At 38.9% G+C, this 72089-nt stretch overlaps 3 protein-coding genes across 4 annotated transcripts; 2 read left to right on the top strand and 1 right to left on the bottom strand.

Annotated features, from left to right (window-relative positions):
- Positions 1-2971: 2971 nt before the first annotated feature.
- LOC145782110 (uncharacterized) lies at positions 2972-9466 on the top strand. The gene is made up of 4 exons (XM_082593857.1): positions 2972-3066; positions 4044-4404; positions 5719-5901; positions 6992-9466. Exons 1-4 carry the CDS (start codon positions 3016-3018, stop codon positions 7108-7110), a joined length of 714 nt encoding a protein of 237 aa, XP_082449983.1. The 5' UTR covers positions 2972-3015; the 3' UTR covers positions 7111-9466.
- A 2809-nt stretch (positions 9467-12275) lies between these two features.
- LOC145782111 (protein SPEC3-like) lies at positions 12276-16122 on the top strand. Of its 2 annotated transcripts, none has more exons than XM_082593859.1 (4): positions 12276-12348; positions 13944-14130; positions 14954-15133; positions 15482-16122. In XM_082593859.1, exons 2-4 carry the CDS (start codon positions 13944-13946, stop codon positions 15604-15606), a joined length of 492 nt encoding a protein of 163 aa, XP_082449985.1. In that variant the 5' UTR covers positions 12276-12348; the 3' UTR covers positions 15607-16122. The 2 variants fall into 2 exon arrangements, with proteins under 2 accessions (XP_082449985.1, XP_082449984.1); XM_082593858.1 differs by having other exon boundaries at positions 13941-14130.
- A 7635-nt stretch (positions 16123-23757) lies between these two features.
- On the bottom strand, positions 23758-68092 carry LOC145782187 (unconventional myosin-IXb-like). The gene is made up of 38 exons (XM_082593956.1): positions 67283-68092; positions 66937-67031; positions 66075-66137; positions 64756-64855; positions 63474-63623; positions 62656-62820; positions 62085-62204; positions 57430-57564; positions 52597-52712; positions 51158-51299; positions 49996-50179; positions 47131-47212; positions 45767-45911; positions 45140-45220; positions 43905-44036; positions 43266-43592; positions 42791-42882; positions 42067-42252; positions 40376-41781; positions 39597-39790; positions 38623-38801; positions 37399-37473; positions 36317-36479; positions 35338-35415; positions 34655-34781; positions 34095-34237; positions 33390-33545; positions 32814-32978; positions 32374-32479; positions 31961-32099; positions 31323-31467; positions 30979-31096; positions 30426-30663; positions 29701-29844; positions 28903-29058; positions 28499-28590; positions 27522-27747; positions 23758-26027 (listed from the first exon to the last, which is right to left on the bottom strand). Exons 1-38 carry the CDS (start codon positions 68090-68092, stop codon positions 25907-25909), a joined length of 7296 nt encoding a protein of 2431 aa, XP_082450082.1. The 3' UTR covers positions 23758-25906.
- Between the last annotated feature and the right edge of the window lie 3997 nt (positions 68093-72089).

The raw sequence follows: 72089 nt of genomic DNA, 5'->3' as shown, positions 1-72089 counted from the left end.
ATCCACCTACCCCGCCCCAGGTATGCCAATGTAGCATAGTGTTCTGTAAGCCTATTATAGTGAGAAAGAAGTGGATAAAGTTTAAACTAAAACCATACTGAGATAACATGAAGACGTCTGGGATATCAATGGCCAGTGGCATAGCCAGGGGGGTTTGGGGGTTACAACCCCCCCTTTGGCACGCGTGTGACGTCATGATATTGAGAATGATGCTTTCAGTTTCTTTATGCTTGGGAATGATGCTTTCAATCTAAAAATACTTGCCTAATTTCAAACAAAACTGCATTAAAAGAGCAAGTTTTGCCAATACCAAACATTCAAACATCTCAGCCAAGAATTAGCAACAAGAAAACATGGAGACTTAGCTCTATTTCCGAAAAATGCCGAAGAAAACATGATCTTATCCTTTTGCTATGCCACCGGACAGCACCATTTTACAAGAATATTTATACCCGCATTTTTCTTGAAAATGCTCCCAGAATGCACCAAATTCAAAGTATTTTTCAAAAATTTTTGGGGGAGGCCCCCCAGACCCCCGCCGCTGGGTGTCGTCTTTGGCGAAAACGTCATCGGGCTTCGCCCGCCGGTCGTCAACCCCCCCTTTCAAAATTCCTGGTTACACTGCTGTCAATGCCCCCCCCCCCCCCCCTTGAGAAAATCCTGCGTACGCCACTGAATATATCTATAATCAAACTATAATCTTTCTCCTTAATTTGCTTTTGACTACAGTTTTTTGCATTTTTATCACTACCTTTTTGGTGAAAATATAATTGCATTTAAATTGCCATAAAATTATTTCGCTTATAACTTTTGTAAAACTTTACTAAAGTGAAATTCATTGAACGAAGTTTATTTGAACAAAAGTAGTATAATGTCTTTATTTGATCATATTTAATTATATCTTTATTTTTATTTACTTTTTTCTGAATCCGCATGGTCACACTGAGCCGGTTTCCGGCAATTTTTATGTTTCTGAGTCTTTTTATGACTTCACAATCAAGTTTTTGAACGCGAGACTCTCAAAGTAAAAACTTCGGGGAAACTTGTCACTTTTTTAATTTCTTTTGTGTTAAATCGCCCTTGTTACTCTTGCAAGTGTTGTAGGTCTATTTTACAACCGACGAAATAAAAGTTTTCTTTTTTCTTTTTTTTTTCTAGGTTTGGTGGCTGTGCATTTTTAAGATTATGTTTTTCAAACACTGTTTTATTGATGCACATTTTAAACCTTTTGGTTTTGTCATCTTTTCCTTTTGTTGGTGTAAAATTCGTGTGTTTACTTTATGGTTCTCTGCATGTTCGCGCCAGCAATGAAAAATAAATTGATTTGAATTTAATATATCTCAAAATAAAGCTTTATAACAGGGTTCAGCCACAAAACGATCAATCTCAAACTTAATTTTCAGTTTACTCGAAAAGTTGGTTTAGGTAGTTTAATCGTTTTGCACCTGGACTCTTCATATGAAGAAAGATGTCTCAAATGTTCCAACAATGTTATCTATGTGAGTTACTAGAGCTACGCAGTAGGGTGGGGTAAAAAAAACTTTTTATAAAATTTTTAGTAGCTTGGGGTTGGAAAACTTGCCAATTACTACTAAACCTAATTGTGCAAAATTAGAATGTAATCTGACGAGAGCTTGATCTGCCACCAGCCACTTGAAAATTTACCATTGGTCCATTCCGTGTCAATTCACACAGTCAAGAAATTCATCCTCTTCAATTTTTCTTAAATTTTAGACACCTTTTCACTATCTTATATGATGAACACCGCCAAATTTGTGTGAAATTTATTGAGAAACACGAGAGTTATAAAGCATTTAGTTTGGGGAAGTCTGCTGAGGGGGCACAATTTTTTTTACTTTTGGCCATGTTTGAAGTCCTATTACGGCTTAAGTAAATTAGATGAAAACCCAATTTTTTTACAGGTGATAGTACTTCTGCCAAATATTGAAAAAACAACACCGTTCACATTGTCACTCTAAAAGGTCAAAGGTCTTAGACATCCAAATGTGGCAGTTTCCAGCTCTCAATTAAAATTTTCCCAAATTTTAAAACTTTGCTAAGACCCTATTTTTGTTTGGTTTTGGCTGACATTTAGTAGAAATAATGTTTAGAAGATTTTCTATGAAATTTCAGTGTAAATAATTTTCACTGGGGTCATGGGTAACCGAGATATTAAAAGGAGCTCTTTTTTGCTTTTTGTCGATTCGACCCATGTTTCACATTAAATACCTCCCAACCCCTTTAATATTTTGTACTGAAATTTTCTCAGTTAATAGAAAATTCTATAAACAACATTTCTATTAAATGTCAGCCAAAACCAAACAAAAATAGGGCTTGGCAAGGTTTTAAAATTTGGAAAAGTTTTAGCCGAGAGCTGATAACGGCCACATTTGCATGTCTTTGACCTTTGACCTTTTAGAGTGACAATGTGAACGGTGTTGTGTTTTCAATACTTGTCAGCCTACTATCATCTGTAAAAAAATTGGGTTCTTACCTAATTTACTTAAGCAGTAATAGGACTTCAAACATGGCCAAAAATAAAAAAAAATTGTGTCCCCTCGGCAGACCCCCCCAAACTAAATGCTTTATAACTTTCGTGTTTCTCAATAAATTTTACTCAAATTTTGCAGGTGTTCATCATATAAGATAATGAAAAGGTGTCTAAAATTTAAGAAAAATTGAAGAGGTTGAATTTCTTGACTGTGTGAATTGACACGAAATGGCCCAATGGTAGGCTAAATTTTCAAGTGGCTGGTGGCAGATCAAGCTCTCGTCAGATTACATTCTAATTTTGCACAACTAGTTTTAGTAGTAATTGACAAGTTTTCCAACCCCAAGCTAATAAAAATTTTATAAAAAGTTTTTTTCACTCCACCCTACTGCGTAGCTTTACCAAATTCTAAACTCTATTATTCTTTTTATTGTTACGTGTGAATTAATTATTCATGACGTGCGGCAATGTCTGTTTTCTTAAGAATATGAATCAATGTGATTGTGGGACCAATAATCTTGGACATGCAATTAAGAAAAAGGAATACAAGGAAAATTTGCCAACCCTGTTCTAAGGTTTGTGATTTAAATTCATATCAATTAGATTGCTTTTCATCTTTAAATACTTTAAGCCACAACATATAGAAGTTATGTACGCACAGTAGAGGCCCGAATTATTAGCGATATGGTGTAACTGCGATGTTGTGAAACCAGTAACGAAGCTAGAAAAAACATTATAAAGGGAGAAAAGCAACTGTTGGGGGATGAAGCAAACGTCATTCTACATAAGCTACAACATTATTAAAGCGTTGTTCCCACCAAGTCCCCCCCCCCCCACCCCCCCGTCGCTACGTTCTTGCTTTGATACTCCAAACGTTCAGATTGGTCAGATCAGTTTGCCGATCCATTATTTTTGAAAAGAGTTACAGCTAACGAGTAGGAAAGAAAGATTATCGATGCCATTTGTTTGAGACACTGAAACTCTAAGTAGGGGTCATCAATCGGTGGTAATTTTTAGTTTATTAAGGTTAAATTTCACTATGAATATTAATCTAAATTACATTAAAAATGATCTAATGCTGGTATAAATAAAGGCCTGGTCAGCTGCACCAAGTGAATAGAATTCTTCACAGACAATAATCGAAAAGTGATTTCCGCCCCGATAGCTCAATTGGTTAGCGCATCACTTCTGGAACGAAGAAGCTTCAAGATAAAGCGGCGCTGGTTCGACTCTTGGGGTGTGCGCTTGAGCAACGCACGTTAAAGACTGCTCTCCATTCAGCAACATCTAATGGATGGAATGGTTCCCCAATTGGAATGGTTCCCCCTATCCCCTGCAATAAGACTTCAACAATCGGAAACTTCACTCTGTCAATCTCGGTGACCGGCCTGCGTAGGCTAAGTGGTTCAAAGCCTCTACGAATATGCGAAACTGCCAGGATTAAGTTTTGAAAACAGCTTTTCCAGTCCAAGGATGAACAATCAGTCAAGTAAATGAGTTAAAAAGGGTTGAAATTTAATGACGTAGGCTCTTATGCTTTACGTTTGTTTAGGGGTCGCAACAACCTCAGCAACAAAACCCACCTGGATATAGTGCGTCACCGCCTGGATATAATGCGCCACAATCTGGATATGGTACGCAACAGCCTGGGCATGATGCGCAACAGCCTGGGCATGATGCGCAACAGCCTGGGCATGATGCGCAACAGCCTGGATATGGTGCGTCACCGCATGGAGTCGTTGCGACAACCACCGTTCAGCAAGGTGGCGCAGCTCCCTATCCATACGTCACTCAACATACCACAGTGACGACACAACATAACAAACCAAACTCACTGAGGACAACTATTCCAGAACTCCCGATGGCGTTGGCGATTACACTCTGTGTTATCAATTGTATTCTTCCGGGCATTGGTAAGACATATCACTTTTGAACCATAGGCATACGAAACCGAGTGAAGTAATTTGATTTAACATATTCGCGTTTAGTTTTGCACTTACAGAAAACAAAAACTACATTGAAATAAATTTCACATCGAACGTTTTCATCATGGATATTGGTACCGTCTTCATTTATCATGGATATTGGTACCGTCTTCATTTATCATGGATATTGGTACCGTCTTCATTTATCATGGATATTGGTACCGTCTTCATTTATCTACATTGGAACTAAATACATCAAATGCAGTTACTACTTTTTAAAACCTTTACAGCCCGTTTTATCCTTACTGGGGATCATAAGAAGCTCTTTATTCAAATAGAACAAACTGTCCAAAACACAGCCGTTAAATATAAAATTTATTAAAAGTTAAAAAAAAAACAAAAAAACTGCAAAGTGCTTCTGACTAACTCAACACTCTACAGTCTACATATCTATGTACTTTTCAAAAAGTTCTTTTAATACTTTTCTGTCCGTTTTAAATGTTTTTTTTTTATTAAGCTTGGTAAGCCTCGTGGAGCTCTGCTCTCTCAAAGGAGCACCCTAGGTCGACTGAAATTAAGCCACTCATTCGTGCCAGCCGCTCAACGAAGCTGATAGACGAAGCACTTCTGCGGCTAATTTTCGGACCATAAATGGAATTCTGAATAGAAGTCAAGCACCACCAGACTTCATTCGTTCATCCCCGACGCCAACACCCTTCCTATATCGGCATGACGCTGCCTCGAAAGACTGTGGGTTCGCCTCAACTGTCTTCGTACTAGCGTAGAGCTTTTCCGCTCAACCACGCTTCAATGGCGTCTTACTCTTCTTGTGAATGTGGTACTGAGGAACAAGACCGTAGACCACATCATCAACGATTGCACCATCTTCAAGCCTCTAACGGGGGTGGAAAGTTTGCCTGTCTTGGATAATGAAACAAAAACTGGTTGCTCTCTAGCAGCCCTCTAGTGTAGTCCGAGCATATCGTGAACCTGTGGTGGTAAAAGGATAAACCATTGGTCTCAGAGGCTCATGCGACGAAGAAGCAATAGACTTCTTACGGCTACAAATGCTTAAAACAACTTTTATTTTCAGTGAAATCGGATTCTTTCCAAGAACTTAATTTAATACAATGTAAGTTTGTGCTCAACTCTGTTTGTCAGTGCTTTTGCTGCAGTAGATGTTGGTTCAATTCCAGATCGGGTCATAAATCATAATTGTTTCCTATGACAATAGAGGCTAAGTGATCACTTTTATAATCAACAGTTTGTTGACTTCTGTTAATCTGTTTCAAATTATTTCAGGAACAATGATTGCAGGATATAGCGTCCTCTGCTGTGGCAACGTGGGCCAGTCTGGAGGGGGAAGACTTGGAACATTTTGCACCAATTTTTGGATCGGACTTTTGCAGTCGTCGCTCACACCCTTCGTTTTGATCGGTTGGATCTGGAGCATCATGTGGGGAATCGCGCTCATCACTGTAGCGAGTACGTATTTTGTAACAAATTTTATCAGCACTATAAGCGAATTATTTTTGAAGACAAGGTGGTTATTTTCAAAAGTTTCGAATTGTTCACAAACGCAATATCCAGTTTACTGTTAGAGAGGTATATAACCCCATGCTTGGCTTCTAAGTCTTGGAAAATGAAAACATAAGGTGCTTAAACTTTGCACTGGTGAGAGGAGGATGGCCACTGGCCAGTTTCTTTCTTTCTGTCTCCGTTGCTTAACGATGTTTACCAGGTTTGCATTGTTGGAAAAAAAGGCACATTCCCTGCATCATCTCACTGTTAGATAAGGTCTGTCAGCATTAAATTTCAAATGTTAACTTGTTTCATTAAGTTACTACACCGGCGCCCAATCAAGTTTGTAGCTTATCGGTTATAACTTTCTTACGGCAATAGGCCACTCTTGAAACACACCGATCATGGGGTACTAAATTGTGGAGTGAATTGGATGAATGTATTAAAAGCAAACACCTAGCTTTGTTTAAAAAACTTTATAAAATTACCTTGTTAAGTTCTTATTAAATCGTTAAAATCGTTCAGTTAAATTATTTTATCTCATGTAACGTCGTATTTGTGTTCTTAAACGATATGATTCATTATATGCTCATGTTTTCCCAGCTGGTCTTGATTCAATATTCTACAAAACCTTATATATACAATTCGATTTCGAAGCTACTGTTCCATCCATCATTATATTTTATTGATACAGTTATAATGTCTGATGCTGCAATGTAAGATGACTGATGACAGGCAGCACCTTGACTGGTTAACCGCAAGGTTGTTCGGTGCTGCCAGACCTTTCTATTGCCATATTTTGATTTGTATGTAATTGTGTTTCTTTATATCGAGTCGTATTAGAAAGGCAAATAAACAATATCTCTCTCTCATGTTGATGTAATTAAAATAAATGCAGCCTCGCTTGAGTTTTAAACTAATCTCTTTATCAAAAGGTCTTGTCTTTCGTATATTTTTATATACAAAACTACACACTACTAATTTTAAGGTGAAAGAATTTCTTATGTGTTGAGTTATATAATTTAATGACATTTGTTGTGATTTCTCTTAATAGGTGGTGCCAACAAACACATGCAAACAACTACAACGACCACGGTCGCAACAACCGCGACACAACCAGTGGGAGGCGTGATGCCTAGTGCTCCCACAGTCATGTACTCGGCTCCGGTGTAATATTTTCTTAATAGCAACTGTTTTTAATTAGTTTCATTTCATAAACTCTCGACACTGTAAATTCATGCTCTGCCATCAACATGGGTTGTCTGTTTCCATGAGTCACGGTTTTGAACTAGTACTCGCCCAGTGTCACCAAATTGCATTCGGTCCATGCCTGGATGTTGTCATTCCATCGCTTTGGTGGTCTGCTTTGTTTTCTCTTTCCGTTGACTTTACCTTCCATGCAGACTTTGCTGACTTCGTATTTTGATGTTTTAGTGTGGCCAAACAGTTTTAGAACTTTTGATTTTATTTTTGCTGCGATTGGATGTAGTTTTATTGGCAGAAAGAAATTTTATTTAAAAATGAAGTGCTGAATCGCTTGGTTTAAAACTCTTTTTGGTGACATTTATAACAAACATTTACTTGAGATGAATTTTATGTTTTATATTTATGTAAATGTAATAAACTTGAAGATGTTAAACTTGATCACGTTGCTCGGCTTCGTATGCCTATGGTTCAATGAGATGAATTTACTTAACAATTTAATAATAATAATTGTTCATTTTTTTTATTTGCGCCCATTGCGATGCACTGCAGAACACTGCGATCACAGATGCGATACAGACAAGAGACGAACATTTAACAAGAGGAATATTCCTCAGTTTATAATCTCTGTATTGTTTGTTTATATTTGATTGCAAATCTGACTGATGAAACGAAGAGGCTGCAGCCCTCAATAAAGAAAACGTGTATTTGTTTAATCTTTCTTGATAGTTATGACGTCATCTTTACGAACCATCGCATAAACAGCTCAGTTTTGAACTTTATTATTTTATTTGCTTGGTTTTATCACATTCAACTCACCAGTTCTAAACGTTCAAGTGCGTTCTTTTGGCTTTCCTTAGAGCAAGGGTTCCCAACCTTTTTTACACCGTGGCCCCCTTTAAAAATTTTAAAAAATTAATGCCTCCCTTATTTTCTTCAACCTTTTGAAAAACTTAAGAAACGTCATCTTACATTACTATTTTTGAAACAACCGGGAATTAAAGACCATTTCATAAAGATTTGGGAAAAATGTACTAGTGTTTTTATTAAGTTTTAATTTCTTCTTTTGTTATATATTGTTGGAGTGGACTTGGAGATGATAAATTAAAAAAATTATTATTTTTCCAATTTTTCCATGACCCCCTTGAAAAAGGGTTATGGCCCACTAGGGGGCCATGGCCCACAGGTTGGGAACCCCTGCCTTAGAGCGACATTTTTGGACAGAATATTGCTTAAAAATCTTTGCTTTCGAAATCATTCATGGAAAATCAAATATGTTCAATAATTGTTCAGAGCTTATGTCCTTTTCCAGAAGCTCTTATGTCACTCCACTTGCACTTTTTGCCTCATCACGTCATACACATATTTGGCCAGAATACCAAATAATTGTGATGCAACATTCTTGTAGTTTGGTTCATAAAAATGAAGGCCGGCCTATTTTTCAGATTTCACTATGTTTCAGAACCAAATTTATTAATTAGTGATTAATAGTAAGTGTTGATGGTTTGAAATTTTCTCCATTTGTTGTTTATTGTATTGTAATTACATGAAACAGACATAGCTCTGCAACAATACGACATTTAACACTATAACATAAAAATAGTATAAAGCAAACGTTATCGACTATGAATATAGTCCTTTTCAAATCTTAAAAGAAAAAGAATTATGCATTGCATTTGCATACGAAAATACTAGAGAAGACACAGTGCGACATCAAAATATTGTTTAATCTTCAGAAAAAAGTAACCTCTCTACCAAAGATATGTTACTGTATTTGCTGTTCGTTTCATTCTCCACGTAAAGTGTTTGAATGTGTTCTATGCCCGCCCCGTTGACTCAGTGGTTACGCGCCCGACCCAAGATCACGCGGCGCTGGTTCGACTCTCAGAGAGTGCGCTTGAGCAACGCATGTCAGGACTGCTCTCCATTCAGCGGCACCTAATGGATGGAATAATTCCCCAGCAACAACATTTCCACGATCGGAAACTCCACTCTGTCAATCTCGGTAACCGGCCCTGCGTCAAAAACCTCTACAAGACGCGAAACTACCAGGAATAACCTATCAAGGCTTTGTCAATCCGAGGATAAAGATTCAACACTAAACCAATTCTAAGGCTGGGATCGACATCACCTAAGTTATTGTAATTCAAAGTCTGAGGTAATTATTAAATTGTTGTATTTGAATGCAATTAAATAAGACCTGCCTTAGTTAGAATAACACCTTTTATGATTGTGATCTTATGGGATCAACCGTTTGGCTGCTGTAATCAATTGATTCTTTTTTCAGTGATGTACATTTGGTGAAATACATACTTAGCCAATCAGATTGGTTTATATCATGAATCGTTGCAATGACATAGCTGGAAAGAAGATTTTAGGGTGCAAAAGCAATTGTTGAAGGGGGAAATGTCTTTCAACATGAATTACAATGGAATAAAAGGGTTGCAATAATATTATAACATTTAAGGGTGAGAGGCAAGATAAAATTGTGGAGATGGAGCAATTTTCTCCCAAGGTCCCTCGTGGCTACGGCTCGTAATTATCGTGACGCCTGCTACGTTTTTAATGACCCTCACTGCGGTGTTCATCGTGAATGCAAGACCTCCTTTCAAACATATTGCTGTTATCCTGTGCAAAGACGACCGAGCTGCACCCAATCCTTGCCGGGTAGCTCTGATCCTGGTGTGAGGTGTAATCGATCCCAGACAACAAACCGTCATTTTTACATTGTTGTAACGTCTGCAGACGTTGAATCAATGTACAAATGACAGATTTTGCTGTTTGGGCAGATGTCGTCAAATGCTCTGGACTTGCAGTCTCATCTCAATGCTTAGGCTACTCCGCAGGTTCTTTGAAAGTTAAACTTGGAGTTAGGATGATGTACTGTTGAGCTATGCCGAATTTAACTTGATTGACTCACAGGAACTAAATTAGGAGTTAAACCAACCAAACGGGAAAGTTCAAGCGCTTGTGGAGTGAACGATATCACATTGCCAGTAATCAAATTTTGGAAATTTTAAGTCAGCAAGTAACTTCAGCATAAAATTATCGTCAAATGTTAAAACATTCTAAGTTTTCAAGCTAACTCGCTTACTGGCAAAGGTGTGATCTGGCTGAGATTAAGATTGTTTTATCAGAAGTCAAAACAGACTTTTACATGAAGTTCGTATTTTAAAATGTAGATTTTTAATATTTTCAATTATAGCGTGTTTTTTTTTACATTTTTTCAAAATTTAGTTGTTAATTTTTATCTGCACTAGGCTACAACAGATTAACTTCAGCATTATTGCTGGGCGATTGTTTGGTGATTTGCCCCTCCCCCTCCTCCCAAGCCTGTGGCTACGTCTCTGAAGCACAGGGTGTGAACGTTGGCCATTATGTACAAGTACAGCATTGCGCTTGTAGACGTGCCCAGACAGGTTTTGATTTGTTTCAGTAAGCTTGAACAAACGCACCAGCAAAAATAAAACAAACACTCCACTAATATTGGTACCATAGCGATAGCATTTGAATAAACAGCTTGAGAAGTTTGGAGAAGTAATCTTGTCCAACATGTTCTTTTAGTAAATAAAATGACTTGCGCTCTTCTGGGGACTATAGTCTACTAGGTTACCTTCCAAGGTTAAGAATGATGATTAAAAGCTAGCCATCATCATTCATTTATGGCTAGCGTGGAGGTTACACAGATATGGTTAGCGAAACGCAATGCCCGCTATTCTATAGTGAGTGGGAAGATCGTTTCTTCTAAAGAAACAGACAACTTATCACATTATTTTTCAGCTTTATCTGCAAGTGCTTAGTGTGATATGCTCAGGAAGCCTGGTTGTTGGTGGATTGCCCTGGGGTTGGTTGGCGAAGTGCGTCAGCTGGGGAATTTAGAAATAAAGAAGTTTAAATTTTATTAAACTAGATTTTTATCAAAAGTGCACAAAAACTTTCACATTTTGTAGTAGGTGAAAGATTACATGTGTCTATTTTTCACCTTTCAGAAAAGTCGAAAAAACAATTGAAAACGTTTCTAAAATTCCAGCGAGAAAATTCGCCCCTGATTAGATCTAATAATTGAGGATGGAATTATTTTCTTTTGTGGAAGCCTGGTTGTTGTTTAGACAAGAAAACATAGTTATGGTTGCAATTGCAAGTATGGTTGATGAGCAAACTGTTGCAGTTTATCATAAACCAGGCCAACCAAAATGAAAGAAGCCAATCTTCGTGTCCACCTTGGTGCATGTCATTCAAGTGTCTTGCCATAAACCCATTTGCATGCTCTTGAGCGGTGTCGAGCGAACGCCCTTTTAAGCATCGCCTGCATAGGCGAATGGTGAGAGCCCGATATCTACAATTAAGTAATTGCACTGAATGAATAATATTAATAGAGCTGTGTAAAAATATCTGAAACGCAACATTTAAGTTTTGAATCATACTTGAAGAAGCTGCGCCACGAAAGACGAAACTATTATAACATGCATGGAAATGTATAGCTTTGATACAGAGATAATTGAATACCATAGACAGATAATTGATAGCAACTTAATAGGATTGAATTATCTTTTTGTGTAATGTATTGTTTTTAAATTAAGCAATTCACTCCTATCAAGTTGCTATCAATTATTTGCATGGAAAATCTTGTTAGAAAATGGATCGACATGTTGTCGTCGTGTGGAGGCTTGCAAGCACCGAGGAATCTGTCATGCAAATGAGGTCATGGAACCCCCATACTTGATTTGACCACAGATGACATGCTAGACCAAGATTGACCCAGCCCCGACATCGCGCTAAAGCTTATACATTTGAAATTGAAGCCGCCAGATGATGCCCTATATCGCATAACTTCTATTCCACCTGAAACGCCAATTGTAGTTTATACACTTTCCATGTCAGAACTCTTTTCATTGTTTGATAGGTCACGTGTTACCATAAGATGGAAAAAAAGTTCGGCTTAGTTGCCGATTGGTTGGTAGCCGGACCACTCCTGCTAACTGGTCGCTGAACATATGAGTGGCAGCGGCTAAAAAATCTGACTTCTTCTAATTTGTAGCACAACGCCAGTTGGTTGAATGAGGCTCTCCATTGTTTTGTAAACAATTTTGGGTTTTGATGTTATCAGGTTAATTTATTTTTGCAATTTTTAAAACAGGTGATAAGTTTGCCAATTTGTTGGTTGATAATTGCGTTTGGTAGAACTTGGAAAACTTCATAAACAGCCAGGTGAGTACACTATTTAGTTTAACGGGCATACCTAGGTCATTTGTGCAATGTGCAGATGTTGCAGTTCTATTTGTGGAGCAATTTGAAAAAGTAAAGTTTTGAAACGCAAACATGCCACCCACAACACCTTTTGGTGTGGCTTTGGAAAAAGTATTGAAGTAATAATAATGCAACTAAATGTATGGAGGCTTAATAAGTTACGACTCAAGTATAGTAAAGGTGGCCCATGGGTGACCCTAAGAGCCATGCCGGAAATCAATTTGGACCAGAATTACAAAACAAAAACTAAAGAGATTTGCTTTAATCTACTGCCAACTTGCGTTATTACTAAACAGATAAAATGGATTTAAAACTATGCATAAGACGTTAGTAGAATAGCCAACTGATCAAGGATAGTATGAAAGGGATTTTTTCTTGTTTTGTTGAAAATCGTTGTCAAGCAACATATATTTGATTGCTGTGGCAACTATACTAGCTTTTCCAATTGTTCTTTTCACCCGCGAATAAATCTTCTTAAATTACCACTTTCCGATTGTAATAAGACAAACGTGAAAAGCGAGAAACTGTCTTCTTTTGTAACAATCTACAGGGTGGGTGTTGTATTACAGAACAATACTGTTGTGGGTTCGTTGAAGAACAAACAGCGATCCTCCAAACCTTGAACGCTTATAAATTTATCCAAACTTTTGAATGTCTTGAGAGAAATCTTTGTGGCAATGTATCGTACTTTAAGTTAAACTAAGATCTCATAAATTTAGTTCGAAATTAGTTGTTAAGCGCATCTAATATAAATTTACATCAAAAATTCGTCAAAACCATTTTTACAGGGAACAAACTTTAAAACAAATACCAAAATCACTTGATTTAAATGTTATTTTACTTTTTTATAACTAAAATCTTGAGCTGCCTCAAAAATGTTTCGTGGGTTTCAAGCTTGGCAGTGCAGTATGCAAATTGCAGTTGGATAGACGCAAAGTAGAGAAAGTTTGTTATCTAATTTTTTTTCTACTGTGTCCATCCACTGAGCTACTAACCACTGAGCTAACGGACGTGCAGCTGCAAACTAATCAATACAGGCAACAGTAAATAAATGTTTCAGAGAACGTAACCGAGCCATGTCTTTCCATACGATGAGCACCAAAAAAAACTTTTAGATTTAAAACTTCATCGTTTTCTGTTTCTGAACGATGCATTCATCTGCGCCTTCATTTTCCAATTTTTATTGTAATTTAACTCATGTGTTCATCATATGTAGCATCGCCCTATCTTCCATGAATGTCCAGGCGGGAAGTGGGGTCTTTGGCCACAACTAAACGCCCCGTGCAAATGCGATACCGGAAAACATAAAACAACTAAATTATTTTCTTTTTTAATGCTATCTTCTGCTGTTGATCGTGCTGCGTTTTATACAAAGGCGACTCAATACGTCATAGGTGAGGCGGCTCTTCATTATGACTTAAAGAAGCAACTGCGCAGCGTTAAATGCATTGTTACGTAGCCTAAACGTCATTCTGAGCTATATATACTTAACCAACTGTATTTATGGTTTTGTTGGTAACTCAGTTAGAAATAAAATATTATTTTGTGTGCAGAAGATGTATCAACCAGGACAACCTACCGGGTATGTTACCACGACAGGCATGCCGCAAGTTGGCGCACCAGTTATCACTCAAACTACTGTGACAACAAACAATTCATCTGGAATGCGTGACGCCATCCCAGCGTTGCCAATGGCATTGGCCGTTATACTATGCATTGTCAACATATTCCTTCCGGGAATTGGTAAGAACGCCAAAATTAGAGGTTATAGTGTGTTTGAATGACACATTTGGTTGTTTTCCCTAAAAACAAATAGTCTACACTTAACAGACTTCACATTCTACAGCAGAGTTGCTCAAACTGCAATCCGTGGCCTAAATCTAGTTCCCCACACCAGTAAAACTACCTATTAGGCTAATATCATTTTTATCTGGCTGACTGGCTGCATTGCTGAGTGATGAGATTGAGAGCCCTGGAACGTCACTCGAAGGGGCGCCGGTTCGACTCCGCTCATGAGCATGTGGCTGTGTCTTTGGCAAGACACTTAAAGGCATGCCTGAAGGTGGACACTAAAGTTGGGTCCCTTGTCTTCTGTTCACTTTATCTAAATCTTCAACCACAGGGCGTAAGCTTGGATACGATAATTTTTTTTACCGTAATCATGAAATCACTTCACGATTGCACATAATTCTTGGTCTCAATTGAGTTTCATTTGTGAGGATTGAAATGCAAAGAATCTTCATGTCCTTCTAGATTCTAGAATGTCTAGAGGTTCAAGACACAGTCTCCTGTTTTTGAAAGGTGTCGAACCAACTACCTTTTAAACATCGTGTAGGCGCTCATATACTTAGTCTAATAAGCGACATTTACACCAATCCATTGTTCTCTTGAGTAAATGTTAAAACATAAACAATTTGGACATAGATTTAACCAAAAAAGACGCGTTAGTTGTTGGGAAAACAAGAGTGTGGTTTACGAAAATGAGAAAATCTAACCTTAACCTTTCCTCGAATGGTTTTCTCCTTTTTCAGTGTTACCTTCTTTAATTTAAATTATTTCTGCGAAGGAACAATCCTGGCCGGGTTCAGCGTGTTGTGTTGTGGAAACGTGGGCCAGTCTGGTGGAGGCAGAATCGGGACTTTTTGTATTAACTTTTGGGTAGGCCTCCTTCAACTTTTACTTGTGGTGTTTGTCGTTGGTTGGGTGTGGAGCATCATATGGGGTGTGGCCTTCATTGCAATATCAGGTGAGTGTGTACCTCAGCAAATTGTTAAAATAATGTTAAAACTACTCATAATTGATAGTTTTTGCTTTTTGATATAATTTTTCTCGAATAATAATTATGTTTTATTTTATCGAAAGTGATCCTTTCATTACCCCTCATTATAGAGTTTAAAGTATTAGTCTGTTAAAAGTTTCCATTATGGAGTGTTAGCCTACTAAGTTACTATCAAGTTGAATTAGCATTTGTTAGGCACAAGCTTCCTTGCTTTTTTACTTTAAATCTAAAAATGTATTTGTCTTCTAAGTAGGCTACTTTGCATTTTTGTGTTCCCGCTTAGTTGTTGAAATAAAGCATAATTTTGTTTTACAGCTGACGCCGACAGTTCGAATGTCACCACCACCACAACAATGATGCCTGCACCTGTCCCAGCATATGGGTATGCTCAACCCCAGCCCCCAGCCACTGTGGTCAACATATCTTCAGCTGGGATGTAGGAAGGCGAACGGAAAAGATATTGCAGAAACTATTGTTTTATAGCCTACATCATTTAACTCATTCCGTGTCGGAACATACTGTCACATATAAAAACCAGATCAATGTTAGACACATATTTTTATTGACGATATTTATCTTTTTAAGTTATTTTTTTGACAAAATAATAGCAAACATATCTCGGCACGGTTGTTAGACCAAAGTGTGAAACCGAATATTGCTTGAAAAGTGATATTTCTGCATTGACATCTGATCTAAAGCCCGTTAAACTCTTACCAATAAAGCAAAAAAATTCACATATGTTTATACATTTTTTAAGATTGTTTTAGAGAAAAAGTTCTGATGCTCTGGCAGCCTTATGAAAACGGAGCAATTTGTTTCAACAAATGACCAGTGATTGTATGAATATAGAATGTGGGCACTTAAAGGCTCTTGTACAACCACAAAGTGGTAACATTTTGATACCTCACTTTATGTATACATAATCGTATCAGTAGGCTACAATAAACATTTCAAAATGATCAAATGCGTTCATATCTTTCTGAAATAGATTGTAGGCCTAATAGGTTGGTTGGTTTTGAGTCTTTATCCTCGGACTGACAAAGCCTTGGTTAGTTATTTCTGGTAGTTTTGCATACTTGTAGAGGCTCTGACACAGGACCGGTTACCGAGATTGGCAGAGTGAAGTTTTCCGATTGTTGTTGCCGGGGAATTATTCCATTCAGTAGGTGCCGCTGAATGGAGAGAAGTCCTGAAATGCGTTGGTCGAGCGCACACCCCGAGAGTCAAACCAGCGCCACGTGATCTTGAGCCGGGCGCGCAACCACTGAGCTAACGGGGCGAACAACTGGTAATTGCAAATGAAGCTGTTGAATAGATCACAGTAAATCCAGTACAAAAGTCGACGAACCAACAGAGCTGAATGAACACAAAGAACCAAACGTCGCCTCTTGAGCTCTTTGCAGAAACAGGATATGAAACTTGGGTGTTACCTAAGATTCGGCGATTGAAGAATTACTCTACATTAAGTTGGTGGGCAAGGAACCCAACCTTGTTTCCATCTTCAAGTATGTTAAGCAGGGGCGCCGGAAGCGGGGGGGCAGGGGGGGCGAATGCCCCCCCTGCCCTCAAATTTTCTGCAGATGGAGGGGCAGGGGGGGCAATGGTGCCCTTTTAAAGTCTTTTTTTTAAATATATTTTTGTTTGTCGATCCAGGTTTACACCTGGTGGTTGAAGATTCCCTGAGATTTATATTAAGTGGACGGAAAGGCAAGGAAGCCAATCTTTGTGTCCACCTTCAGGCATGCCTTTAAGTGTCCTGCCAAAGACACAGCCGCATGCTCTTGAGCGGTGCTGAACCGGCGCCCTTTCGATTGCCGTTCCAGGGCTCTCACCACTCGGCTATGCAGCCGACGTTTAAAGTCATGTAAGCAACTGCACATTTTGCAATATAACAATTTCTGCTATTCGCTTTTAGCCTAATTATAATCTTTCATTTTTGCCTCAAAATAATATTTACAGCACAAAATGTTGCAACACAGTACAGGCCTTAAAACTCGTTTTTTTTTCGGCAGCCATCGTGGCCTACCGGGAGCTCCTTCTCGGCGGCCAAATCTGCGTGCTTGGAGGCCAAAATAAAAATAACGATAGCACAAGTGAATAGAATTAAACTTGCAACAATGCTAAAATGATCACTTAGCGTTGTTGAAGTCTGGGCCTGGGCGACGTCCTACAAGAGAATCGTTGCACCACGCAATACTGCTTTATCGGGATTGTAATCCAGTAGGCTACTATTCAAACGGTCTGCAATGTGGCTGATTTTATAGAAGTTCGCCACTCCCCTAGAATTCTTTTTAGCAACGAAAAACAACGTTCGACATGTGTTGACGATGACGGCAAGGTAATAAAATAAGTATTTCAATGATTAAAACATTACTTGTAGGCTTTAACTGCCCTTTATCAGAACTGACGATGCACTAGCAAGTGCGAAATATTTTTTCTGTTTCATCTACTGACATCTGATCCCTGTTGCCTTAGCAATTGAGGTTTTAGCTATTTCAATGATGTACATTACTAAAAGAAGCATATAATTTTTGCAAAATATGATCAAAAAATGTTTTCCCCATTGATGTCAAATAGCTTAGTTCTCCTTTTTAACAACGGTTCAATGTCCGACAACATCGAATCGACATAAAAACGACAATATTGCCAGCCGATGTAAATTAGCACTTCGGATTAAGACTTTGTTAAAATAAACGTCGGGAGTTACAAACAAGACTTACAGCGCTGGCGATCGCAGATGGATATATTCCATCAATAACAAATATTCCCCGCACAATGTAACAGTGGCGATTATGACGCGCTAACCTAATTTTGCGTCACTCTTTGATACTGCATATTTTCGACAGTTAATCCACGATCATTCTATTGCGAAATTAAATAATTGGCTAGAAGAGATCGGCGGCCAAACTTCGCCGATTGAGGAGGTAGCACCGGCGGTTCATTCAACCACTACTTAGCGCCATGGCCACAGGCTGCTTTAAGGCTTGACAGTAGGTTACATCATTATAACATAGGATGGTGCCCTTCTTTGTATACCGGATTATCATTATCGCTATATTTTATCTTGAAACTTGAAAAAAAAATTGGCCTTTTACTAAACAAAAGTGCCCTTTTTTCGTAATCTTGCCCCCCCAGTCAAAAATCGTTCCGGCGCCCCTGATGTTAAGTGACTTGCCAAGACTCAGCCGCGTGCTTTGTGTCCACCGACGTTTTCCGAGTCTTCACCGTGCTGTCAGCAGAATAGTCATACTTTAATCATGATCATGTAGGCTAGTCCTGTCATAAATCAAACAATATTCATAAGTACGCATCTTGTCATTGCTTTGTGTTAGGCCAGCGTTTCTTAACCGGGGGTGCTAGCACCCCTTGGGGGTGCTGAAATAGACTGTAGGGGGTGCTAAATGCATGCAGTATAATAGCCTACTAAAAAATGCCATTTTATTTTTCTGCGTTTTTTCATCTTTCTGCCAGTATCAGCAGTTGTCATATCAGTGATTGCTGTTTCGAAGTAGCCAACTTGATTTTCTGTTATTGTAGTCATCGCCCAGTCAAGTACGCAAATTGATCTTGAGTAGATTGTGCGAACTTACCTGGTGGGTGCTTTGTTGTAATATTGATGCTCACCCCTCACTTCTAGAAACCACCATGACAAAATACATTCCCACAAATCACTCGTATCCAGAGTGGAAACAGCAGCCCTTCTTGGCAGACATGAGTGATGATAATAGACTAAAGGAGGAGCTGATTGACATGCAGGTGAATCAGACCTGTTGGACAAAATTTCGTCCTTCCGCTTGCTGATTTCTGGTGTGATCAGTTGACAGCATATCCTGCATTGGCACGAGCAACACAGGAATTGATCGTTCCATTTCCGACTATACCTACTTGTGTGAAAAGGCGTTTTCCACTATGCTCCAAATAAAAACAAAGGAATCGCCTTCAACATGGATTGCTCCACGATATGAGAGTGGTTTTGACCAACACGAAGCCTCGAATAGAGAAATTGGTCACACATAAGCAACAATAGAAATCCCATTGATACATGTGTAACTAGTTACCCAGCTGGGTAACTTAAGTATGCTTAAGTTTGTCCATGTTCTTTCACTATTCTCGGGTTTTTGTATTTCTTTTATCACTAATGACGACAGTAGTTTTGAAGAATAAACACAATGATCAATTTGTACATCGCTTTCCTTTCAATAGTGCAGGCCAAATTTTAATAGCGGCCAGGGGCGCCGGAACGACTTTTGACTGGGGGAGCAAAATTACGAAAAAATGGCACTTTTGTTTACTAAAAGGCCAATTTTTTTCAAGTTTTAAGTTAAGATATAGCGACAATGCTAATCTATCAGCTCACTATGTATTGAGAAATGATAGCCTACAAGTGTCCGGTATACAAAGAAGGGCATCATGCTATGTTATAATAATGTAACCTACTGTCAAGCCTTAAAGCAGCCTGCGGCCATGGCCGCTAAGTAGTGCTTGAATCACCGCTGGTGCTACCTACTCAATCGGCCAAGTTTGGTCGCCGGTCTCTTCTAGCCAATTGTTTAATTTCGTAATAGAATGATCGTGGATTAACAGTCGAAAATATGTAGTATCAAAGAGTGATGCAAAATTAGGTCGGCGCGTCGTAATCACCACTGTTGTATTGTGCGAAATATTTGTTACGGTATTGATGGAATATATCCATCTGCGATCACCAGCGCTGTAAGTCTTGTTTGTAATTCCCGACGTTTATTTTCACAAAGTCTTAATCCGAAATGCTAATTTACATCGGCTGGCAATATTGTCGTTTTTATGTCGATTTGATGTTGTCGGACATTGAATCGTTGTTAAAAAGGAGAACTAGGTTAGTTGACATCCCAGGGGAAAACATTTTTTGATCATATTTTGCAAAAATTATGATTCTTTTAGTAATGTCCTTCACATCATTGAAATACTTGTTTTATTACCTTGCCGTCACCGTCAACACATGTCGAACGTTATTTTTCGTTGCTAAACAGAATTCTAGGTGAGTGGCGAACTTCTTTAAAATCAGCCACATTGGAGACACTCGTGCGAGTATCGTTAGATGGTCCCGCAGTAGCCTACTAGATTACAATCCCGATAAAGCAGTTATTGCGTGCTGCAACGATTCTATTGTAGGACTTCGCCCAGGCCCAGACTTCAACAACGCTATAAGTCATCATTTTAGCATTGTTGCAAGTTTAATTCTATTTTCTTGTGCTATCGTTAATTTTATTTTGTATTTTGGCCTCCAAGCACGCAGATTTGGCCGCCGAGAAGGAGCTCCCTGTAGGCCACGACGGCTGCCGGAAAAAAAACGAGTTTTAAGGCCTGTAGCCTACTGTGTTGCAAAGTTTTGTGCCGTAAATATTATTTTGAGGCAAAAATGAAAGATTATAACTAGGCTAAAAGCGAATAGCAGAAATTGTTATATTGCAAAACGTGCAGTAGCTTACATGACTTTAGAAGGGCACCATTGCCCCCCTGCCCCTCCATCTTCAGAAAAATTGAGGGCAGGGGGGGCATCCGCCCCCCTGCCCCCCCGCTTCCGGCGCCCCTGATAGCGGCGCCGAAATTTTGACATGGTTTTTGATCGCTGGCGGGGTATATTTTGTATTTTTTTGTCGCCTAACAAACTGTGCTATTGTTGAGAGTTGATTCACTTATATATAATTTTAATTGAATTTCTGTTGGTGAATGAAAGTCAAATACCAAATCCGGAATCAACTTCGTTAAAACAACTGCACAGTTTGACAACAAGAGACTTCATTACAAAATATATCACCAGCGATCTGAAGGCATGTCAAAATTTCGGCCTCTGCTAAACTTTTGGTCGGCACTGTAGTAATCACATGTCAACAATAGTTAGGGGGTGCTAGACTGGTCAGGCCTGTTTACAGGGGTGCTAGAGTCAGAAAAGGTTAAGAAACGCTGTGTTAGGCACTCAAACTTCGTACTTTCGGTTTGTAGGCATAACCCAGAGCACAAACTTTGGAATATTAACACTACTATTTCAAAGAAATTTCAAGCATAATTAGTAGGGTGTCCCACTTTTAGGCGACTTTTCAGGAAAATTAGGTTCGGGTCAAATTCTGACTGGATTTTCGTCGCTGATTTCAAAAATGACGTTATTTTTTCATTATGACGTCATTTTTTCATTATGACGTCATCTTGATGTGACTGCTAGCGGATTTTTACTATTTTGGCCTTATCACGAATATGGTAAGAGGTGGAGAGTTGAAACTTGTGCCAAAATGACCGGAAGGGACGATTTCCTATTTGTTGTCAATACAACATGAAACGCTGACTGCAACAGAAAAGGAGTTATTTTGAAAAAACATGTTTTTGCTCATTTTTGGACAAAAAATGAGAAACACGGCAATTTTGCTTGGGTTTTGCTACAGTGATGATTGTTTTTGATTGTTAAGCTGCGCCACATTGTTTAACAATTAAGTACAGTGGTAGCTAGTGTAGTAGTGGTACACACTCTTGAATGTCTCTTCCATGTAAATGAGATTTAGTTTACACACGCAAAAAAATTTTTGGAAGGCAAAGTGAAATGCCCTAATGCATATACGAAGATGACGTTTGATGAACAGAATTAAGAAAATACCAAAACCTAAGCCCCAACATCTGAAAATCTGACAAGATTGTAAAGTTTCCATCAGAGCTATCTATAGCCGCAAATCATTTAAAAGCCATGATCGTATGGTTTTCTGAGCACAAGAAAGAAGCTAAAGATTCATCTTTTCGGAGCGACCATATGTGTCTTCTTGCTCTGGCAGCTCATTTATTGATGGATGTTCCAGGAAATTTGAAACCTCTACTTTTTTATCGTCAAGAAGGCGTGTCCCATGCGCGTTGGATAACAAAAGCGAGTGGTTACTTAAGAATACTGATTTTTGGGTAGGCCTATTGTGTCTGTTTAGCCTCAGGATATTCCTAAACTTCAACGTATGGTTTCTTTCATTGTTTGTGTTTATTTGCCAGCATTTTTAGTCATCCATCTTAAACCTTCCGCTGCTGAAGGTCCCTCAATTGTACTGTTTACAAGAGATTTATTACTTGCATATAAATCTGTTGAACCAGTATTCAACGCTGTTCTGAAGCATTTCGTTAAGCATGCATCCAAATGGTTGAGCTCTAAAAACTTTGCTTTAAGTTCCCACGCTGAAGCTCCGCCTTTTGCTGCTGATGCGGTAAGACAGAAAAGTTTTCTAAGGAACGTTGATGCAGACGCTTTTGAAGCGTGGCAACTTACGTGATTTTTCTCCGAAGAAAGTAAGATGGCTCCATGCATTGCATGTTTTTCTTCTCCATCAGTCTTTTTGGCGTATGATCGACAACAACAATCGAGGAATAGAGCGCTTCATTGGCAGACTGAAACGCGTTGTGAACGGCTTGATTCGAGATGACCAAGATGGTTTGGCCAAAACAGATTTACGCGTTCGTGCTGCTTTGCACAGTATGGTGTGATAAATCATCCCATTGAGCTGAGTTGGTTGTTGAACGGTGTTTTTTTTTTATAGATCTAATACATCTAGAACTAAATGATCAAGGGTTTAAAGTCAGCTAGTATTAGTAATTGCAACATGCATGTAAAAATCAATGCTGAGGTAATCAATTGTAAATACAATATGCTAGACTAACTACCACTGTACTTAATTGTTAAACAATGTGGCGCAGCACAGCAACTTAACAACCGAAATACAAGCGTCACTGTAGCAAAATTGCCGTGTTTCTCATTTTTTTTGTCCAAAAATGAGCAAAAACATGTTTTTTCAAAATAACTTCTTTTCTGTTGCAGTTAGCGTTTCATATTGTATTGACAACAAACAGGAAATCGTCCCTTCCGGTCATTTTGGCGCAATTTCCAACTCTCTAGCTCTTGCCATATTCGTGATAAGGCCAAAATAGTAAAAATCCGCTAGCTGGCACATCAAGATGCCGTCATAATGAAAAAATAACGTCATTTTTGAAATCAGTGACGAAAATCCAGTCAGATATTGCCCCGAACCTAATTTTCCTGAAAAGTCGCCTAAAAGTGGGACACCCTAATAATTAGCCTCGAATTTAAAATAAAATTACATCGCCGTCCAGTCATCATTAGAAGTTCGCAAGGCCTGTGTAAATAAGTTGCTATGTTTTGAGCTTGTGCCATCATGAAGAGACTGATCGTAAAAACATTCCATGATCCGATCAGCTTCAAGTCACACAATATGCTAAAGTACCACCAGACTCAGACTTCTCAAAAAACGATTAAAATCTTCTCTGTACTGGTCACAGCTAAAACTGCAGCTCGCGCCAACACAGTCTTAATACGGCGCTGCACACAAAAAGATGTGTGTCTGGGATCACATACTATGCTCTTTTTACGAACACGAATATTCGTCAAATGTAAGTTGTTCGTCTTTAAATATTTTGTGCGGAAAGCTTTGTGCGATTATTTTGAAACATACAGATTTTAATTTTAGCAAAATGTTCTAGAAAGAACCAACAGCGCTAGAGCGACTTGTGAACTCAGTTCATCATCATCCTGACAACTTGCCTTCAATGAAACAAAACACATTTTCATTGTTTTCTTATAATGATTAATGGAAACGTCGCATCAGAACTGTTGATCGTGTGATGAGTAGCAAGAAGGTGAAATAGCGGCTGCAGCGCTGCATCGACGGAGCCGCAACCCCGACAACCAACGATTAAAATGGGGGTGAGCAGCTCGGGACTGGGATCGCCTGAACCCACCCAGATCGGTGGGGACTTTGCAAGAAATAAATGAGCCACCAAGCGAGCAAAGCTGGTTTTAAATCAGGTGGTTAGCAGGGGACAAAATGGAGTTGCGCAAAGTCGCGTGACGTCACCGTGACGCGTTGGTGATGTCACCGTGACGCGTTGATGACGTGCACAACGAAAGCCACCAAGACAATGAAAACACAGCGAATCGGCAAGCAAACAAAATTTTGAAAATCAAAAGTAACAATATAATTGGCGTAAAATCTCGAGGCCCGAACAAACCATTGATGCGGCATCGGATAAACAAGAAGCGGAACAACGGAGGCGCTGGGTAAACGGACGCCTGACGGAACAAAGTAACAAGCGGAAAATTAATATGATTAATGTGCAGAAAATATTCAAATGACAAAAACTAAGAAATGATTTAAAAAGTGAATTCACGCCAATACGTACGGGAATATAGCGCCATCATCTGGTGAATGTTTACTGTTTAAAACGACCACTAGTTCTAATTTACTCATTTCTTGGATCTTAGCTTTTCCATGACACGAAACTCACACAAGTAATGCTTCAGGTACAACAGACAAGCAGCTACTGGAACGCTTTGATTTTGTTGGTGCATCATTAAAAAACGTAGATTCAACGCTCACAAGCGTTATATTTGCTATCAAGTATACGAGCAAAAGAAACAGGTTGACAAATTTGAAACGAATATCATAAAATATTAACATACACTCGACTTATAAACTACGTCACTATCGGTCAATTAAGTGCGGTTCGAGAACATTCGATGCAGAATCTTAATAGTTTGACAATATTCAACATTGTATATAGAGTACCGTGCACTAAATAATGGCTCACACGGACGATCTAACGTATAAATAATGAACAATCGTGCGTTTAATCATGCATAAATAGCTTTCACTTCTCAGATAGCAATAGCCGTCATTTTTACATTGGTTCAACATCTGCAGACGTTGAGTCAATGTAAAAATGACGGATTTTGCTGTCTGGGTTGTGACGTATCGCCACGTAATACAGTAGTTAGGGGAAGCACCAATCGGGAAAGCACAGTGGTTCAATGACAAAGTACCAAAGCCAAAAAATTATTGGTACATTTATCTATAAGATGCGTTTAAGTTACGTTAACATAACGTAGTTGGACGCAAAGTCGGTGCAAGATGCCAAGAAACGACGCCGCAGCAACAACAGCTTCGTTGATAGTGACGTCACAAGCGGAAGAATAGCTGATAAGTCCGCAGGTACACTGGAATGCAGAAGAAATCACAAAAGCTTCAAAATGTTCACCTAGTCAAGAAGTTAAAATGCTTGCTGTGTGTTATGACCGTGTTAGCTACAGACATGTATCGTGCTATTTAAAATTCGTTTCAAAATTCAATTTCGTTACAACTTGCCCCATTCATAACTTCCTTATCTTTCTTAACGACGATGTTCTCATTGTTTGATTGATTTAAGATTTGCTGGTCCCAGGACCATGAAGAGACCGATTAATGGAGAAAACAAAATAGAACATCCGTGAATAAACACGTAAAACTAACATAATTTCACGTCATGCAAATATGAAACCACTTTGATCTTCAACTTGAATCCGCTGCGTCATCTACTAAAAAAGATCGACGCATCGTTCGAACAATGCTGACAGTCGAACGTCGGTTTGTTCAAAATGGACACTCAGCATCGGGTTGCCATTGTTACCGGGAAGCCCCCAGAACAGAGAGCGACAGTGACCAGCTACATTTATGAACCTACACTACCCAGACAAGTGGCCCGGGACGTGTTACGCACTTCGGATTTTGCAGTCTTTGCCGGTTGGTTGGCACACTGGTATATTGTCTCGTGTAAGTGGCACCTTCTTACTCCATCCAGGCGTGTAATTTTGTTGGAATGTTCAAGATTAGATTGACATTCATTCTGCGTTGCAAGACGTTGAAGCAACGCAACTATAACGCTTCGTATCTGCAGCAAGTAAGGTCCGCATCAGACCATTGTGCCTTGAATCTTTGTTAATTTGAAACCCTTTGTGATGAGAGGAGGGGAAGACATGTTGGTGGCTCTCTTCCGATGAGGACGATGGATCGGATTGCGGAGTTGTGAGGTCCTGAGGTCAACAAATAATGATCAGTGATGTAAGATTTGACATTTGACAAGATCATGCGGCTGTGGTTTTAATGCGACACTTAATGACATGCAAAGGGACACTGAAAGTGGACACAAAGATTGGGGCTTGCCTTCCCGCCCATTTAATATAAATCTTCAACTAGCAGGCGAAAACTTGGATACGATAAATAGTGCCGCCAGCTGGTTTGGTTTTAAAGGTTTACCAGTTTCAACCTCACAAACTTTAAAAAAGCAGTAACTGTATAGTGTATATAATCATTAATCAATCATTATTCGGCTCAGAGGAGGCAAAGGGTTGCACCACAATATGTCTTGGACATAAACACAAAGCTATAATAATTACTTGACAATTCAAGCCGCTAAAAGTTAAACGAAGCTGATGCTTAAGGTTTGGTGGTTTATAAAAATTTAATGTACTCATGAAAGTTGGTTTAAATTTAATCAAATATTTAGAATATTATTATAATCAAATTCATCAAAGAATCAAATATTAAAACAGCAAAAACTTTCAAAGAGCAAATGCCGTTGAAGAAAATCTAAACTACTTTTCACAATACAAACGTTATTAATCGTAACCTCAAAAAAAACAAAACACAAATCTATAAATTGAAGGTTGGAAGCATTGAAAGGTTGGTCCATCTATTTAAAGTTGACCTTCGCTTATTGAAACCGCTTCTCAACTATGAATATTCTTAAAATTCAAATTGTTGCGTTTGCAACAAAAGTGCTACAAGTTTCCCCTGAGTGCTCACGTTCCATTCGAACAACATGCTTCCTCCTATCAAAGTGGAAAGAAAGTAACTACCGTATTTATCCGAGTATAAGTCGCATTCGTGTATAAGTCGCACCCCAAAATTTGGCTCAAATATTGGTACAAAATTTTTTTTAGCAAATTTTATTGAAAAACAACAATCAAAATTTTAAAAGCCTTCAAACTCATTTTCATCTTCACTGATGCCAAATAGTTTGTCCCATTGTTCTTGGGGCTCGCAATGCGATGCTCGCAATCCTCGCACGCAAAATACAAACGCCTAATAGCAGCGCTAACGCGCATTCGTTGTAGCATTCGTTTGTCAGAAGTTCAGAACCTTGTGTATAAGTCGCACCCCAACCTTTTTGGGCAAGATTTGGTGCAAAATTTTGCGACTTGATGGCTATCCCTCGTCTTCGAGGATGATGGCCTTCGCAATAAAATTAAAGCTAACGGTGAGTTCTTAAATGGCTGATTAGTCCAATCTTGGCTTTAAAAGTTCGGTTACATTTGGTACATTTAAGATCCTTTGGGAGAGTTGGTTGTGGGTGTGATAGTCGTTCTTTTCTTTGCATTCTTTTTGCAAAGAAATATACACGGATAAATACGGTAGGTCTATAGGGCTGGCAAAAACTCAACTAGATGATAAAAAATAAGTGAAAAAATCATGATTAAACAGAAAGATGATAAAATAAAAAACTAAAACAAAGAAATTGTATGAACCTTCTGAACGAGTCGCTTTCAGTTATAGACGCGAGGGATGCCAGACGTTTAAACCTCCCCTTGTTGCTTGCTGGTTTGCGTGAGGGCTGTGGCTCTTCTGCCGCCGAGATTTCAGGGGCTTTTGGGGCGTATAGGGGGGACGAGTATTTGGTGGGCCGTCGTCGTCGAGGGAGAGAGCTCACACGGGTTTTGTTGAGGTGACGTAGGTATTCGTTAGTGACGCAATCTTGTCAATAAAATAAAACATAAATCCTCAAACGTTAGATGTCAACGTCAAAAACATGACACGTCACGTCAACGTAAAACGTAAACGTCACGTCAATGTTAAGAAACTAAATAAAATCAGAAAATCAAACCCCACAGATCACGCAGTAATCTATGTCTTGATGGGTGCGGTTTTACCCAGAAAGCAAAATTAGTCATTTTTACATTGATTCAACGTCTGTAGATGTTGAATCAATGTAAAAATAACTGATTTTGCTGTCTGGGTAAGGATGACGTAAAAAAAACATGTACTCAAAATAGTTATGATAAGCTCTTGATGAAGAGGTTAATGGAAGTAGCAAAATAAAAACAAAATAAATTAAAAAAAATAACAACAAAACACAAACGAAAAATGACAAAATAAATTTTCAAACAGCAAAATCCGTCGTTTTACATTGATTCAACGTATGCAGTCTGCAGACCTTGAATTAATGTAAAAATGGCGGATTTTGTTGTGTGGGTTAAGATGCTTAGTGCCCGTAGAGCCACAGTACTACCACTTTGCGGACAAGTAATAAAAAAAGAAAAATTAATTAATTATCAACACGGCATACCAACGAGAGATAGGTGAATTAATCACACTGCATTCCACGGTGAACCATGTTCAATGTTCCAATTGAGAACATTTTGGAAGTTATAATAGCTCCCAGACAATCTAGTGTATGTGTCGATCATGCTACCGCCACCACCTGACGGAGGCAATATAAACTTACAAGGGTTTTCCATTCCTTGAGATTGAATGCTGATTTGTTCGTCAGATGATAACTGGGGCTTCAGGGCTGGTAAACGAGATGTTAGAGATTCCCTGTGGAAAAGTTGTTTTCAATACAAACAACACTTCAACTCAGAAGCTAAACTCATGATCTAACAAGCGATTGCAAATCGCAATGCACTGTTGTAGTCTTGAAAGCGCAAAATTATCAACACTTAAAAATATTACAAGGAAATTTTATGCTCAGTTGCTCAACTTTAGATAACTACAAAGTCTTGTAGCGATTCTGCTGTCACAACATGGCTTAAAAACTAAGTTTTCTTCATTCATTTTTCTATCCATTGACCATCAATGAAAAATCTATGTCCTGAGAGTTCAAATAAACCGTCATGTGACGTCACTTACTTGCGACTTCGTAGTGTTGCCATCTGTTTTTCATACTCTTGTTCTTCTTTAGCAAGGGCGGAATCTTCTTCAACGGCGTCCAGGGAAGCGCGACGTTCCGCTAGAGAGCGCCTTTGAGAAGGGGAGCGAGGCCCTTCCCGAAATGAAGGTCTGATTCTATATTCGAATACATTGCACGTTTAGAATATGCAAAATACTGATGAGGAAGTCGAGTGGTTGAAGTGCCGAAAGTTTGGAATATTAACATAAAAATAAAAGTATCTTGTCACGTTTCACGTGATAGTTTTTGCTCAGTTCATATCAAGTCACCTAAAAATAATCAATATGAGGGTGGGAAAAAGGAGAAACAAGGTCTGAAACATTGATAGAAGTGCTAGAGATGAGTGAGTAGGTACTGAGTATGGTAGTAAGGAGAACATTTTCTCAGAAAAGCGTTGCATTTGAAGATATCTGGGAAAAAGAAGCCTCAAAGAATATGGAAAGAGCTGGTAAAGGATGAGGCACACAAGGTGGGATCGAAGGCAGAGGAAGATGCGATGGACAGAAGGAAATGGGGAAAAGGGATTGAAGGCAGTTTTTTTTCTTCCTGGACAGAAAAAATCGGCCACTCCCACTTTAAAAGGGAAAAAAAACTACGATTATCATGAAATACAGTAAATGTAGCTAGAGCAGCAAGCAGCATAGATTACACGCTAGGAATTGAAAAATATTGAATATACATAGAAATACGTTTATTTGACAAAAAACTAAATGCGTTTATGTTAAAGTACAAAAATAAACCAAATAGTTCACACAAACCGTTTCTTCTTCCCTTTCCCAAGCGATTGCCGGATTTGTTTGAGTCTCTCGTTGGTAGAACTTTCAACGGTCTGTATCTCTGATATCGTTTCAAGGGTGTTCCGTATCTTCTTCACTTGCTCCACAATCACCAGTTCGATTCCCCTGGTGAGCAAGATCATCAGTGACTTCGATTGCAATCAAACTCGAAACGGTGAAAAAGTTCGAGACTTTGTCATCCTCTAGTTTTAGTACAATCAAACAATGACTTGAGACAATAACTTGCCAGAGTTTTTGTTTTCATCCGTGTGCCATAAACAAAAACGATTCACAAGATCATGATCAGTAATGTACGGGATCAGGTGACACCTGGCAAAGTTGAGCTAGCTACAGAGAAGGAAGTCACCATCCAAACATTTATACTCATGCTTATTTTCAATCTTAAATGATTCACCAACTTTATGAGGCGACTAGCAACGCGGATATGCAATGCGGCAAAACTCCTTACAAAGATCATTAATAGAAAGGAAGATAAACGGTAAAAAAACAAAGGTAGACCAAGAATGATTTGGACATAAAACATCACTAAATGGACAAAATTAAATTATGAAAGTGCAGTACGAACAGCTCATGGTCGACAACAATGGCGCATTGTATTTAACCCTCAGTACGAGGAAGGGACATAATGATGATGAAAGCAATGCAAAAAAGACAACTTCCGTTAGATTGGCAATCGTCACAATTACCTGGTCATAGCTCCTACGTGCTCGGCCGCGTCAACGGGGGAGACGTGGGACGGGGGGACGAAGAAGCAAGGGGTGAAAACAATGGCCAGGTTGCTGGGAGACATCCTGTTAGTGGGTTCCTGCTGCGCCACCCTGGCAAGATGGAAGATGATGCGCTCCAGAGTGGCATGGTTGTGCTCCGGGATCCCATCCAGGACACTGAAGAGAGAAGTGATCTTTTCCCGCTCGTTGTTCAACTCTGCAATGAACATCGTTGCTACATCATGAACTGCAAAGTCTACGTCGGCTGCATAGCCGAGTGGTGAGAGCCTTGGTACGACGATCAAGGGGACGCTGGTTCGACACCGCTCAAGAGCATGCAACTGTGTTATTAGTGAGACACCTAAAGACATGCTTCAAAGTGGACACGAATATTACCTTCCTTGCTAGATTTAGAATGTATTTATTTAGAACTTAATCTAGAATTTCAACTCCAGGACGTAAGCCTGGGTGCGGCAATAAATAAGTCAATCGATCAGATAACTAATTTTATAGATGTTACTCATGGACGTACTCGATGCTTGAAGAAATTCAAAATATTTGTCATGAGGAACAAGAGGGTCCGGGAGCGATCGGAGGAATTTCTTGAAGCAAGATGCCACAGAGTGGATGCTGTAATCATCAAAGTTGATCTGGGAGGAAACAAAGAGAGCTTGATTGATGCAAAAGTTGCAATTTTTCTGTCGGTTTAATGCCATCAAGCAATAAAAACATGCAATGAAACTTTTGCAGCCTAGTTTGTTAAACTAAGTACCTTCCCAGACAGCAAATCAGTCGTTTTTTTTTCACACTGATTTAACATCTGCAGACGTTAAATCAACGTAAACATGCCGAATTTTGTTGTCTGGGTACATTTACCTTCTGGCATTCTATGTCTTTGTTCAAAGATTCGACGAGTTGCTTGACCTGGGTGGCGGCAGCTGATCGGCGGTAAACCCCCTCCTGGTAAATCCCGTTCGCCTCCATGTAGCTGATACACTTGTCCACGAAGACAGGTACCAGGCTAAACGGATGGTAACATACTTTATTACTTATAAATAAAATTATCAATAAATGAACAAATCGAAAAGTTGTAAATTCGGTTTTTTTTTTTTTTATCAGTATGATGAAAACGTTTGATTGGATTGTAAAGAAAGCGATGTTAGTTGTAACACTTCGCTTCCGAAAAGAGTAAAGTTTAAAATTTTGGTAAATTTTATTCGCCTGGTCTAGGAGTAAACCTGACAATGAAGTATCACAGTACATTGAAGTGTATAAAAAAGGACTATAAGAAACAATGCTCTGTTTGATGCATAAATACTACACGCAAAATATTAGCGACTTGGCGCGCTGGAGAATAACCAAATGCAGCCAGCGCACAAAAATCATCCTGTATCTCTGATAAACAATTCAGCAAAAAACTGTTGACCCGTGTTATCAAAAAATAGACTAAATAAATTAGATTGACGTGCACAGTTGAAAGATGAATGACTTTATATGTGATGAATAACAGTTACCTTTCGTTCGGCTCGAGACTAATTAAAGTTTCTCCAAATAATCTCTTTGGCTTTGTTTTTGCTTTCCCGCTAGACGGCGCGCCAGGACAAGTGACGACGAGTTTGCTGAAGCATTTCTTGTGACAAGCAAACTTGCAAACTGCAACAGGGAAAGCATATCGTAGAAACATACCAACTACGAACAGATAAGCAGTAAATTAAGCTGTTACCCAGACAGGCAAAGTCAGTGGCTTTTCCATTGATTGAACGTCTGCAGACGTTGAAACAATGTAAAAATCACGGACTTTGGCTGTATGGGTATGTGAGAAATAATGAAAATTATTGAAGTCAACATAAAAAAGATACTTCAGACTTGGTTTACCTCAAAATTTCTAGTATAGACATTAATTAAGTGAAAACTGAAACCCACTCACTTTTACACATGTATCCTGACTCCATTAGCCACATGGTGCCGCCACAAAACTCGCAGACCTGTGTGATCCCCCACTGTACTGTGTTGAACCGGTGCCCTTTGCGTTCCTGCGGGAAATATCATGCACGGTTACGTTTTAGGTCCAGGTTTAAGTAAAAACTCTTTCGTGTTACCTAAATCTTAAACAATTTCTACTGGAGAGCGGCGAACTCACAAGGTTCCTATCAAACACTCTGCTGTAATCTAAGCCGAAAAGACAGATTTCTGAACTTGTAACTTCTTCAACGCTTCATTATGTTAAATCTCATCCAGTTGCAAAGGTTTTCAGAAAATCTACTTTACCCCGAAGCAAAGGGGAAACTCCCCGAAAATATGGGGTAAGTCGCAACAAGCCTTTGACATGTTGCTGATTTTTGGAAAACAAAAAATGGAAGCACTGACCACACAATCGTCTTTCATTTTCTTCTTTTTCGCTCGATCTTCTTTGATGACGTGCTTGGGAAGTACGTCATTCATGAACTCATTCATATAACCACGGAAACCGTTGACCGCCATCATGGCCGCGTACTGGTCCAAGGAGTAGTCATTGGCACTCTTTTCCAACACCTACAGTTTTGCAAAAGTTAAAATTTTTCAACATAAACCAAGATAAAAAAGCACCAGTAGAGCTCATGTTACCAAACTTCTCGTGGTGAGTCCCGGTAATTCACGTTTGTGAAGCAAATGGCAACAACCAGAGACCGCAACTCAAATGCGCGATACGTGATTATAATAAAATAATACTAGTTGCACGGTATCTCTTATCTCGAAGCTCGGTATCAACCATTGAAATTTTACAAAATACATTCGACCACCCTTCAATCAAACCACTTGTCACCGGGCTCTAATCCATTTGCGTGTAAAATTTTCTACACTTCAAGGTACCACATGCTAGTCGGGGGGGAGGGGACGATTTGGTTTTGTCCGAATGTGGTCTGATTACACTAAACACAAAAAAACTGGCAAAAATGGATTTACCTGTCGGAAGTTGCTGACAATATCTTTGTAACGCAAGCCATTAGTGTTCCCGCTGCGGTGAACCAAGGAATACATGACAGTAAGGTTGCAGCAGAACTCGTTCAGTGCGGATTTGAATACTTGATCCACTAAGTTGGCACCGTCGAAGGAGGAAATCTGTGGAACAAAAGCAAGCCATCATTGATTGCCACAAGCTGAGAAGATCGAAAGTTCTGCGTTCGAATCTAGCCCAGTTTTTTTTCCAATTTTTTGCACCCTTGGTGAGTCGCTATGCTTACATTTGTGGCATTGTGATGCGTATAAAATAATAATAATTTGATTAATGTTAAAGTTATCTCTGCTACAACTATTTATTGCAACAAACTTTCAAAAAAACAAAAATTGCAGAATAATTTTTTAACCAAGTTTTAAATATTTGATATGTTAAACCGCTAAACTTACTTTATTTTGTTTGTCTATGGTTCAACAAAGCAAACTCTCTACCAAAGCTTTAAATATTTAGCGTAGAGCAGCATCAGAATAACATAATTTTTGTTACTTTCTGGTGGTATTTGGTCAACAAAATGTTGAAACAAAATCACAGATCCTCAAAACAACAAGTTTTATATCTCATGTCTCACTACACTAATACACTATTGATGTCCATGTAATCTCACGTTCATTAACTAACCTCTAACCCAAGACAATACGTCACAGTTATAATACCTTGCTTTTTATGAACGAGTCCAACACCAGCAGCTCTTCCGGATTGGAAACGAGAAGTTTGGGGGAAAATTGTTCCGCCTCGGTTGATTTCACGTTAACTTCAATCTCCTCGTTGGCTAACTTGTCCATGGATATTGTCGAGCCTAGGCAACAGTTTGTTTTATCAATTTCTATCCATAGAGACATAACTGAGCAACAAAACATTTCACATTACAAAAACAAAATAACAAACGTTTTCGGCTATGCATATAGCCCTTATCATGCCTTTAAAAGCGAAATAATTCTACATTGTATAAGAACTACTAGAGATGCATACAGTATAACAACAAAAATATGGTCTGATCCAAACATTGATTTAAACAAAATGTTTATACTTTTTTCTTCGTTCCTTCTACCGGTAACGTTTAGGTTGGCTTTACTTTAACGACAAGCTGCTGAAGAAAACCAGACGAAAAGTACACAAAAGTCACAAAAAGTCAGACGAAAAGCAACTTCGAGCTGTGACAAACCTTCTTTTGCCATATCACTCTCTGTACCACAAATCAACTTTACGTTCTTACTTGTTACGGAGAGGGTGCTCTCGCTCGACTTCTTCGGGGTCAGTGGAGTGTGCTGACGACCTTGGCTTCTGTGAGATCTCCACAATTTCTTCCGCACCGTCTCCATGATCCCTTTCTTTGTGTCCGGCTAGTAAAACAATAGTAAAGTTGGGAAGAACATCATGCATCCTTAACTGCATCGGGAGCCTCCGAAATGCATTTTTGCAACATCTCTTAGAAAGGAAACAAACTAACATTAGATAAAAGCGCGAGTACAAAACAACGGAGCTTAGCGACCGTTGAAAGAGACAAAGTAACTTTATTCTTGAATAATGTCAAAATAACTCAAAATAGTTTGTCTTGAAGAAAAAGCCACCGAAGGACTCTTGTCCTGAACTGCAGTGCAAAGACAATCGTCATCGAGAAAACCGAAAATTAATCTCAGAGGCATCAGTGGGTTAATTTAACCCTTTCTCTCTGCATCCCAGTTCGAAGAGACCTCGTTTTTCCTATGAAGATCAGTCAGTACAGCATGGATTTAACAGGTCTTAAAACACGGGTTTGACTTCCACCTTTTCTAAATACCTTTTTAATGAAGCAGAGACCTGGTCTCAAGGGACAAAAACTAATGAAAAACAACGTTGCCATCTGTTAGAAAAGGAATTGAAAACTATTTTAAACTTAAAATGCGAAGCATTACTGACCTGAGGAATGGACACATCAGCTTCCATCTCTAACTTGTCAATGGAGTCTCTGGAGGACTTCACTGATTCCAAGCGCTCCTAGAGAAGGCGACATTCGTCAATGATGATAACAATCATATTACAGTCGGTCTCGCTTAATAAATCCACCTCTGTCCAACGCGATTACGGATTTAATAAGCGGTGGATACCATATTTAACAATAAAAAAAAATATCAAAAAGTCCGTCCCAAAGCAAATTTGATTTAGTACGTTACGTGGATGGATTTACTGAGCGGATTCTATTGTAATATTAATAAATAACACTAATAATATGACAGTGACAGTACTTGGCAACGAAGATTTGTAGCCAAGAATCACGTCGTTTGCCGAATCTCGCAACGTGTAAGAACAATAACGTGTTTTTATATAGTGCTGTTCCCATTCATAGCAGCTATGTGCTGCCCTCACCGATTTGCAAACAAAGAGCTTCATGCCATGCACAGTCGCAGCCGGATGCACGAAACCCATTAATCAATTCCTTCTATGTTGAGTTTTAGGTAGGAATGAAGTCCTGTATCATTGTAATAAGGATTGGTATGACCCGATAGGGTGTCGAACGCACGTCCTACCAGCTCAAAAAATGACACTCTACTCTCTAAGCCACAAGAATTACACCAACTTGACATCCAATACCATTGCGCTTGAATCTTTGTTACGATTCACCAGAAGAATAAACACAAGAAAAGCCACAAAAGAGTACCATAGAATTCAATTAATAAACAAAGCGCACAACTTGCTTTGGAATGAAGTTGTCGTATGGTACGTTGTATGCCAACCACAATTTAACTCGTTATATCTTAGATGGATTCAAGTAAATTGAAGAGACTGACATACACCATTTCGTAGGAGGTTGTCAGCCCTCTATAACAACATAATCAGAAAGAAAATACAATGGTTTCACTTCATTTGCTGAATATACAAAGTTAAATGGTGGCCCTACCTCTTCCAGACATCTTTTAGCAAATGCTTCTGCGTTCAAAGAGTTTGCTTTCCTTGACAAGGGGTCACTAGCTGGTGCCCTCATGTCAATGTACAAGTCGACGGCGGAGTTGCTTCGCTGACGTTTCGGTTTTGAACCTTCAGACTTCTTCTTTAAAGTTATGCTACAAAAATAATCATCCATTGATGGTGGTAACAGTTAACTGCTGTTTACCACCATAAATAAGTCAAGTGAAAATCAAGCTGGCAGCCAATGATTGTAGTTGGGGAATGTTTGGTTGAGTACAACACACGTTAAACATCGGTAGACGTATTGGGCGCCAGTGAAAGAGATACACTTCAATGATCAACTAGCCATTGTTGCACCATCTCAACGCTGCTGCATGTTGAAACAATACAAAAAGAGACTAATGTGCTGGATGGAACCTTGCGGCGATACTTTCTGACTTTGAGATGATTCTTAAAAGGTCAAACAAATGCTAGAAAATAATCAATTAACATTCTAATTTATATTTTATCACCATCGTCATGTATTGTACAGCGCCCAGTAGCATAGTTTGCACTGTGGATGTGACGCTATACGTTATTATTATTATTAGAATAGCTTGATGATATGAGAATACAGAAGCATGCTGAAAAAAAGATGATCACTCATGCAATGCCATTTTGTTATATAGTTGTAGATACACACGGCACCCTGCTGCTACGCAGACTGAAATGAGGCCACACGTACAATATTTCGAAAGTGTTTTACTGTTTAATCATCTATGGTTAATTAGTTATAGAAGGGTGGCAGCAGACCTAGTTGATTCGGTGGGCTTTTACTGCCATCCTAGTACCAGCACTAGTTTCAGGATCTTAATATACAGGGTGTCCCAAAAAAACGTATACACAATAAACATACACAATGTCTTTATTGTGTTTACTGTTTACATTTTTTTGGGACACTCCGTATAATAATTAATAACGAATTGTAGGTGGGTTCGGTTCTCCGCTTCTAACCTTAAGTTCGACACGGCCTGGTAACGTCGATTCAACATAACCTGACAATGAAACAATGGTTAGTGAGGTTTGTGTGCTTACCTTTCCATGGACGAACTTCGGAGGAAGGAATTCATTTTTACCGAGGATGCAACTTCTTTCTTTGCGGGACTGGAGCTGAAGAGGTGAAAATGTTTCATGCCAAGAATGAAAATATCAGACTATTGTACGTCAATTCAACGTATGTAAACGTTAAATGAACGTACAAGGGCCGAAAAGACAGAAATGCATGAATTTCGAAGTGAAGACATGAAAGAATCCACACACACAAAGATGTTCAATCATGCATGTCCAGATCTCAAACGCGTTACTTTTACGTTGCAAAATGTCATTCTAGTATTTTGAAATACAATTGGCTTTGAGACGCAAAAACCACGTTAAATCAACATAAAAAAGACGGATTTTGCAACTGGGGAGCAAGCAAACCTGGTGACAAAATCTGCCGTGATCAGTTGTCGTGGAAATATCTGGACCAGAGACATGAGTTTGATTCTTACCCCAAGACATTTTTAACGTGGAAGGCAATGCTTTGCTGAGAAAAGTTGCCATTAACAAAATCAACGTCATTACAACCTCTTTAAACGTTAATTCGACGTAAAATTACATCGCTATCAAATTTCTAAACACACGTCTATTTGTACGATATTAAGATATTGCCAGGAAAAAGCAACAAATTTGCGACCTGGTTTGTTTAGTGAAGAAACTATGAAAGCATTCAAACCCAGCCGCTTGTGGATATGATGCTTTCTTACGTTGAACGATGTAAAAAAGCTGATTTTGCATGGAGGACAACAAGGCGTTGAATTTTATATTAACGTAATTTGACGGAAATTTAAAATCCACAAGTTGCTTTCTCACAAAACGTTCCAGCCAGTAAAAGTTTTCATTTCCACATCTTTCTTTAACACGCTTTGATATTCGCCGTCACACTCAATTCGTCATCTGACAAGGTTCCGACTTGACCTCACCAACTTCTTAGTTAGTGAATGCGCAACAAACTTTGAAATATGAGCTAACCAGTATTTACATCACGTTTTTGTCATACTCTTTCACGTTGAAAAAACGAAAATCGTAATTAAGATCGTTTAGAGTCTAAGACCTATCAAACCCGATCTTATTGTCAGTTTTGGAAACTCAAAGTATGTTTGAAATCTAAAAACACTTCGGTTTTCGTGTAGAGCGTTCCATGAAAACACGAGGTTAATGGCAAAGGCACTCGAAGATGATTCGAACAAACCAACCATGAGCTAAGAATTGGGTACTTACGGGGGGAGGTCAGTTGGGGTTTTGGGGCTGACGGGGGGCGAAGGGACGCCGGGGTCGGTTTTTTCAGATGTCTGACGCGATAAGGATCGAATCTGGGGCATGGATTCCACACCGATACCAAAGGATTCCATCTTTTCCTTCAACAAGGACATTTGCTTCAAACGAAGAGTGCTGATCTCCTTTAAACAAAAAACAGTTTATGAACGATTTGTCATGATTCCACATGATATTCAATTTTTTCATGTGATTTATACTTTTTTTACGTGATTTTACATGATATTCACTTTTTTCATGTGATTTATACTTTTTTCACGTGATTTTACATGATATTCACTTTTTTCATGTGACTTATGCTTTTTACACGTGATTTTACATGATATTCACTGTTTTCATGTGATTTATAATTTTTAACGTGATTTTACGTGATATTCACTTTTTCACACAACTTCACAACAAAGCCACAAAACACAATGAACAACATTTTTAAATGTACTATTATCGCACAAAAACAACAGTTAGTTAAAATTCAAACACCACCTATGAACCACCCAAAGCCATGTATATTGCACCACCTCTACTATAAAACCGTATAAGAAAAATTATGTTCATGGCCAAATGACAACAAAACAAAGCAGGAAACACAGTTTGCATTATACATAGAGTTGGTTAAATATTTTACAACGCAGCTTTGACAACGTAACAAACAAATGGGTCAAAGGCGTGAAGTCAGTCTCAAGTGTTACTCTCTGATAGCCGAGCATCGAGCGAAAATGAAAACCTTGTGTTTTCAATGTTTGATACGACACGACAAAGAATCGAACCCACATGTACCGATGCAAAGACAGGCATTAAATACAATAGGACATAATGTTGCTTGCTGAGTTAACCTATCACGAGTCAGACCGTTCAATCGCAGAGTAGCAGCCCAACATTGAAACAATGGATCATAATTCATTTTCCAATCAACACACTACCTCTCTGATCTTTTTTTCTTGTTTGTTTTCTTTCTTCGGGCCATCTTTCACCCGTCGGTTCAACTCTCTCAATTGTCTCTCGTGCTCTACCCGCTGGAAGGCAAGCCATTCTTTTTGCAGCCGAGCGATGTCGCTATCCGGACTCAGTTGAACTTTGGTTATGCTCATATTATCGGCAGCAAAAGTGGTTTCAACTACAAATAGATATAAACAACAAAATAAATAATGCGGGTCCTTAGTTCGGTACAGCAGGTACCTCAGAAAGGCCGAAGACATTTTTCTCTTAAGCCTCTTACTGTTCATGGATGATTACATGTGGGTTGCGGGATCAGTTGCGTACGGTTGTTGTACCGTTTTTGTGTGTTCACTTTTGGAAAAGTCTAAACACATGCTCGATTTGCAACGTGACTCTTTATATCATATCACATCAGTTTATTGTGTGTTTAAAGCCTGCTAGAAAAAGTGGGCAAAAAAACATTATTTGGCAGGTCACTTAAACTCATGCAGGCGGATACGAAGATTGGCTTTCTCGTTTTTCAGTCCACAAAATCTAAACTTCACTCACCAGGCGTTTGCTTTGGCACGACAACCACACAGTCTAAGACTCGGAATAATTAATTAACTAATGGTAAATTTACGTCCTGTTAAATGCGGCCTACTTTCATGAAGGTAAATCTACCTTAGATGAAAACCACTGCGCCAGTAACTCTACATAATTGCAAAAAGTATTGGTGAGTTTGTGTAGCGGCTGAAGCGTTAGAGAAGCAATTAACACCCACCTGTGTATTTGTTGGGAGACTTTGGCGACAAGTCCAGCACCGGCAGAGGGCGCACAACCTTCTCTCTTTTCCCTTTATGACGATTGTCTTTGCCACGGAGGCGAGCCAGAGCCTTTTCGTTAAAAGAAAATTCTCCGTTTTCGCTCATAACTTGATGGTCTTTCGAACAAGGTGAACTATCGCCTGGCTTTCCAAAGCCGAGCACTTCGTCAGCTTTCTTCTTATACTCGGGAATGTACATTGGGTCCCCATGAGGGGCCTTGCTTTCCTTGGAATGTTTCAAATCAAAGAAAACGTTTTCCTTTTTCTCGATGTTGGTTGCTACTTTACCAACCAAAGAATGACGATCGAAGGGAGTCCTATCACTTTCTCCGTCAGTTTGATGTGAAAAAGCTGCTTTTAGAAAAATATCTCCCACTTTTGAAAGTTCGTTAGAAGCGCCATTGGGGCGATATTTAGACAAGTCGGCGTTTGATCGAGCGGTGGGAAAGGTTGAACTTTTGGGCGTGGTGTTGCGAGTTTCAGATAACATGCTAAGATTAGGAACACTGAGGTTAGGCTTGGGCGGGGGTTGGTCGATTCTCTTCGCTACCAACATGTTGGCAGAAGGTCGGAGTGGAACTTCACTGAAGGCTGACGTCCTTTGGCGCGAAGTGCCATGCGCCGGTAACGTTTCTTGATTGTCATTTGCAACCAACTTTGAGCGTAACTGGTCTAAATTCTGACTGTCTGCTTCATCAAATGCGTCACCTGATGCGGATGGTACGTCATCTGATTCCAGTGTTACGTCATCTGATTCTATTGTTACGTCATCTGATTCTATTGTTACATCATCTGCTTTTACAGTTACGTCATTTGCTTTTAGCGTCACATCATTCAATTTTGCTGCTACGTCATTTGATTTCAGCATTACATCATTTGCTTTTAGTGTTACGTCACTCAATTTTACTGCTACGTCATTTGATTCCAGTGTTACGTCATCACATGGATCCTCAACATGATTCTCAAGAGATTCTCTTTGTTTATCAGGGGTAGAAGACAATTGAGGGCCGGGCTTTATTCCAACTTCGTTTCCTATAACTACGTCACCAATCGCTCCATTGTTTTCAATCGGAGGTTGAAACTTTTCATCTTGCTTGACCGGAGATGTCAAAGGTGGAGGTCGGACCTCAATAGATGATGATTCAGGAGTTCGATTTTTCTCATCTTCAGTCATGTCACTAGCAATTACAAATGATGGTTTTGTTTCGGAATCATCTTTCTTCCCTATGGAATCAGAAAGATCTTCATCTTTAGGAAGATTATTCGAGACAAGTTCAGGTTCTGCAACTTCATCTTCATCACCGCTTGAATCAATGAAAGGGATTTCTTGCTTTTGCTTTTCCATCTCCGCTAGTCTTTGAAGTCTAAAGTGATAGAGTGAAAATGAACATTCAGTAGCGCAGAAAAAAACATGGCAATTTAAACTTAGACGCCATGTAAATTTTTAGTGAGGAGAACGCGACAAAAGATTGGAAAATAGGAACAAGTACAACCAACTAATGGAAAAGACACAACAAAGATTTCCTCAAAACACTGATAACTTTACAGCACTATCTGTCAGTCATCCAGGAATCCTAGAGTTGCCTTTTATTTGGGAGAGAAAATTATCCACTTAGGTAAGATGGCAACGGTCACAATGACAAACTCACTTGATCGACAACGCTCGTTCTTCCTTCATCTTTTGGAGCACAACACGGGCATTGTAGCCGCGGTAGTGCGTCTGTATAACAATGGCGGCTGCTTCTTTCCTCTTCTTGTAATTTTTCAAAAATCTTTGAATGACGCGAGCACAGCCGTCTTCAACTCGTGACTTTAACAACTTTTTGATGTAGAGCCTGGCAATTCATCGATAATTTGTTTATTAAACACATAAAGGACCCATGTTAGAAATATATAAAAATAGAGAAAATGTTGAAGTTATGCTCGTGAATGAAAAATGGGAGAACGACCAGTATGCAGCGTATTTCATCTGTTGTCAATAATCTTAAGGTGAGTAAATAACTTCAGAATCGAATGTTGAGTCATAGAGTTACTGGAACAGTTAGTCTATTGAAGCAGCAAAGACCTTTCGCTTTTGGAAAGTTGCATAAGGTTGCCATGGCAGACGGTGAGAACATGGAGTTTTGTAGAAAATTTAAATTGATTATAAAGTTGTAATATGTGACAAATTGGGCGCTATCTCTAAGTATATATAGAATTGGGCCTTATTTCTACTGTACGTATACGTAATTCTATGTTTAGAACAAATAAATTTAGAGTGAACATTTTCCAGGCCAAAAGAGAATGTTTTGTGGCCTAAATGTAGAGCACGCCTAATTAGGGCACTTCAACCAGGCAGTCCATGGCCAGTATAAACATTGGAAGGTGACTTACCTCTTTCTGGCTAGGTACCCCCGACAGTGAGCTTGCAATTGAATGAAAAATTTATTTCTGGCAACACGGCCACGATACGAATGCCAGGCTTCCTGAGAAAGATAAATGTCATGAAAAATACAAAGAATATTTCACTCCAAGCTAACTTGAGGCCACGCAATATTTACTTGATGTGTTTTTAGTAACATTTCAAAACACTGCATTCGAACTACAGACACTGCTGTTTTGGTGGAGTAGATTGCACATTGCAAGATACACCAAATTTAGTTGCTACTCACTAAAAACTTAACCGCCGGTTTCACCTTATTAGGATCATCAAACGGTACTTGCAAGTAAATTAAAATTAATAAAAATAATTAATAAAAGTAAATTGCAAGATATACTGTTTTTCCATACATCAATTATGATTCTATTTGACTTGATTCTTTACCCAAAGTCACTTTGACTACAACATAGAGAAAGCATGGTAGCATACTTGGATAATTTCAGCAGCCAAGTGCCATTCTTCGATCACCCTTTGTGCCGCCATCATCCGCCAAAAAGACTGAATTTTCACCACGGCGTCCCTTTGCTGGTTGTAAGACTTGCGACAAAGGCAACCGCGAAAGTGGGCTTGCAGGACGACAACTCGTTGCAGCACTGCTTTGTGGATTTGGTCTTGCAGGACATGGAAGGCGAAATTGCGAAGAAAAATCTGAGTTCTACCCATTTGAAAATGAGTTTTAGGCACAAGGTTCAAACTCAGCAGAAAAGTCTTGATTTGTTCGAGAGAAAGGAGTTGAGTGGATTTCGGGAAAAGCAACTGCAATATAAGAAGCACATTAGCTCGAGAAACCTACACAAAAATGTAAAACCTTCACCCAAATACGCCAAATGAAAAGGTGATTCTGAAATGGAGAAATAATGAAAAAAACATTATATGATGCAAAACCAGAAAAAACAATTGTCTGAGGAGTAAATTGCAAGTTTTCAGCTGACAGAGCGAATGTGCCAACAGGCCAGTTTTGTCGACTGCTTACCACAGGTCACAAATCGCCAAACATTAGCGTAAAATCCTGTCACCGTTATACAATCAGAAAAGGACGAATGACATCACACGCGATTAGAATCATACCCGGTATTTGTGTAGGAAGAGATCAGCTGTGAGTCTCTCTGGGTAGCGGGACTGCTCCAACTTGATCGTCTGCAGAGTCCCAGAGCAACGCAGCTGATGCAAGACCAACTTCTCGTCCAGTTTTAAAGGAATCTGAAATAAACAAAATAAATTCTTGCCTTTTTTTGGTGACAGCAGACTAGGCTACCGCAAGATGTTAATAATTATAATCAACTTTATGTCCAACGTTTCATCAACGACTGACTTTATTAAGGGGATGAAACAAGACTAGTTGTTTAAAAGAAAACGGTCGACAACCAATAAAGTTGCACTTGAAAAGAGAAACAATAAGTTACAAGTATTGACATCAGTTGTGAGTACAGCAAGTTCAGAAGCAAAATTTACAGGCGTGAAATAAAGTGCTAATGATACAGTAGCAATGGTAGCGCGTGTACATAAAATAGAAAATCAGATAGTTTAACAATTGGTAAATTAATCTTTTCCTGGCTTGAGAAGGCAAGATTAACTGGTGTATTCAATCAAATTTCTTGACCCTTTTAACTGAGGGCTTAATACCTGGCTTCGATTAATTTTACATGGACTGTTATTTAGAACACATTGATCAACGCATTGCAGAGATCTCATTTTGGCATCTCTGCAGTTTATTCGTAATTGGATCATTTTACAGATTAAAAAAATGGACACGAAGAACAAAAAGTTACTGTGACATAACAAAAAGTTACTGTTACATCTAAATTTGTGTAAGAAACGTCTTGTATTGGCGTAACTTGGCACATGCAGCTAGAGCACTGACATCCTGTAAACGTGCAGGGGGTCACTTGGTGAAGGAGAGGAAGTGATTCATAAGGAGTGACGACCAAACACACACCAACCGTTAACGGGGCGATCACGGCTGGCAAAATCAATTCTTTTACAATGACGTAAAATGTCTGCAGACGTAGAATCAATGTAAAAATGACATATTTTGCTCTCAGCCAAGTGTTGCTCAATCCGATAACAAGTTTGCACTTTTGGTGCCATGACAAGAAGACCAGTACTGGTTGCCACAATTCCCGGGCTTCCGCGAGTTGGAACTGTTGTGCTCAATGGAAACATCTTTCTCACTTTTTAGTGTTTTGGCATAGTTTTGTCTACTGCACGTCCAAGAATCTTCGACTTATGAAAAACACCACCAAGAAAAACAATTCTCTATCAATAAGATTGCTACAAAATTGTCCGAACATGATCAAGATTACCTTTCGATTATTTGGTTGGATACAACGGACGAAATAAGGTTCCGCTTTTTCCAGCGCGCTAAGAAGCGCAGCCATAGACGCCTGGAACGTAAAAACGTAAGACACGTAAGAAACGATAATTATCCTGATGAACACCCAAACTTTTCAGTATCACATTTTATCAGCACTTTAAACGAAGAATTTATTTTGATGAACACTACGTGCTGTGGGATGGCGCAGCGGATAAGGAGCTCGCTTTCCAATCATGCAATCCTGGTTCGACTCCCGGCTTAAGCTGGTTGTTGAAAAACACCGTTCACCTCTACTCAGGGTGTAACAAATTGGGTGGGCGTAGTTGCTGAAGGAAAGGCGGCTGAGAGAAAGGAACTGGCCACCCTACTCTCGTTAATGCCGAAGGCTTAGTCTAATGAGAACCTTATCTTCTCGTTCCCCGAGGCTTGAATCAAGTATGGGACTCACCTTACCTTTACCTACGTGCTGTAGATACCCCGAGTATTAATTAAATTACCATTTCGGTTTGTAAGTGCTAAAAAACCTTCTAAAAGCGATAAACCTTGAAGATTTTAGAGACAAACTTTGCTACAAAGATATCAAATATTAATTGATTAAGCCTTCTTAGTAACTAACCTGATATTGCTGACTAATACTGTTGCTTTTCTTCTTAGACCTCAAAGGCGTCGTCTTCTTCTTGCCATACATGCTCCCACCGTCATACCTGTATGGGTTGGTCGGAGGGGGTTTGCTGTCGCGGTGGTGAGACAGACGAGCCAACCTACAAGCAAACAAATGGCAAGCGACGGGTCAAAACTTTCATTGTTTGTCGTATCCAGGCTTACACCCAGTGATTGAAGATTTAGATTAAGCGGACGGGAAGGCAAGGAAGCCAATCTTCGTGTCCACCTTCAGGCACGCCTTTAAGTGTCTTGCCAAAGACACAGCCACATGCTCTTGAGCGGTGTCGAACCGGCGCCCTTTCAAACGTCGTTCCAGGGCTCTCACCACTCGGCAATGCAACCGACAAAAACCTTGATTGTACCGAAGTGTCGGGTGATGTGAAATGTTCGGTATGAAAGCCTCTGCATGACGCTTGGGAGGGCCTAGGTTCGACACCGCTGCTGTGCATGCAACCGTGCCAACTACAACAAGTTCACACAAGTTCTTGATGGGTGTTTAAACACATTCAACAGGCCGTAATTTAGCATGCACCTAGCAAGGAAACATAACACTATCTTACGTACATTATACAACTTCACGTACGTATCAACCAGTAAGTACATAAGCGCGTGAGATTGCACGATTTATACGACCCATTTCAGTACATAATCGGATAAAGTAATTTCTTAGGCTTGAGTGAAAGGAGTTTAGTTTGTGCATACTGCTACAGATAAAAACTGCATGCGTTTCAGCTTCCCTCTGTGCAAGTGACTGGTAAGCTTACAAATTTCCAAGTTAAGAAATGATGATCCGCGTGAGAGCATACGAGTCATACAGCTCAAAGAAGTTGATGTCTGTGGAAATTTCAAGTCAGCAATCCAAAACTTAAGTAACTAACTCTTTATAAAGTGGATTTACAACTGTTTTTATCACAAGCGAAAATCCTCACAATCGACTATACAATTGACACTTAAGAAAATAAAATGACAACTAAGCAAATGAAAAATTGTCAGCTTCTGGAAGAGACCTAACACAACTCCGAAGTAGAGAAGCAAAAACATAGAAAACGAGTGATGCATTTTAAACAAAACTTCTTCCTGGCAATTCAATAAATTTATTAGACTTTGCGTTGGCCTTAGCACCAAGTTAACGGTTTGACGTTACTTGTCAAAGCAAAGTATGTCGTCATCATCTTCAAGGAGGATACTTCACAGCCCACCAATGCCACAACGTCCTCATGGATTGGCTAAATGAAAGCTGCTTGGACTAATAACGTCATACGAAACAACAACCATCTTAACGAGTTAAATATCTCAGTAATTAACAATGTAACTTACATCTTTTTGTGCACAAAGGTAGCTTGGACATGCTTCCCGTCTATGTCGTCACACCTCCACAACTGATGACGTATGCGAGAGTCTATAGAATGGGAGCAGACAGTGTTTAAGTTGATTGGCTGATTGATAGAGCATGGGTGAACTTAAATTAATAAATATAAAAAATTGACAGCCATCCATATTCCAGAAGGATTCAGTTAGTTGTCGAATTAGTTGGTCGCCTGTCAGGCGATTAAAAGGACGTCTGTTCGATGTCTATAGTAGACATCAGGCTGCCCTTGGAAACATGGATGAATCCAAGGGGGGGGGGGGGGGTGCGGGAAGTGCACACCCCCCAAAAAAATTTCAAACTGCTATTATATTAGTAAACTAATGGTACTAAGATCTACTAGTATTACTTTATATTTTGAGATAGATCACAGCATTTTATATCAGCTTTCAGCATGTAACGAATTGATGTTGAGTAGATTATGGAATGTGTACCAATGGAAATAATCATGTGTTTTGTACTGCTCATGTTTTTAAACTTTAGAATCTGTATATATTTCCCAAAATTTCATCACGTTCTTGAATTTTGTTATACCGGTACCATAAGTTTTTTTTATTCATGCTTGTTTTTAAGACTTGATTTTTCATGCACACTCTCTCCGTTTTCAGGTCTTTATTAATATTAAACAAAAACATCTGTATTAACAACATGAATGCTTATCAGGGGTGCAACCTAATTCGTACCATGAACAATTCGTACTGTCAGTTCGTACCTTGAAAAGATCAAGAGAAAAAATTAAAAAAGCCGAAGTCGCTGATCGCAGTTTCCACAAACATTTTAAAAGGGTTAGGGTATCGGGTATCGGTTCTAAAGGTAAGATCGAGAGAAAAAAAATAGAACATTGCAGTTTCCGTTTTTCCGCACACATTTAAAAAAATTTGGTAATCAGGGTTGATCGGTTTAAACCGGGGCGGTTTAAACCGCCCGGTAAAAACCTGGTTTAAACCGGGCAGTTTTGACCACCTATTACTGGTCAAAACTGGTCAAAACCCCTTTAGTGTATGAATCAAGTTGATTTTCAGTTGAATTAAAAATATTACCCTCCATGTTTAATAATGATGTTCAACTATATTTTGTTTTGATCAACAATAACCTAAATGCTGGATTTGGAACAAAAAATATTCAATTTCTCTGTTTATTTTTGATATTTCAATCAGTTGGTTACCGTATTTTACGGACCATAAAGCGCATCCGATTATAAGGCGCACTGTCAATAAATTGCTTTGAAGTTTTTTGTTCAGACATAAAAAGACGCACAGGGCTATAGAACGCAACGTATTTTAAGGAATATAGGTTACCGTATAAAGCTCATTAAACAAAAATGCGTAAGAAATGTAAGCAAGTCACAATAGTACAATGAGCAAAAGAAAAAATGGGCCTAGTGAATATCACAGTTGCTAATTGCTTTTACCGTAGTTTATTGTGTAAGACGGTGGTTATTTATATAATAATAGTATCGGTACTGGTTTTGAGTGTAGGCAATAAAGCACTACTTGATCCATACATTAGGCGCACCAGCTTATAAGGCGCACAATCAATTTATAAGGAAAAAAAAAGGATTTAAATTGCGCATTATGGTCCGTAAAATACGGGTATTTTAATTATTGAGAAAATTCAAATTCTAAGTTTCTGATGAACCAAAAAATGCTTGGTAGAACAATGAGCAATTTGCACAGCCAACTGAAGTACCGGTACAAGAATTAATTCCACCAATTTTTTTTTTATGAATGTTTTTTTTATATATTTTTTATGAAAAACATTTACCATCAAATTTTGCTTGACAGGTCGGTATTGGCGGCCATTAATGAAAGTTCAGGCGGCCATTCGACGCCTGCATATCAAAATGGTCATAACTCACAACTGCTTTTATATTTCCTCAATAGTCCATAGCCCAGGTAGCCGACCTTTCACTACATACAAATATTTTTCTGGGTTTTGACCAGTTTTGACCGGTTTAAACCTAGTTTTCACCGGTTTTGACCACTTAGAGATCGACAAAACCAGTTTTGACCACTTAGAGATCAACCCTGCTGGTAATGATCCTAAGAGTTTGCCAAAGTCGCTGATCACAGTTTCCGCAAACATTTTAAAAGGGTTGGGGGTTAGGGTTGATCTGAGTTTCCACAAACATTTTAAAATTTCTGGTAATGATCCTAAGAATTTGTGTTTGTTTGCGGAAAATTTTACATTGTTTGCGGAAACTGCGATCAGCGACTTCGGCTTTTTTTAATTTTTTTTCTCGATCTTTTCAAGGTACGAACTGACGGTACGAATTGTTCATGGTATGAATTAGGTTGCATCCGCTTATCAGTATGCCAAATACAGCAGAGACACATTTTGACAGTGCTACACTGATGGACCTCCGTGAATGAAAATAGATTTTAGCGGCACCCCCCCAAAAATTAGAGGCTGGATCCATCCCTGCTTGGAAAGATTCTCGTGCAAGTGTCTTGAGAGAGGAACCTAGGCCTGGCTTCCTTGCCTTGTCTAAGAAAATCTTGAATTACAAGTAAGGTATCATCCAAGACACGATTGGTGAATTTATTGTCCGCTTTTTGACCACACCAAGCTTCTGGGCAACTAAAACATCATCAGCTAGTTGGAAGCTTATATTTTAGAGTTTACAATTCCCCAGTCTGTTTCAATTAAGGTCGATTTACATGCTCTGCACCCTGCGTTGCCGTTTGTCCATAAACATAAGTCGGTATGACTTGAGTGCTTCCAAGCCACAGAACGTGAATCGCGAGCATTACCATTGTACCACCGTGCAGGAAAAATAGTGACCTGGTCACGTCGGTTTTAACGTCAATACGTACCTTTCGTAGTGTGAGGGGCATTCTTGAAGGCATACACTGCCCGAACAACCGCTCTTAGTTTGCTCCACTGAAACAGTGCAGCTGGAGACTTAGAGATCACCTCTTGAACAAAGCTGGATTTTGTCGTTCGCAGCAGAGCTGTGATGTCATCACGCACTTGGTCGTGATTTTTTTCACGAAAATCCTGAAAAGTTTTGATTTCAATTAGCAGCCATGATGACGTAAATAGGAAGTTCTATATTATTATTTAGTCTGGAACACCGCAATTGTCTGAGGGGGGTAAAAGACAGAGCCCTCGATCCTTGAACTAGCAAAAAAGGTTCAAACAAACAAGTGATTATTAGACTTATATTACTGAACAACTACCTTGGGTCAAGTTTACTTTGAAACGCTCTTCTTTGTATAAAGCCTAGATATCTTTCCTAGTCTGAGAATTGGAGGCCTCTGACATCATCCTTTGGGGAGGGTAGTCCGGGGCAATGTCTGGATCAGTGTCAATCTGCCGTTGTTGTCCAATTCATGAACGCCTCATAACCGGTTTGGTGGCGAGGTCGATTGTTCAAATATTCTATGTTCCTCTGTGTCACGTTGACAAACCACGAAAGGCGCCCCCCATTTTTACATATTTGGGGAACAATCTGACGCCAGTGCGTAGGTAGTTGGCTCCAACCCTACCCTCCCACGAACAAATCTAACTTAGTGATGATCAAGATAAGGTGTTCACAAGTATTCCGTCATGTTAAAAAAAAGCAATCTCTTCACTCAGCAACTACATAATTAACATCTAGTTGGCCTCACGGTCATATCCCAGACAGCAAATTAGTCGTTTAATTTACTTTGCATTGGTCGGAACAAGGAAGACTCAAAAAACGTGGAAAAGGCGAGTTGAGGAGGAGAGCAGCAAGGTGGGCTTGACAAGAGAGGACGTGTTAGACAAAGTGATGTGGAGGCATGGTGTGAAGGCGATTGCGGCACTTCCACTTGGAGGTGAATCCGGCCACCCTCAGTAATGGGGACATCACCGGATTAAAACTGGACTACTACTACTACTGGTCGCCTACAAACGTTAAATCAATGTAATGAAACAACTAATTTGCTATCTGGGATCGAGATGCCTTATACCGTTAAAAAACCTGGTGAAGCAGCTTTTCAAACTTGTTACCTTTATCCTATACTTGACTTTCCCTGCATAGTGCTTAATGATGAAGACATCTTCTTTGACGACTGGAGATTCATAATTGGGGTTGGTGCTATGTACTCGGTTGAAGTTTGACAGTAACGTCTGGTTATTGGCCCCAGGAAAGCTAGACAAATGCAATTCAACACTCACTTAGCAAATATTGTCGTTTTTATGTCGCCTGACATTGAAAAATGACAAATTTTACTAGCTGGATAAGAGGTATGCTCAGTCAGAAAATCAGTTTTTTGTATTGATTCTACGTCTGCTGACGTTGAATCATTGTAAAAAATGATTCACTGGCTGGTAAACACACCTCGACGAAGGGAATTCACCATTATTTGATAATTTTCTAACAAAAATGTCTTTCAATGCATTTGACCTCGTTATTTCTAGTCCCAATAAACAACGAGCAACCTTACTAAAGCTACCGAGATTAAACAAAGAAACGAATCAGTGCGTATTAACGAGAACCATTTCATAAGCCGTTTCCAAGTGACTTCCTGGATGGCGATACAAAGGAAAGCATAGAGCAAACAGTAAATCAAAGTCGGATTCGACAATATCAAGCCATCAGAGATTTCGCCCACATGAACGAACCGTCACAGAACCATCAATGACGTCACAAATGTTCAGGGGTGATTTCTAATCAAACGCCTACAAGAGAGCAGTGAAACATTTCATCAACCGGTCCAGCGAAACTTGATACAAAGGTTATATAAGTTGACTTTCATTTTGTTAACATTTCCTTAGTCAGCTCATGTCGCATCAACGCAAAATAACACATTGTGCTTGATGGAAACAAGGCACGGCTTCATAGGAAGCAAATCAGCCTTTTTGTATCGGTTCAACGTCTATAAACGTCTTAGACTTGTTCAGAAAATCTGTCCTTTTTCACATCGTTTATGTTTAACGTCCACATCTCTACACGTTGAATTAATGTAAAAAGGACAGACTTTCTGACTGGGCTTTGACCATCACATATCTGAGTGTCACAATTCATACCACCCTTGGTGTATGGTCACTTGAAGGTGTAACTCAAGGTGTAGCAGGCTATCTACATCAGCAACGGCAAAATGGAACGGTTTATACCCAGCGAGCGGGTTTGCATAAATAATTTATAAACCATTTGAGATTGAAAAATAAATTTAAAATTCTCGGATTCTTTTCAACATTTAAACCAATATAGATGTAACACGGCGCTTGACTTTCACAAACTACATTTTCTTGACAAAGAAAACTTATTTGCACCACACATGAGTACAGTTCCGCCTACAAAACCATAAATGAAGTTGAACTACGGACAAAACATATCATCAGTCACTCTAACAAACTACTTCTGGTTATGAGCAATTATTCGGATTTAGATGCGATGTTAATTTCAAAGCAAGATATTCAATTTAAATTGTAGCTGCGAAACTTACTTCTCGTCAATGAGATAAAACAATCCCATTGGTTTCTTCTCGTACAGTTTCAGACAACCTGAATTGTCTGCGTAGTCCACCTCCTTCCATGTGAGACCCTCCTCTCTGTATGCTTCCTGCAACAAGATAAACTCAATATATCAACAATCACAGGTCATAAGTTCAAATCCACACCAAGGCATAGTTGCTTTTTTTCACGCAACGTACACTTAGTCATCGCGAAAGCAAGAACGCTTGAACCACGATCCAACTTGTCAAGAGAATTTTTGACACCCTGACCGACAGTGTAGTGGTTAGCACGCACAACACCAACGAGTTGGTGGAACGAAGATTCAACCCTAGCCCTCTCAACAACTTTTTTCTTTTTTGCCTACCAGCCGCTATTTCCGAAGCCACGTGGTATAAATAAAAACAATATATGGTTATGCTGTCACAGGCCTGGTCGACTACAAACCGCTTTAAAACCGAAACGGTGAAGGAACGAAAAATTACTAGTTACTTCTTCAAGAAAAGTTTAGAACTTTAGACAAACGCATAATGCATACAATATATTATACCCATGGCGACCTATACTACTGGGTTGTGTATTAAAATTTTGTCCCCAATTAGAGAAAATTTCAAGGTTTTCAGGGAAACAATTTGTGCTTGGGGAAATTTTGAGCTTTTGCCGAAAATCCGGCAACACTTGTGTTTGAGAGGAGAAAGATTTTTTCTGGGTGAAAATATTGGCAAAAGTACAAGCTTTAAAGAAAGATGAAGACTTTTTAGTGACGAACTGCGATGTAAAACGCGCTAGTGAAATAGCACTGCGACTGGGTAACATTTCAAAGTGGCTATAGGGAAATTCATTTGGCGAAGTCTGGCAACACTTCAAGATTTAACTTAACAGTGTTGCTGTAGCTTGCGCTGTTTCTGTGCTGTGAAGCCCGAAGCCTTACAGTACAAATTGAATGGGGCGCTAATCGCTATATAAACTATGAGTTTCATTACTAGGCCAGGCACTGACAAATCAAAGCATGAAAACGCACAAATATGAACTCGGCTTACGGCGATTGAGCAGTTTACTGGAGGCACCTTGCTATGCATTGCGCAAAGCTCACTGCTTGCAGTTTGAGCACTTTGGCAAGGTTGGCGGTAGTACCATTTTTGGAACTTATTATTATTGTAACTGTCTCCGCCGCCAGTGTAGCCAAATCGTTTGGCATCCGCTGGCTTCGATCAGTCTTTCAACAAGGTTGATAGGATCTCCATTCTGTTTTGTCCTTTGCGATGTTTTGCAATCGATGGAGATGTGGTGTGCTGAGCAAGGATCCCAGGCCAGCTTTTCTGATGTCAGATCTCAGCAGTTGTAATAAATTGGTACGGTGACGTCCGGTTCGGCCTTGGTACTTTTTGCTGCCAATTATTGCAAATTCAAGGGCTTTCTGAGGAGGTGAGTCCTGGTGAAGTCTCAGAATGTGTCCAAACATGTTCCATCTCATGGTGGAGATCTTGCAAGACAATGGTTCACTGTTGCATATTTTGTAGAGATTTTTGTTCGAGATAAGACTGTTTGGCCAAGTATGACCAGTTATGACACGTAAATGTCTTCGATGACAGGCATCCAATCTTTCAAGACTTGCTTTGGTAACAGACCAGCTATTACAGTTGTAGATCATAATTGGGATGCAGTACGCGTTGTACAATCTTAGTCGCAACTGTAATGGGATTCTCGATCTCTTGCTCCATAGTTTCCAGTGTGATCTGAAAGCGACATTGCCTAAATTGCAGCGGGATTTGACATCGGCAGTGCTGCACAATAATGATCCCAAAAGTTTGTGTGTACGCCATTTTTCGTTTCCTCGAATCGGTAGGCTATCAGTATCAGTTTCATGTGTGTCTGCAAGAAATATGTGGGTGAATTCAGTTTTAGTCTCATTCATGAAAAGATTGTAGTTTTTCAGGTTCTTTGTAGCAATAGATTGTAGCATATCAAGTGGCTGTCTTTCCTCATCCAGAAACTCAACATCGTCTGCATACTCCATTTCCAAAGGCATGCATGTGTCAGATATAGGGGGGTTTGGTCTGGAGGACTGCTCTCGCACTGAGCTCAATGCTGCAGATAGGTAGCAGGTGAAGAGTATTGGGGAGAGGCTGTCTCCTTGAGGGGAACCGATGGTAGTCTCAAAGTTTGCGGACATTTCGTTGTTAATGCGCACATACAGTTTCGTGCCAGCTAGCAGGGCGCGGGTTAGTCGCAGTTCATCTTCATCACAGCCAGCTTGGTCTAAAATTTGAAGGATTTTTTTGCGTTTGATGGTGTCAAAGGCTTTGGACATATCTATTCCCATTTTGTGGAAGTCCCATTTTCTAGCCATTACCACTGAAACGAGCATACGTTGTGCCCAGACAATGTCAGCACAGCTTCTGCCACGTTTGAAACCGAATTTTTGGAACTTAGGTACCACAAATGAGAAAATGCTACACGGAGGTATATATCTCCGTGGCCATACCAGTGTATCTACTGCACTGAGGAGGCCGGAACGGTGTGCACTGTCTGCAGTTATGAACTCAATATTATATGCAAAGTGAATAGGAAGAATAATTAATTAATCAAATAAGTGACCGATGATTTCACAACAAATCACAAGTTCACATCAGCGACTGTTCCACAAAAGCTGCAAGAGTTTAAAGACTGCACAACTGGTAGAACGTTTCAATTTTTTTTCGCCGCTTTCATGACAGGCATTTAATTAAAACTAAAGGCAACAGAGTCAGATTTAAAATGAGGAGATTCTGATATTGTAAACCAGCAAATCTTTCGTTTTTAAAGCTGATTCAACGTCTGCAGATACTGCAGAAAAAGGTCGATTTGCAGGCTATTGGAAGTTTACTTGAAATTGTTTAAGTATACGTTGAAAAAACGTTTATCTCAAGCAAAATGCCACTCCAAAAGCAACAGAAAATTTGACGGCGCCAGCTAGCAGGCTCACCAACTACGTCAAGTTAACAAGTACAGAGTAAACAAAACATATTCTACACAGCATTCTGAGCACCACGACTGATGTAACTTTACACGAATTCAACGTAGCTTTGCAACGTAAATAACATAAACAACTAATCCGCTCGCGCTTGGAGCGATATTGAGATTTACGCCCAAATCCAACATCGCAGCAACGTCGAAAAACAAAAAACACTTTCCGAATAAAACGTTAATCTCAGAAGGAAGTCACCAGTGTACGAATCACTACTTTCATGCTTCCAAACAGCAAAATCCGTCATTCTTTACATTGATTCAACGATTGCAAACTGTTAAATCAATGTAAAGATGACGGATTTTGCTGTCTGAGAGCTTTTGCAAGTTGTGGCAGTGTGATTCACAAAAATGCGTATCAAGTACTGATCCTATGGGACTGACAAAAGCAGCAATGTTCATACTTACTTGCACAGCATTCTCATCCACAAACTATTTGCATATTACCTCAGCTGTAACGTACAAAAAGCTCTATACGAGGGCGTTGACTTTCCAATAAGGCGAACCTGGTTCGACACCCGGCTTACGCTGGTTGTTGAAAAACACAGCTCACCTCTACCCAGGGTGGAATAATTAAGGTGGGTATAATTGGTGAAGGAAAGGAGGCCGAGAGAAAGGAACTGGCCACCTTACTCTCCTTAGTGCCAAAGGCTTAGTGTGATGAGAACCTTATCATCTCATTTCCCGAAGCTCAGCATCTGAGTAGTATTATATAAGACCACCTTTACCTTTGAATTCATTACACCCAAAAGGTTATCACGCTTACTCACCCAAGAATGGTTGTTCAAACACGGACCACAACGCGCAGTGCTTAAGTTTCCAGTATGTGTGTAATCTGTGTATGTTCTTAAGCATTCTTCACAACCTATTACACTTCGCATAAAGGGTGCCTACTGCCTAGCTCACAATGGCAGCCCTTTTCAGCCGACAGTGACGTTAACTGATGTCATTCTGTACATCAGAGGTCAAAATTTCAGCCATATTGGCTGCCAAACATGTTTCAAAGTGTTGGTTCACGTCTAGTTTGTAATGTTGAAATGTATTTCCGTTTTCAAGCGGATTTAAAATTGCTACCTATACTCCACAGACAGCACAATCCGTCACTTTTGCATAGATTCAACGTCTGCAGACGTTGAATCTTATGTAAATGTGACGGATTGTGCTGTCTGGGACGTCACATGTACCACATTTTTTTCAGCTGAAAATAGAGATTCACAAAACATTCACATAACCCACAGTTCTTTGTGAGGCCAATTACAAATAAGCCCAACATTTCATTTCGGTACTACGACGACCAACACCAGTCATTTGCGCGACTGACGCTATTTCACAAGCACCAACCGCCATTGAACAATGCGCCGATTTCGATAAATAAGACAGCAAATCAAAAAGCCATTGAGATGTAAAATCTCTGTTCAGCCTGCAGTCAACATTACAAGGCAAAGCAAAACTTTGATACGTTATTGACATTGGGTGAAATCATCTTGTGTCAGTTACGTCTGTTTGCCGTGTTAAAGTCAAAGCCAACATCATCTTGCATCGAATCAATGTAAGAAATGTGAATTTCACGAGTTAAATGGTGAACGATTATTGACACACAGTGCCACCCATGACGGCATAACAAGCACTTTTACTACCTGGATCTTCGTCAGATTACGCAAAGTCACCGTCTAAAAACCTTGGTATGCCAGTAAAACATACAAAATCTCCAAAGTTGAGCAGTGTAACCATATTCACCAGTCACTTACAGTATGTTGTAACTCTGTCGGTAGACGGCATAGTAATGCAAAAATAACATTCTTTTCAAGCTAGAGTGTTACCTGTTCGATTTGGAAGGTGTGCTTGATGCAATAGTGCTGTAGGTGTTCGCTGGCGTAGTTAATGCAAAACTGTTCGAAGCTGTTCTTGACAAAATCTTCAAAGCCAAAAATGTCGAGCAGCCCAATCCAACGGCTCTGTAGCGAAACATAATTATGGTTTAGAGCTGATGAGATAGCATCGAAAAGCCCAAAGCACATCGGCAGTAATTTGTCGTCGTTTTGCAAAAAAAGGGCCTTTTAAAGGCATTTCCTTATACGACATGCAGAACAATAGCAATTTTCTCGTCGACTTCACACAGCCCGACAGTAAAGTACAAATTGCAAGTTCTCTCTGCGTGAGCTGCGGACAGAACCACATAAGTTGATTTCCTTGAGATATCCGCTAATCATTGATGAAATTAGAATCACAAAAACACATTTTCTACTCGTTTTGCATGATTCTTTCATAAGTCAAAGCATAAGTAATCTGGTAAACTATTCCAAAAATACTTCCAACGCGACATACAGCATAGTTGCGGCTTGCGGCTAAACATTGTAGTAAAACAATTAAATTGTTCAATGTTGCATTCAACAAGGCCTTAGTGGAGGTTGCGTTTTGGAAAAAAGTTAAAAAGTTAAAGAAAAAGAGTAAAGATGGATCGGGAGGCAATCTTTTTTAATTCAAGATTGCAATACCATCGAAAGGGACTTTTGTATGCACACAAAACAGCAATAATAATTGTAAGTCACCATTGCGGCGTGTTGAGCAGATCTAGCGCTTTAAAATTTAACTAGCTCAAATGAAGTTTGATTGAGCTGAATGCAAACACGCAAATAGTTAATATTTATTCAGAACTTGCAAATTCCTACAAATTAAGTTTGCTATACATCAGAAAAACATAAAATATCGAAACATGCAAAGATTGAAAGCCCAACCAAAACGAAAGTTAGGTCTTTATGAGCCAGGTTAGTCCGCCTGCCAGTGATCCATCACAATATACAATCGAAAGTTGGTTGTTACACAAAAACAACGTAAAGACACGTCACAATAACCATATTCATCTTGCACAAGCATCACAATCAATACCGTTACTCTGACAGATCATTATCATTGTTTGAGATTTCACTCAGTGACATAGATTCAATGAAGAAAAAGTAACAACTTATACAAAAAACTGGCACTATGGTGCAAAAAGCTTTATGGATGACACTAATCAAGCATTGACAAAGTTCCAGCCAGTCAACTTCGTTCCCTTTAACGTTGTTCTTTTTACATTAACTCGACGTTTTGTTTTACGTTGAATCAATGTAAAGAAAAGAATTTTGTTAGCTTGTGTGGAACGCTTGAAGGTACCTCAAACCAAGCCTGATTGAGTTGCAAATGACAGCGCTTCAACAGTAATGTAACGTCACACGTTACAAATCTGATGTGGACACAATGTTATAAGTTTATTGAAGCTATCATCTTACAATCGTCGCTTTACGTGTGATGAGAGACGACAGAAAGAGAACGACTAAAATTACAAGAAATTCCTTAACCAGTTTTGAAGGGCTGCTTTGTAAACTTACAAGAATGTGACTTAATGTGTCATGAATATAGTCCCAGTGCTGCAACGATCTTATTGCTTATAACCGTTCTAACATGCAAGGCTGATAGTGATAGAGTACATACATATATAACTAGCCAATCAGGAAATCAGTTCTTCTTCGCATTGACTCAGTGTTTGCAGATGCTGAATCAATGGAGTGATTCGAAGACTGAACTTATCATTGGTTGACCAATAAATAGTTGAATATTGAAAACTTTGGGTGTTCAGGACAATTATAGTTTCTAGCACTAGTTGCAACGTTCATCAGGCTATCATCAGATGAACGTTGCAACTGGTGCTAGAAACAATAAATTGATATTGGTTGAAACACCAATTTCATACGAACGTTTAGCACAAAATGGATGACAAGTCGATTTTAAAGGCTATATGTTTGAAGCGAGATTATGTTGTGCATATTTTTTACTGCATCATACAGTACATTTTTAAATGTTCTGGCTCATCATCAGCGATTATGTAAGACATTCTAAAAGAATTCCGTGGAAGTAAAAGTACCGAAACGGATTTGAAACTGCTAATAACTGATCGTTGACCGCCTAACCGAAAATTGAAACCATCGCTTTTGAAGTGTTCCCCAGACACAAACATCCGTCATTTTTACATTGATTCAACGTCTGCAGACAAATTCGTTATTGATGTGCTACATAACCCATCAAACTGATGTCGTATAATCAAATTTAAGTGAAATGTAACAAAACTAAAGCAACTACAGGTTTCTCGAACTGTTGGTAACCTCAACTAACACTACAGCTCTTAACTTTTGAAAAGATCAAGAGAACAAAAGTAGGCCTTTTAGAAATTGCCACAAAATGTGACATAGCTAGCCGTAACTCTACAGGCCATGCCTAAGGTCAAGCAAATTCTTTGGTTTTAGCAAAAAGTACTAATTTTCATAAAGTTTGTAACTTTGGGCTATGAGTTGTCAAAGTTTAGAGGTGCGTAAACTTGATGACTGTTTGAAGGAGTCTTTGACTACTAATTTTTTATTAGAAACCGCTAGTCCAAACAGAGCAACTGGAGTTAGACGCTTTTAAACAAGTCCTGTCGCGCTACTGTTTCAAGAGGATTCGTTGAATTAATGCTTTGTGTTGACGTAATTACTATTATGACTTGTGGCAACGCCACAATAGCTATTACGTATTTGGTGTTGCTCCAACATTAGTCACAGGTCGTTGATAGACGGAGGTAAAATACAAGCAGCTCACGACTCTGTGTCAAGGTTTCGTTTCCTATTTTCGTTTCATAAAGGGAAAAAAACTTAGAAAAACAAACTAGTGGCTACCCAGGCACCGAGACTAAACCAAAACTTATATGTTGTTCAAGAACTAAACAACAAACCGATTGAATTTTATCGTTCAAGTTATTCGCTGATTTCATTAATTTGCAAGCTTCCTTTAGAAGTTAATCCAAACAAGATGACCTAACACGATGCTCATCAACCGTGTGTAACTGTGTATAAACTTCTTCAATTAACAAAAATTGCACATAACTAATACAACATTGAGTTGATTGCATATCATGTCACTTTGGCTAAAATGCTTTCAGATAACGTAATAGTACATTTCTTTCATGCACTGTTTAATCGTGTCCTTGATTAAGCGGACGGAAAACCAAAGAAACAATCTTTGTGTCCACCTTCAAAAATATCAATAAATGCCTTGCCAAACACACTGGAGTGTGCTTGACATGGGTATCGAACCGGCGTCCGTTCGAAGTTCCATTACTCGCCTGCGAAGCAGATCATCACTGAGACAAATATTTCTTAATCTGGGATGCTAGTACCCCCTGATGGTGTTGAAATCAACTTTAGAAAAGATGATACGCTGTGGTGGAATGGTGGATGCATGAAAATACCATGAAGCAACATCACTGAAACAACTGGTGTCGGCTGCATTGCCTAGTGGTGAGAGCCCTGGAACGACGTTTGAAAGGGCGCTGGTTCGACACCGCTCAAGAGCATGTGGCTGTGTCTCTGGCAGGACACTTAAAGGCATGCTTGAAGGTGGTCACGAAGATCGGCTTCCTTGCCTCCCCGTCCACTTAATCTAAATCTTCAATCACTGGATGTAAGCCTGGATACGACAAAAAAACAAACAACTGAAACAACATGCACTATTGTGGTTGTCTGATTTTAAAGATGGTCAGGAGGGTGCTACAGTGTCCAACATGTTTACAAAGAAACAGTGATTTGAAGTTGTACCGGCAATAAATAAAAACTTTGCATAACAGTATATTGCTTAGTACATGGCATAGGCTACTCTAATCACTTCCTTGTCTTTTACAATAGTTTTTTTGTTAGATTGGAATCGACATGCACATAGTTAGATAACAAATAACTCAAGCCTCTAACTGTTACAAACAGTAAGAACCCTATTACAAAATAGTTGACAAACAGTCAAACACTGATCTAAAAGATCATACAATCATCACCACATTCACCAGGTATGCCACTGCTGGCAGATGGCCTTCATGTTGAGAATCACAGAAGCGGAAAACGTACAAATACCTACTTTACCAAGTCAAACATTATGTTCACAAGTCATACGCAATATCAGCCCACGTATTTGCAACACTGCGTATGTGCATTCATGTTCACAATGAACGCATCTATGCGAACATCATAAAGGTAAGTTTCACAACTGGTAAGACAATCTTAGACAGCAAATCAACCGTTTTTTACATTGATTCAACGTCTGCGGACGATGCAATGTCCAAAACGATTGATTTGCTGTCTGGGAAGTACTCCACCATCCAATAATGTCAGGTATTGACACACATGCTTACGACAGCCGCTAACAAAACTGCAGTATCTATTTATTTTATATGATACAAAGAGCTGTACAACAGCACAAGCTTTAAAGTTAATAAAGTGAGCTGCCAAGCAAAAGCTACTACACTTGGCAGTTTTCGAACAAACACCGCGAAATGATCGTAATCGCCACAACTCAGCCCGCAGTTTAGTTCTTTTTTGCTTCGACGTCTGCAAAAGTTGAATCAATGCAAAAAAAGCACTAATTTGATTGCTGGGAAGGTAGTAAATGACGCCTGGTCTCCATAAAAGTCATTCACCTGTGAACGCAATTTGCTGTCACGTGTTCTTTGAGCGAGGGCCATGTTGACGCTGTTCACCGTCCATTCGAACAAGCTTTGGTAAAGCGCTTTCGCCATGGCATCTCGAGTCGCCTTCGCCTGTAGGGAGAAGCAAACATGTCTGTACACAGATCTAAGCAAATACCGTGATATAAATATATACACATGACGGATGTGTGGATAGACGAACAAGCCAAGTGGAACGAACTTTAAGAAATGTTAACAGTCTTGACATAGGTATGGCAGCATGATTTCATCTCAAAATTTCGCAAGAAATTTCGGAAAATCCAAAAAGTAATTTTATGTTTACAATACGATTACGGTAGTATCAATGTAGATATAGTATTATTAATCAAAATTGAAAAGGGATTAAGACAATTGCTGCGCGGAAACAATCGGCCACCCCCACTAGTGGGGAACAAACCGACGATGGATTATGATGATGATGATGAGTAATCCCACCCCACAAAATCTGTTCGTTACATGGATTCAACGACCGGGGACGTTGAATCAACGTAAATAGGACGGGTTTTTCTATGTGGATAGGTACCTCGTTCAACTTCAAGTCCAACACAAATCGCTCTCCGGCACCGGCCTTCGCTTTCCTGGTCAGCAAACACTTCTTGACTAGAGCTGGGTCAAGCGCCAACAAACTGCTCACGCTGTCTAAGAAGCTTTCGTCTTCGATTTCCAATGCTTCGTCTCTTCCTTTTTTCTATCGAAACAAGAGCAATTAACACCATTGTCATGGATGAATAGAATTAAAGTTTAAGTTAGAAATTAATACAATAATTTTCTACGCAAAATATACAAATCAATGTTGCGATGCATCATGGATGCATACATTTGCATTAAGACACACACACATATAGAACTATACTGTCACTAAGACACACATCCTTGCTGTTTGAAGACAGTGGGTTTGTAACACATACCCCGAAAATATTGTGGATTCAGCTGCAGTCAGGAAATTGGCGACAGAGTGGAAAGGCCGTACCAACAAGAAAGTCAGTCCTTTTTTACATTCATTCAACGTCTGCAGACGTTGAATCAATATAAAAAAAAACTGATTTGCTTGCTGGGTAGATAAGCTCACAATCAATCGTATTGTTGTGGCTGCGCAGTGGAGCGTGACTGACGTTCGGAAGGGCTTCTGTTCAAGACGCGAAGAGAGGATGCGTATTGGCAGGTTACTTAATGGCGGACAATAACACAAACTTGCTTTCTAACCCACTTTTCAACCACCAAACAAAAATAACACGATAAAAAGTCTTCACCAAACCAATCAAGCAAGTGAGTAGTAAACTACGACCATGGTGCTAAAAGCGAAACCTAACCTACTGCATAAATCAAGCAAATACAACGTACAACTCGAAATGTAATATTCCCAAGCAGTAGAATGGCAGATATAAGTTTGAAGATGCTCTTTTGGGCTGCTTTGAAAAAGCCAATGACCTCCATAGCTTGCCGAAGCCGAGCTAACTCGGAGACAGCGTCATGATGAAGCATCATATTGTTCTGTAGAAGAAAAAAAACAAGTCGGTAATTTTTTGCATTGATCACTTAAACCTAAAATATGAGCTGGTTTTCTAACAAGCGTAGGCCGGACTGCTATGATTTATAACCAATAATCTGGTATATTTCCAATTTTGTGTTATTGATAATCATGATGATATGACTAACAAAACATCGGCACAAAAACATGTCAGGTTTCCAGCCTTTCGTGGCACTTCAACCTATGTCTAAACTAGATGCCAATCTTGTCTCATGCTAAGCAATTGCCATCACAAGCAAAAAGTCTGGAGAGTAGTTCCACAAAACAGTGTTATTACTGATTGCGTTGTTAAGCCCCTGATATTGATGATACGTTGCTTTTTATAAGGTACAAGCCAATCCGATTATTTATAAGGCTGGTAGTCGCATTATGATCTGTTTATCCCCGTGGCTTTAAATCTCAAATCATTGCCATTCAATTGCTGTACTGGGATTGACCGCCTTTAAAAGCCAGTCATTGGCTCCACAATGTACAAAGTGCAATGTTCCAATACAACAAGTGTCCTAACTTGACTTTTAAATCCAATCACGAAAGTCATATGGAAGCCAACGCAAAACATGATTCATGAACAATTTGATAAAAATGAAGTTGTTTGTATTCAAAACGCGCTAATGAGCTGAAGGTGTCTGGAGTGGAGTGTAATTATAAAGCAAGGGATGACTGCTTTTAACGAAAGTTTTGGTTTATTGAAAGAGAAAATTTAGATATGTGGGGATTTGAGGAAGTCATTAAGGTCACGATCAAAGGAAAATGGAAGATGCCAAACTGGAGTTTCACGTTTTTAGAAAGAAAATCTTTCCTGTGCAAGGTGACAATGTATTAACAACACTAACAAAAATTACCAAGTTGTTAAAGAATTGCTATTCATAAAAACTAAACACAACTCAGTTTAATTTAGTAAAGTCAGTTTAAAAATATACGCTGTACTTGTGACTATATTTCCGAAAAAATTTCATGCCTCATCGTATTTTTTTAAAGATGAACACAGAGATAGGCCTGCTTGCCTTCCTGTCCACTGTCCAGTGTCCACTTAACCAATCATTAACCACTAGGTATACGCTTAAAGATATGAGACATGCCCCACTACATAGTTACCTGGTCCACATATTCAAACACCATGTTACGATCTAAGTGCAATTCTTCCAATTCCTCATTTGTAGCTCCACACAACAAGTAGTAAAAGATGTGAAAGTTCCTGGATTAAACGTTGTTGTTAAAACGCTTGTAATGTGACGACATCATTTATAGGGGCAGGGAGAAACAATCATCTCTGAACCAGACGAGCTAGTTAAAACTGAAATCAAAAATGGACAGCAAAACATATATTGAACAATGAACATGGCTAGTTGGCTACGAAGACATGTTGACTTGGCCACTGCTATGAGTTTTACATTGCGGTTTCAATACCAATTCAATGACACAAGACGCCATTGTATACGGTATATACAAAGCAAGCATTCACAGTTTAACTTCCCAACTTGACATGAAATAAAGTCAATAGGGCATTTCAAAAGCTTGTTCAAGGCCAATATGGGATTCTTAAGAGCCAGGCTACGTCAATACAAAACGCGAGGGCAGATCGCTTCAATTGACTATTCCCATGAGTGCCACAGTCAGTGCTCTTGTCTCTTGATGGCGAAACAATGAAATTCAAATGTTGTATGCACGACAACTAAATACGCCTTAGCAAGGTACAGTTATGAGGCTTGCGGCAGTTGCATATCAATACAATATGGCATCAAATGGAAAGATTTATTTAATCAAGTAGACACAAAACAATGTTTTATTTTTGTTTCGATTGAGGCACAGTATAAACTCAAACTAACAACTAACGTCTAATAGGCAAATTTGATAAATGAAAAGCAATCGTGGCTGATAAAGGTTATTTCAAAAATGTGGTTTCATTTACTTAGTATAAAAACAGTGCAATTTAAAAGTGTATTGTTTCATGCCTTTGCCTGTGTAGTATATATTGCTAGCAGCAAAGAGTCGAATATGAAACGCTGCGATATGTTCGGATATTTGGATTATTTCCGATGCTATTATCGACAAACGACCGCACAGCCATGCCATGATCCCACAAGAAACCGCAGAGTCTTAAACTTTCCGCCTCAAGGCCAAATAGCGAAAATAAGAAAAATCAAACGCGATCGTCATTGTGTGCAACTACGCAGTAGCTCGACCGTGGTGTGTGAGAAACTACTTTCAAATCCGACGAAGTTAAATGCCAGCGTTGTGCTGGTACTAGCTGCCAGACAAAACAATGATCGGCCAGCTAACACAAAAACGCATTGCATCATGCATGCTTGAAAAAGAAAAAATGACATTTGAATTTAGCATATCTCTAAATACATGATTCGCTTATTAGTGTCAATAAACAGCGAAAATAATAAATAACGGTGATGTTCTGTTACCTTTCATTTGTTTCTTGGTGTACGAGACGAGATTTCTCCAATAAATAAGTTTGGATGTCCGCACTGCAATAAAAAGATTGCTTGTAAATGATGTAATTAAATCATCACACAAACAGCAAAGCACAGATTCTCTGCTTGACGCAAGCAAATACAAGAATAACAACTTTTGTCAAACTAAAATATAACTGATAACACCAAAGGTCAGTAGCATTGCAATATTACTGAATACAAGTGGGCAGACTATATATGATTGGCTGAATTTCAAAAAGTTTCTGCTTCACTTCTAAACCCATTCGATACAATAGGCATACATTGTCGTGGCCCAGTGTTTGATGCACGCGGAAATTATAAAGCAGCAACGCCCACCAGCATAACACTATTATACAACAACAAAGTTAGGCAGAATAGATGGAGTATAACCTAGCAATAATAAACCAAGTTTGAAAAATAAACTCATGTCACGCATTCAATAAACTGGTACTCATGTCTGTTTGTTGGACATTGTTACAACACAGTGAAGTTCAGTTGGAGATGAAAATATCAGTTACCGGTATATACTTGTTAATACACAAAAAAACTCATTCAGCTGAATTTAACATAATTTGGAGGTTGGTGTCTTTATGATAAGCAAGTTACTGTACAAGGAGAAAAAACAAAAAAATACAAGTTAGATTTTGCTTTATTGTTTAATAATGTCCAGTGGTTACATGTCTACACGAAGAGCACAATTTATAACAAAATAAAACAGACTGGACTTTTGGTTATAAAAAAACATAAACACTTAAACAGTCACAATGATATCAATATACCTATTTCCTATATGATATCTATACACTATCATAGTGATACCATGTAAACTTACCCTGACAAAAGCCCACTTTCATAAAAGTATATTCGAAGAAACTTTCCAAAGCGACTGCTATTGTTGTTATGCTCAGTCTGAGCATTTCCAAGTGCCTGTAATAAAACACAACAGAAAATCACCACTATGCTTTTAGTAGTTGCATGTAAATAATATATCCAAATCCAATTTAATGTTTAAATGAAGACAAGACCTCAACAAAAACAGCAGATGATGAATATAAACATATCTTGATACACATTACACACAGCAGATATTTTTTCTGAAAAGAATGTACAAATTTCAAAAATAGACACCGTAAATGAGAACACAGTAGGTACATAACTTTATACTGTAATTCAATTACCTCTAACACAGGTCCACAGCCTATAAGCATGTGCTCCACTCCAGTCATGTAGCTCTTTTGGCAGAGAGCAAGAGTGTGATGAACTAAAAAGTGAGTTGCTTGTGTCTTACCGGAACCAGATTTCCCAGTGATCACAACGCATTGGTTTCTCTTCGATTCAACCATTTTTGTGAATGCAGTATCAGCCACAGCATAAATATGTGGGGCTAATTCTTCTTTTTTTCGATTTTGATAAATAGTCATATATTTTGGATTATAAATGGGTAAAAACTTGTAAGGGTTGATAGAAATCAGCATGTTTGCCGTGTACGTGTAAATCTTGTCCTTTAAAAATCGCATTTTCAATACATCAAGTATTTTATCCTGCGTCAAATTTGATAAAGCACACAAATCTGGATAATCCTCTTCAGCAGGCTCAGTGGGTGGGAGAAATCCTTTACGAGCCATGTGGCGTTGCGTCAGATCTTCATTAGCTTTGGCCTGCCATACAGGAGCTCCATGATAAAGAACAGTCCCATCTTTATCAGTTTGGCGTAATATAAACTTGTATGTGTGTTGAAATTGGACAGGCCAAAGCAGCATCCTTTGAACAGGGTGATCGTATTGAGCCAGGACCATTTCTTCTCCTTTGTGATTATGAAGTTCAACAAGTACATAGGATAAATCATTGTCAAGGTCCAATCGAGACACCACTTTATCCACAACCTCTGATGCTGTGGTTCTCTTAGTGGCAGGCACAGTTTGTACCAAACAGTCCTCGGATAATGATCCTGGATGGACATGGAGAGAATATGTCATATCATCTGACATTGTTTATGATTTTGCTTCACATTGAAATATATTTACAATAGCACCGCAACTTGACAGCAATTTCAATAAGGCAACAACACCTGTATGCAAGAAGAAAATAAAGGAAACCATTTTAACACTAATTTCAAAAAAATCTGAGTCAGGCATTTATTTTTGTTCGAATGCAAAACAAAACGTACAGAAAAAGAAAACAAAAACATACAGTGTGCACTGTGCAATGTGCATCCAACGAGAGAGTACAAAAAACTACTGCCTTGTGTAGGCATGAGAGGTCGAGTATGCGCATTCATCTGACAAATGTAATGTTGTGGCAATTTATGGGAGCAGATTTGTTTTTACCAAAGCTCTACAGCAGGGGTAGGCAACCTTTTTAACACAAGGGCCAGTTAGGAAAATGTAATGCTTACAGGAGGGCCGCACATCAAATAAATACTAATTCATATTTTCAGCAATGGAGTTTATCTTATTGAAATTTTGTACAAGAATGTCATCCTCCTGCAGTGAATTCAATTCAAGCTGGATTTCTACAGGCGCAAAACTTATTTCACAGGTACAGGGGAGTGAAATGACGGTCATATCACTTCTTAAGCTTCAAAATTGTGTAAATCGAGATGAACATAGCCTTAATTTAAATAGCCTTATTTAGGGAAAAATAGCTGGAAGAAGATGAAGGACCCCATAAAAAATGGAAAAGGGCTACAAGCGGCATGCACGTTGCCCACTCCTGCTCTACAGGTTGTTAACTTGTTACCAACCAACCATACACGTGGATATGTATTGACACTTATTGACATACCCATTACCCAAAGGTACGCATAAACAAGATGGCCTTCTACCTTTCCTCTTAAATATTAATCAGGAAAGGAGCTGACTTGATGTCATCGACCGGTTGTTGTTGGCTGCATAGCCGAGTGAGGAAGGCCCTGGAACAGCACTCAAAAGGGCGCCTGTTCGGCACTCCTCAAAAGCAGCTGTGTCTTTGGCAGGACACTTAAAGGCATGTCTGAAGGTGGACATGAAAATTGGCTTCTTTGCATTCCTGTACATTAAATCAAATTCTTTAACAATCGGGCGTATGCCTGGAGGCCCTGGATATTACAACAAAAATTGTGGACATAAAGTACAAACTTAAATAGGCACAATAAACAGTTAAAAAATGCAATAAAAAAAAACACTGTGATTGAATGAGCCATTTTAAAGTTAATGCAAGTTTGCTAAAAAAGCATTTCTGTGCTGTGTCAAACCATGGTCCTATGAAATTCCAGATGCAGATACTACGGATGAGCCATCAGGTCATGCAGAAACTGACAAGCTAAAAACCTACTAATAAAGTTTTAGCAGAGGTTATATTTACCATATATTGTGAATATAGCCTCAGCACAATTGCATATGTTCAGTTGAGTATAACATTTGACCTCAAATATGCGCTTAGGCATGCTTACTACATCAGCTCCATATCTTTTTGCAAAACGTCAAGTTGTGCATGCATAATAAATGTATGAAGACGTCAGCAATAAATAAAACAAATTGCAAAATGAAAACTCTCAAATTACTGTATACAACTATGTATACATGGATACTTTTTACAATCACTAAATTAACTTGTTAACAACACAGATGCAGCGCGTCGAAACAAAGATCATGTGCAAGTTTGTTTGGCAAACAGGAACACATCCTCTTATGACAAACAAAAACTTACCCAAAAAAATTCTCACATTCCAGAAAATAGAAAAAATTTCAACATTATTATACATAAGACATAAAGTTGGACTGTACTCAAATTAAAAATTCTACACAAAAAAGCAGTAACAATTGAGTCGCTTCAAATTAAAAGTTAGTTTAAAAAAGGGTTTCTAAGCCATGTCGAACTGATATCCTTTGTAGACTCATCCCAAGAAACAGCCTCTGATTCAGTTATAAAAAAAACTCTCGTAAACTCTATAAAAAAAACTTACTAAAAAAAACTCTCTCAAAGGTTATTTTACACACTTTTTCAACAATTGTTCTTCTCTTATTCTTTGTTTTGAAACAAAAAATGAAAAAATAATACATTATGCTCAAGTGAACAAGTGCTTATAGCTTCAGAGGCTATAATCACAATATAGCCTATGGTAAGAATAGCCAATGTGTAAACTTTTTTCATTGTTAAAAATTCGGCTATAAAAATAGCAACTTTACGCTGTTGAAGTAACTATAGCATCAGACGCTACGACTACCATATATGGTAACTACAGCTTCTGCCTAAACACATAACCTAGGCTACAGCTGTTCAATTATAGCTGCAAACAAGTGTTAGTTACTCCTAGCCTAGCAAAGAGTAACTAACACTAACTTGCTGGGTATGTGAAAGTTATTCATCCTTTTGTAAATCCACCTTACACACATTCTCAGCCAATCATATTGTGTTGTTGGTTTCTTCATTCACAAACAAACCTACAAAGCGCTGCACTGTAACTTAATTCTATTCCACTAATATCAGTAACAATAATATGATTATATTTACTGTCGCTCTACAACTGCTAAGGTCTTTTACCAACACAACTCATTTTTAATTTTTCTATCAGGTTTACAATGTTACCACATTATTACCTGACTTATCCTCACTACCGTATGCTATGCAAAAAAGAACACAATCGGTACCGTTTTTAAAGTCTTCGGTTTGACCTAACCTGGAATCAATCTTAGATTTAGTAGCACCAGAGCCGAAGGTGAAACCACTCGGCCACTAAGCTGGTTTCTATCCAAATGATTTGCACCTTTCAAAGTTCTCCCAATCAAGGCCTGTGTGTTGTAGGCAATGCGTGATTGTGGCTTAGACAACACAACAATCAAATGATGAAGCACATACTCAATCAATCAATCAATCATTTTATTTTTCGTCATTAACGCGTCCGGGACGAAAAAGATACTAACTACAAAAATCGATATAAACCTACCAGCACGTTAACGAACGGGAAAAGATGGCAAAACCTTGAAAGGTTTAAAACGTGCCTGAATGAAAAATTATGTAGTAGGCTATATATCAGTAGTTAGCACGGCCACAAAACCCAAAAAACAAATAGCAAAAAATAAAACAAAAACAGAGAGAAGCACACATGTAGTAATGAATGACAGCCTAATGAAAAGTGTTGTGGATTGAATTTGCCAGTTCCAATATTGATGTGGATGAGCAGTCATAATAATAATAATAGGATGGAGAAAGAAAACCGGACATAAAAGAAACCCATCCTCAGGCAAAAGCCCGTTTCAATGTGGCCCAGGAGAGCAGGTGTTGAGCTCTTTCTACGGTTAGACTGCACATCACACAGTAGCCTAAGACAATTGAGGTTTGATATCCAGTTTAAGTTATTGTTTCTTGTCCTGGTGGGTGATGAAATGGATGAGCTGGTAGATGATGATGTTGATGATGGATGATGATGTCCTGATGGTGTTGATGAAGCTCTCATCCCCTTTTGCAACGTGTCGTGTTGATTATGGAGTATTGCGTTTGCTGTTAATATCTACAAATAGAAAAGTACAGCACAAGCAATCGATATTACCGGTATTGTTAGGTAAGCCTAGTCTTTTGTAAATAATTTCGGATTTCTACTAAAATCTTCACAAGAAGCCTTTCTACGTTATCTTTCTATTCAATCTATACTATTGCGTGTCCGTTTTGCTTAAATGTTGTTTTAGTTTGTGAATAAAAAGTGACTTTGTATCAGTCTTTCTAATTGAAGAAGGAAATTCGTTCCATGTTTTCGCACCAGTGAATTCTATTGAATGTTGAGTAAGCGTTTTTGAGAAGTATGGAATGTTTAGAGAATCATTATCATGGTTTCTTGTAGACAAGCTGTGAACCTCTTTGACATATTTAAAAAGGTTGGTAAAGCAATCTGGTAGTAAATTGTTGTGAAATTTAAACACGAAAACACCAATTTTCAGTTTGAACAATTGCTCAATTGATATCGGGATCTTGCTACAACTATCATTGTTGGGACGGAAAATACGATGAAAT

This window comes from Aplidium turbinatum, chromosome 13, assembly GCF_918807975.1.
Source record: "Aplidium turbinatum chromosome 13, kaAplTurb1.1, whole genome shotgun sequence".
NCBI classification, from domain to species: Eukaryota; Metazoa; Chordata; class Ascidiacea; order Aplousobranchia; family Polyclinidae; genus Aplidium; species Aplidium turbinatum.
Note: the sequence above shows the minus strand (reverse complement) of the source record. Positions and strands in the feature narration are given on the sequence as shown.

Excerpts from the sequence above, each read along its gene's own strand:
- LOC145782110 (XM_082593857.1), top strand. The coding sequence starts at position 3,016 with ATGCAATTAAGAAAAAGGAATACAAGGAAAATTTGCCAACCCTGTTCT. Across the intron at positions 3,067-4,043 it reads TTTGCCAACCCTGTTCTAAG|GGGTCGCAACAACCTCAGCA; the intron begins GTTTGTGATTTA and ends ACGTTTGTTTAG. Across the intron at positions 5,902-6,991 it reads CGCGCTCATCACTGTAGCGA|GTGGTGCCAACAAACACATG; the intron begins GTACGTATTTTG and ends TTCTCTTAATAG.
- LOC145782111 (XM_082593859.1), top strand. The coding sequence starts at position 13,944 with ATGTATCAACCAGGACAACCTACCGGGTATGTTACCACGACAGGCATG. Across the intron at positions 14,131-14,953 it reads CATATTCCTTCCGGGAATTG|GAACAATCCTGGCCGGGTTC; the intron begins GTAAGAACGCCA and ends ATTTCTGCGAAG. Across the intron at positions 15,134-15,481 it reads GGCCTTCATTGCAATATCAG|CTGACGCCGACAGTTCGAAT; the intron begins GTGAGTGTGTAC and ends TTTGTTTTACAG.
- LOC145782187 (XM_082593956.1), bottom strand. The coding sequence starts at position 68,092 with ATGTCAGATGATATGACATATTCTCTCCATGTCCATCCAGGATCATTA. Across the intron at positions 35,416-36,316 it reads CTAAAAGATGTCTGGAAGAG|GAGCGCTTGGAATCAGTGAA; the intron begins GTAGGGCCACCA and ends CGCCTTCTCTAG. Across the intron at positions 29,059-29,700 it reads GGGAAAGGGAAGAAGAAACG|AATCAGACCTTCATTTCGGG; the intron begins GTTTGTGTGAAC and ends ATTCGAATATAG.